A 72,089-nucleotide genomic window follows, 5' to 3' on the forward strand; every position below is an offset into this window, starting at 1 on the left:
TGGGCAATGTGTGGCATTTATTCAGCCTGCGGTATTTTGCTGTGACCATAGCCAGTGCAACTGCGAGGATGATGCACCATAAGAAAGCCTTCTGTCACTGTCATTTACCTTCCAGTCAAAACAGCAAAGTTGTCTATTGCCGGGCCTATATTGATTTACTTTTTAGGAGGGTTACCAGGCCAGTGATCATTGACTATGGTCTACAGTGTGGTCAGATTGGGTGGTGATGATGGATTAGACAACAGCTCTAGTGTGCAACTGAATAATGCCAAGGTTAACATACACTGTATGGCAACCTTTGAATATGCACCACTATAACACCCTTTAAAGTCAACATTCACTGTATGGCAACCTTTGAATATGCACCACTGTAGTATTCTTTTAAGTCAGTGGTTCCCAAACTGGGGGGCGCAGAGGTATTGCGGAAGGCTGCACCAATGGGATAGCCTCAGGGGCATGTGCCACCCTAAAATAATCTCTTCACAGACTGGAAGATTAAACAAATAAAGCAGCGTAACATTACAGTAACTAACAATAAATAAACCACTAACTTACGTGTACTATTAGAGCATTTATGTAATTTATTTAAACTTTATTTTACCAGGTAAATTAACTGAAAACTAGTTCTCACTGCTTTACGTCATATTCGGGAGGAATAGCAGATAACGCATCGGAACTTCCTGGGATACAAACGACACGTTTTTCAGCCAATAAGAGCAAAGTTATGTCGTCACGGAGGCTGTTCCAGTTTGTTCAGCCGGCTGAGAGGTGCTGTACGATCTGTCTTAAGTCGTCTTGCTCTTGCAAGGTTCTTGTACCATATGACATGGTGACGCATGACGATGTTTTACAGTGCCGGACAAAAAAATCTAACCATATCATGAAAAACGAGGTTTGAAATTTTCTACATGAAGTGCAGAGAGACTATCAATTAATGGGTATGATTTAGTGTTGTTTTGTGCTTTGGTATAGGCTGAAACCTGCGGTTATCATTAAAAACAAAATGCGGTAATCGTAAGACAAACTTTAATTTGTGTACGCCAATGAATATTAACAGGAACGTTAAATCTGGATTTGCATAATTTCAAACTTATGCTGGACTTTTATTTTTAATTGATTGCTCTTTTTTCTCCCACAGAGGTGAAATTGCACCATTTGTATTTTGTAATTGCATTTGTTTCGCTCAATTAGAAAAGGGAGTTGTATTTCAAATAAAGTTTGAATCTGAACCTGTGTAGTTTGAATGGGGGGTGTGGGGGGGTGGCTCAATAATGTTCCTATCTAGAAAAGGGGGGCCCTGCAGCATGGGCGTAATTTCCAGGGGGGTTAGGGGGGTCATGACCCCCCCCCCCCCCCCCAATAATCAGATCCAGCCAATATAACCCCCCCAATAATCATGTTTCCCCTGTAATGGGTGGAGACCTCGACCCCCCCAATGTTCCAGCCAAAGTTGCCCTGCAGAGAAAGTTTGGGAACCACTGTTTTAAGTCAACATGCAGTATCTGGCAACCATTGAATATATGCCACTATAATCCTCCTTAAAAATAACATACATTGTATTCCAGCCTTTGAGTATGCACCACTGTAATATTCTTTGAAGTTAGCATACACTATATGACAACATTTGCAATACACCACTGTAACATTTATTAAAGTCAAAATACAGTTTATGGCAGCCATTGAATAAACACTACTACGCTACTCCTTAATATTATCATGCACATGCTGTGCATGTTCGCTACTGTAATACTGCTATAGCTAAGTCCTTTAGTTCAGGAATTTCCACTGTTGCAGCTGAGTGACAGTTGCCCCTTTACAGCCTGAGCTTGGCAGGACATAGACAGTGTAAGCAGGATCCCCATTGACAGTGGCAGGGAGTTCATGTCAAGGCGCTCAGTGCCACAGAGATAGCTAACATAGCCCAGTGCTTAGCATGGATTTAAATATAGCTAACATCTGTTTCCTCTCATGTTGCTTTTTCAGTACAGCAAAGTCAGTACTGAAAAAGAACCTTTGGCATGAAATTATGTTTCTGATCAGTCGCTGCCAACTCTACTGGGTGCCTTTTATAACATATAAACTGCCTGCTAGGATCTAAAAGTACTGTAACGCAGTGTGTGTACCTCTATATCATCTGCCTTCAGTTATAATGAATGTAATGACATAATAACATGTTTAGATTTGGATTGATAATGGAACATAATTGATGATTGAAGAAAGAGTTGAATGTGCAATGCTATTAAAATGTATAGTCTTTATGATATAAAGAACTGTTGAAAGTTGTCAAGGGATTCAAAAAATAACATTTAAAACTGGAGGTTTAATGTTGTGTTAAAATCTCAAAGAGCTGATGTGCAGACGATGGTTTGTTGTTAAAAAATGCTCTGTCATTAGACATGGAAACTGGCTCATATTAAGCAAACGTTAAAGCACGTTAAACACTTTTAGAGTATGAGGGCGGTATTCAGGCATCTCATTTACAAGGGTGTATGTCAGATATAAATACATTTATTTTAATATGAGATATTTTTATTTGATAGACAGGTTACTATGAAAAACAATGCTATGAATGTTTTATTAAGAGGTGGCTGCTTTGAGGGCATGATAAGGTGAATTCTGTTTGCTTTTATGTCAGGACAGGCATGATGTTTAATAAATACACAAGCATTTTGATAATTGTGTGAGGGTCTGGCTGGCCAAGAGTGATCAAAATATGTAATGGTGGCCATGAGTTGCTATTTCTGTTCCCGTAACAGTGTATAAGGCGATAAAAACGGCGACGCGTCCAGCCGCAGGACCCCAGGAAAATCACAGAATTAGGGGGATAAAATGTTATGGTTTGAAGTTTAGCTCAGGAATCCACTTACACACGTATCTCTGTTGAGGAGCAGCTTTTGTGGCGTACTCATTGCATCCTGGTTTATCTGTTTCCACAAGCTCACATTAATAGGGCAACATTAACGATGAATGTAATTATAAAAGATAATTATCTACATAAAAACAGTGGTTTATGTGTTGAAAAATTTTTATGCTATAGTACTGTTTCCGTGAGTGGAGGGGTAGAAGGTCCTGAGTCTGAGGTAAGCCTTAGGCTGTTCTAATGAGGGGGGATGTTTTACAAAACAGACTTGGTTATCAGCTGCTTAATCCTGTCGCTTTTATTGGCTTTATTGGTTCATTCAAGGGGGTCTGTTGACATCCCCATTGCCCTGTTAAAAGCCCCCTGCATCACAAGCGAATGTGGAGTGTTCTTTACAGAGATGGGAGGCCCCTTGGCACTCAGGCCTCCCTGGGGGGGCTGTGATTTTCCTGCTTAAAGTGGCTACTGTCAACCCTAATTTGTCCTTCGTCTCCTCCCCTTTCAGGCAGGGATGCCTGGCGAAAGTTTTTTTTTTTTTTGTGAGGGACTGGACATATTCCATGCTTTTGGTGGCTTATGGCAAGCAGGGGACACCGGGCAATCATTACCGGACTGGAACAAAAGAGCCAAGTTACATCACGAGTCGCACGTGCACACAGCTGCCAAGCATACGCGTGCACACAGACTGGTCCGCGATGGTTTAGCTTCTCTTTTTGCTATAACAAACTATATCAATCAAAAACAAACAGGAAATCCTCTTGGCTTATACAAATGGTGCCCAAAAAGCGCACTCAAATTCCTTGTCAAACTGCATTTTATGAAGCACTTAAACAACACATAGTTTTGTTAAACGTACATGATAATACATTGAAATAAGAAAGCTACACGGGACTGGGGTTCGGGGATGTCCAAATTTCAAAAAACAAAGAATATTGAGGATGTGGTACAGCATCATACAAGTATACCACTAAATTATCAGGCGGTACATCTTTGAAATTCTGCATGCAAACACTCTTAGCAGACGTGAAAACCCTAAGTTCAAATTATCCGGCAGTCGGAAACAAAATCACAAGCTACCGGCAAATTGCAACTCGTGACGCGATTCCCTTGCGCACTTTTCCGCGGACAACGATTGCTTTGTACTCGGGGCTATTAAGAGCAGGATGATTGCGAATAATAGTTACTGACATGATTTGTGACTGATACATGCGCGGCTTTAGCGGGTTAGCCAAAGAGAATTGCCGTATTTGATTTATCTGCCTTTGATTTCCAAAGAAAAATCAATGAAGCAAGGTAATTCTTTTCAGCTATTCAGCCATCCACTTCAATGATAAGCCATTCGACGACCAGTCAGGAGACTTTTCTTTTCAATTATTCCTGACTTGTTTACATTAGATTCCCCGGAAGAGACGGCTGCAAACGTGTAAAGCCTTGTACGGGCTGTCTTACGGAACGAGCTAAATACAATTTTAGTCCGATGTGGAAAAGAATCAGTTATGGAGAAAATTGTTCTGGATCTCAGTTTTGGGCCAATTTCCCCTCCGTTGTTTTGCGGTATATGGTAGGAGGAAGAGTATGGTAATATAATATGCATAATTCATACGCCTGGGCCTTCTCTGACGTTTTGATTTTAAAGTCTTGCCCATTTATTTGGGGAAAAATTAAAGTTACAGTGTCCATTAGGGGGTTTACAAGACCGAGCGAGGTTGTAACACTTTATGCACAACAAGTTGAAATGTCCTTCAGCCTAAAAACTGATTGTCTACTTTTCAGATAGCTGTGGAAGGGTTCTGCTTGTGTAACTTTTTTCCCTCTAAACGAAAATGGGTTTCATTGCTATGTAAATCCGTATAGTGTAACGTGGTAAATCAAGTTCTTTTGCACGTACGTCTATTTCTTACTTGTAATTTTCGAACATAAAATTACAAAATAGTTGTCACGAATATGGATATGAAAGAATGAATTATGTAAACATGAAAGCTGTTTCCTGTTTGTTATTATATTTGCGCGATCCGTGAAAGCGGCGTTTAATTCGGTTACAGTTTAGAGTTTAGGGGCGATGCTTTAATTAAGAGCTGGAAAAGCATCCAGGGCAAATCAGGCAGCATTAGAGGAGATGATGTAGGCGCCGCTGTAGCAGTCAGTCTTCGGGCTGCAGACACAGATCAATGTTTACCAAAGCAGGAATAAGCAAACATCTGACAGGCACTAATTATTGCTAATCAGCTAATAAGGATATTTGTTGCTCAGTTTTAAGTAAAATTTTGGCACAGTGTAGCTACATTTAATCTTTTAAATTTAATCGTTTTAAATTATTGTTTAGCTATAGAAAATATATCGTTGGACGTCGACCACAGAAAGAAATGAATAGACCTATACCATGAATAGAAATGAATAAAATAAGACGAGGTGCCAATTTTACATTAGCTCCAGAGACACATGCAGTGAAATAGTTGACAACGTGACACTGTTAAAATGGATTTGAAATACACCCAGAATAACATTTTCAGTAATGTATGCCAAATAAATGCTATGAAAGAAACTCTTCAAGTCTATGCTTTATCAGAGCTATTCAGCAAATAAAAAAACAGCGTGCACATAACTTTCAACACGTGGTAGTTTCTGCAAATGCATTTTTGGAAACTATTTTAGTCCAATGGTCTCAAGTGTTTGTAAAAGAAAAAAAAACTTACATTTCCCTTGTAAAATATACGTAAGTACGTAAATGATATATTTGCGCATAAAGTATGGAGTACGTGGAGTTCTTTGTAACCCTTTATTTTTATTGTGAAAATCACTTTGAATCTATAAACATTTTCCACAAAACTACCCAGTAGGTTCAAAATGTAGTATATGCGAAACTGCCTACCAGCAAATGAAATACCATACGTAGCAACAACTTTTGATTATATAACTATGCAAAAAGAACATCAACTGCAGCATCCATTATCAGTGTGTGTTTAATAATGTTATTATAAATTCCCAGTCGTACTGAGTCAAGGTGAAATTTATATAATTTATTGCCATAATTATATGGGGCTGCAGTATAATTGTACCTTAGAATTGTGTTTATGACATGTTACATATAAGATATTACACGTAGGGTTATGTGGTCTTATAAGGCCCGACGTAACGTTGTAGTAAAGTTTAGAAAACTTGCGCATAAATTTTATGGTCAATATTTCACCGCTCAACACAACATAATATTCAGTAGCTGACATTTTTCATCTGGATATTTTTTGTGTTCTGTACTTTTAACACTTATTGTAAAGATATGTATGAGTGGATTATAGAGGTATGTTTTGCATAATTTATATTTCCCTATTCAGAGAACATTTTTTCTTTTTAATAAAGATGCGAGTAATTAAATAGTATGCAAAAGATAATACGAATGATTAAAAATACTTTTTTGTGCCCATAAACTGTATTATTGTTTCTTTATATATGGATACTGGACCCAAACTCAGAATGTAAAGTTTTTAGTAATTGGACAAAAACACCTTTCAACGTCTTTTAGTTTGTTATATATTACCGTAATGTTGTCATGTAGAATGTCGGCGAAGGATGTCTAAGACTATAGCTTGAATTTTGAGTAGTTTTAAGCTTTAAGGCAGATTATTGTAAAAATGGGTCTAGAAGCGACACTGCCCCCTAGTGCTGTCAGTACTAGCTGACATTGCTCAGGTTCTTAACGCCTTTGAAAGAAGGAAAAAAATAGGTCTAATGTCGCTCATAATCACCGACGAAAACAAGCATTAATAACTCCTGCTCGTAGAGCTAATTATAAAGAATAAAATAATATGTAATGTAGGCCTATTCGTAATTAAAATGCGTCTACATTTTGATCGGACTTGTGATGAGACGACTGAATTTATAATAAACGGAATTTATTAGAGGTGACGTACGTTTGAACCGTTTAGCAGTGAAAAACATAAATCACAGTAGAACTTAGCGCTAAGAAAACACTAGGGACTTTGAAGGATACTTTTATGTGGGTTTTTATACATATTGTTTAGATTGCACGTGATGTCATTCTTCATAGAGGCAACACAACTTTCTTGCCCACCCCCCAGAATGTCTGTCTGTGTAAATGACTCTCGGCGACTGCCGAGCTCGGGCCCGCTAACACATCGGCTGTCAGAGGAAGTGGGGGGACGGGCACCGTGGACACGCTCCTCTCGCTCTCCTCGGGACCGTGATGAGAGAGCACCTGGGCCAGGGTGACCTCGGTGTGGTTCAGCCTCCCTGCTGGGAACACCGGGGCCAGACACATCCGCAGCCCTGCCTGCACTTATTAGGCCATGATGGGGCTAAGCACGCCCATTAGGGGACCCTTCTGAAGGAGCACTGGGTTGGACTACCGGAGAGAAAAATGGAAGCCCTCTTTGTTTGTTTAATTACGCCCTTTGTTTTGGACCGGTTCCAGCACCGGCGCGCCTGTTCGGGGGCGTACGGTCAATCTGATTTCGCCTTGTCGAACAGAGGGGTCAGTCAAACGGTCTTAACATGACACAGCTGGAAAAGGGATGGAGCTGGGAGATCAATTCTGCGCCGTGATGTGATTTATGGAAGTCCTTTATAAAAGAGCAAAGTATCGAGCCACTGGGCGCCCCTCCCCCCGCCCCGTCTCTAATGAACACGCCGCGGTACAGGCGCGGTATCTGTAAGCGGGGGCTGCCTCTGAGTCGGGAAGGAGGCGGGAGGGCGCTTGGGAGAGAGCGTGACCCCCGTAACCGCGTCGCCACTGGCCTCGAGGCGGGCACCGTCACCCCGCCGCGCGCTGCCGTGGAAATGTCACACCTCCGGTTTATTCTCTGTAAGCTCACGTGCTTACTGAGTGCGGCTGGTGATAAATTCTCGAAATACTGTTGAGAACCCAGACTGCCAGGAATAAATGCTATGGTGAGAGATGCAAAAAATGTGTGTGCGTGTGTGGATTACGTTTATATTACATTGTGGGAACCAAATGTCCCCCACAGTGTAATAAAAACCTGTATTTTTGATGCTGTGGGGATCATTTTTGAGGTCCCCACAAAGATCTCTGAATGCAATAAAAAGACTAAAAATGCCAAAAGTGTTATGATTAGAGTTTTCCGCATTGAGATGAATGTTCCCACAAAAATATAATTACAAACCTGTGTATGTTTGTGCATGATAAATGATTTGTATCACAACCTGACTACAAACCAGCTTTTATTCAATGTTTACATTATTAGTAGTAATTATTAATTATTATATTATTAATAACAATAATACTTATTATTAATGTTATTATTAATTCTTAATAATAAAACATTTTGTATAATGGAACATATTGCATAGTAATAAATATAATAGCTGATTAAATTCAATACAAATATTGTAATCATAATTTATTTTTCAGTGTTTTCATAGATTTCGGGCTACATGTATGGTGCAGAAAATGAGATGTTGTTTATACAACCATGTCCACCGTTTAATGCTGCATATAAAGCCGACACAGAAGGGTGTGGCACTCTTACATAGATGTGACTGCCTGAACACTGAGGAACGATGGCGATCCCCTCCGGCGTTATACACTGCCGTGGCGACTCTGGTTTTCCCAGCCAATTTCCAAATGCAGAATTCCTTAGCCCAGCTCCGCACGCAAGCCCCCCCCCCCCCCCCCCCACCGCGTGCAATTGGCCGGCGGGTGTCAGCTCCCTCCGTCGGCGCACGAGGCTGTATAACAACCCACGGAGGCCTGGCTCCACTTCCCCCCATCTTTGATACTGAACGACAGCAGCGAGCTTCACCTAAGGGTAGCGAAGCAGAGAAATAATGGCAGCCGGCTGCGGCGGCGGCGGCGGCGAGGGGAGAGCGAGGCAGGCCCCGCGTTCCGAGCTCCTTTCGGGCTCGCCGACATGACGCGTCTAGTCAGACGTAAATAATGACAGACGGAAGCCATCATGAGGTCTGTGGAGCATCCGCGAGCCATTGCTTCCTGTCTAGCCCCGCATTGCCGGCGCCCCCCGGCCCCCCGGCCCCTCTGAGCTCAGGGAGATCATTTAAAAAGCAGAGACTAATGATGCTGCCAGGCCCAACACCAGTCAAGCAGATTTGCATGAGTTTGGATCAGTTAAGTACCTCCAGGTCGCTGCTAGTGCAGACTTCTGACAGCTGACTTCTGACATTCATTCTCATGCGGAGCTGCTTCATTTTTCTCTTCTCCATATTTGTAAATGAAAAAAAAAAAAAAACCCAGAGCTCCCTTTCTCAATCTTTATTCTATCATTTTTTTGCACTCTGTTACAGTGCTGGGATGAAAGGAAGGATATTGATTCTCTCGTAATGTAAATGCATCACTATTTGAAGGAGACCGGGGCAATATTAAGAGACGAGCGGAAAAATGTCACGTTTCAATTTCTTCTTTTGCAGCGATTTACTGCTGAGGTGTGTTATTAATCCCCTTTCACTCCCAGACTTTATTTCGCATCGGAATTAAGTGTGTCTAGTTAGTGTAAATGACATAGGGAAGATTAAACTTTAATTTAAGTTCATGGCTGAAATACTACAGCAAGATGGAAAAGGTCAGACGTTTAATAATCAGAATCAGGAAAAATTAGTTTTTTAAAAGCACAGATATTCATATGAAGCGGGTGCCTCTAGGTAGCTGTCAGTTGAATATTTAAATGCTGTCATTCTTACATATATGCCAATAAAATGTTATATAAATCATAAAATACAGCACATAAAGCCAATGAAGACAGCTGGATTTCGAAGGGGACTACTTCAATTCGATTGGCTGACCAATTTTAGCAAGAAAAGATGGAGGTTTGTTATATATTCCCATTAAACGAAGGATGTCACTGCAAAACCTTACACAAAGACTACTTTAAATACATTAATTTACAGCCTGCTTGTAAATTTTCCCTGGCAGGTTGAAAAGTAAGAATCTTTCCAGAAGTAATCGCAGCTGCCGGTACTGTGTGGCCAAACATGTGGCATTTTGTAACATGCTGTCCTAGGAACCCTCAGAATTGCACTGTAAAAATGACAATCATCAAGCATCATAAATTAGTTTTTTCTTTGTTTTTTTTGTTTACGTTTTTACAATTTCATGGAATAAAAGTTAGCGAGGAGCAAATATATGTGAAAAATATGCCGTGATGCAAAATTCAAGCACCTTGACTGGAAAAGCATATTAGCCTTAACTTCTGAAAATAATCACAAGCTAGTCAGAGTTTCGTGAGTGACATCTTGTGGAGTTCTGTGCTGAGGAGAATGGAATTTGCGCATGTATTATAATAAATAGCATACTTAAGCCGTTAGGAAATCACTGCAATGCATCCATCCTCTAGATTTTCATTTATTCTGGTGTTTAATTAGAGCCGGGAAACGGCCTGCAATTTGTTTCTGAACACTGTCTGATTTCTGAAACTGGTTATTAAATATTAAATTGATGCATAATTCAGGCAATTAAGAGAGTAATCACACAAAGTAATGTAATGGAAGTTAATTATTACTGCATAAGCAAACAGTTCATTAATGCTGGTTAATTCTCTGACTGCAGTCCTGGTATAGCATCCCTCGGAGTATTTTAATTAGCTGAGCAAACACAATGCTTCCTGGACGGCTGTTTTTTTTTTTTTTTTAAAAAAAGAGAGAAAAAAAGGAAAAACCAAGGTAGGCGAGCTCACCTGTGCTGTGTAAGAGTTACAGTGCTCGCCTATTTGCCAAGCAGATGAAGGGGGCACTGTTTCTGACGCAGTGGGCGGCGCTGCACTGCTCTGCTGGGCCCCCGTTACGTCAGACGGACGTTAACTGGCTCCCCATCCCTCTCCACCTCCCTCTCCCGCCACACCAGTCTGCCCGTGTGTGACTGCATCCACTCATCTCCAAAACCAGACCCCTGCTGACCTTTCGGCCCCTCTCCTCCCCCAGTCAAGCGCAGCCCCCCCCCCCCCCCCCACCATAAATCACCTCATATAGCTCTCTTGAACATATATTTAATGACATCATGCGCATGAGTTACGGATGTCATAGCGCCCCCTACTTCTCAAACCCGAGAGATCGTTTTATCCTCTCCCGTCCGAGTACCTTTACATGGAACAGAGGCTCGATGATGCCCGCGTGCAGTTCAGTACCTCGGAGCTAAAAGAAAAGCGCCGTTGTTTATTGCGGACGAGCAGTGGCCCATCATGCTTTTACGATCGCGAGATAGCGATCTCTCTCTCCGTTACCCCTTTATGGTGGCATTAAGTGAGTGTTTCCTGACAAGAGACATGGGGAGGCTACATGCGTGTGGAAACAAAGACATTGGTCAACATCATTTTAGCAATTTGACCCTGAGGAATCTCCCTTTCAAAGTCGGGAGATAAACCAAGAGCTCCTCAGCCCTTCGATGTTCTCCTGAATAAACATGCGTATCACAGTTGACCTTTCCTGGGGTCGGCCTGCTTTTATATTGGCTGACATGTTTTCAAGTTAATAGAACCATTTACCTGGGATCCCTTGGGTGTTTATATTTATTAAGCCACAGTGAGTTGCATCTGTCTGCCAAATCAAGGGGGTGTCACCGCTGAGGTCATGTGATTTGTGTGCTCACACATATGCTCGCAACCGCCCCTATGTGACATGTTCATGTGCATTAAATTATATAAATGAACATCAGACGGATGCTGCTTTAAAAATTTATTTCAGTTTTTTTTTTTTTTTTTTAAATGTGTTCTTTCTGCATGGGCCCCACATGATGCACATAGACGCTGACGTGCTGCATTTTGCCGTCCTGCTCTCTTGTGTTGCTTAGTCTCATTTATTGTTCAGGGGTACATTATGTTGGTCGGTTTTTATTCTCAAAGGATCTAAGCCGTTTGTAATCAGGGATAATTGTCATGAGGAAACATCAGATCTGTTACGGAGAAAATCAATAAGGACCCTTGAAAACTTGGATCCTTCAACCCTAAAGTCTTCCAAGGTTTAGAAACAGCAAATAAACCAATACTAGTCAATTCTTATAAGTCGCTGTGGAAACGACTCCCCTTCAAACTTTAGCTATTGGTTTAATCATTGCTTTCTCGCCTTATTGTGATATGTTGGCATAGCTACCTAATGCTGTAAAGAAAAAGCTGAAGTTGGTTACATTAAAAAGAAAATCAAGCAGAAAAGTGTATGAAGAAGAATTTGGCTTATGATCCGCTCTCCCCCGGGTAGCCTGTGGTCTGTGGTTGTGCTTCAGGGAACACATGGAACAGGCACAAAGAAGGAAGAAAACCCTTCGATTTCCTTCCAGAGCTTTGAAAACGGCCTTTGTGGAAAATGTACTTTATGTCAAATAATTTTAGCACTACGGTGTCGTTCATTGATTTGCGCATGGAAATCTGTTTCTAATACTTAGCATATATATGTTGTATAGTGGTGGGTGAGGGGGGGGGGGGGGTCTAGGATTTTCTTTCTTTCTAGAAGGAAGTTCAGGACCGCTGCTCTATGCTGAATTTCTCCCCTGGATGGAGGAGTGGATGGAGGTGCTGTGCCTGGACAGGCCAAGCTCCACGTCACCTGGACAGGCTCCTGTCATTTAATGCCCGACATTTAAGAAATTACCGTCATCTCCACAAGAGAATCCAGATTAAGATCTCGCTTTGCTGAAGGGGGCTGTGACGTTCGTAAGGAAAGCAAATAAGGGACGCACCCCCCCCCAACCCCCCACCCCACATTCTATTCCTTGGGTGTTTTTTTTTTTTCCACTTTCACCTCATGAAGAAAAAGCAATTGGTGGAATGGTCTCTTACTTGTATGGAAACAAATGTCCTGATATAATGGCAAAGCCTAAACTAGCAGGCTGATATATTATGGCTTCCGCAGCGTATTTATTTACACTGAACTTCTCTGCAAATTGTGTTGTCATCTTAATGGGGAAAGATTAATCTGTTGCCATATAGGTTTAGGTGAGTGAAAGAGATGGACTTTTCGTTAGCTTTGTTTACACACCAATAAAAAAATGTAACCCTTTCGAGATCTGGCCCCAAAGTGATCTCACCGTGTGCCGTTCCTCCCTGTCTAGCGTCGGGCCATTTCCAGCTTGATTATGGCGGCAATTACAACAGATTAGCCATGGAAACTGGAAAAGATCAACGTCATGCTTGGCTTTTTTGTAAAACTTACCAAAAACAGGCTCTACCATTTAATGTCGAATTAAAGTTTAAGTGTGAATTCCTCAGAAGAAAAAATACACAGCTTCATGCTAACAGATGCCAATTTATTATTATTATAATTATTAGCTTATTAGTCTGTGATCTGTTAATAATAGTTAGATACTGAGAAATATGTAAATATATGTTTCTTATAATTCAATGTCTTTTAAAAAAGTTTAAGGTTACTTTATGGTTAGCGTCCATTAAGGAATTGTATTTTTGTGAATTATGTGTCGATAGCTATGTATCATTTATACGAAGCAGGCAATTGGTGCTGAAAAACAATTTTCGTAATAATACTATGTAAGACATGCGTGATAGATATTCCTTCGGTATAGTAAAGTGTGTGTACACTCTCACTGGGTAATAAATAATTTGGCAACGTTTATACCCCAGAAGTGAGGCACTTTGGTTTATGAGTATAAAACACAACATACTTAGCATGTGTCTAACACCTGCGTTTAGAAAATTAAACAATGGCGGCCATTATAGCTAGCCAGTGGAAGCTAAGATGTGGTACCAGACTGTTTTTCCAAACCCTGGGCAGGACAAAGGTAAGCCTTTGCACCGTTTTGAGAAAGAAGTCCTTTGGAGTCCAGGGGTCAGCATGGTCAAGGTCTCCAAGTAAGATTTATTACTGGAATTGCAGTGAAAGCTACCTTAATCTGCACTGCTGTCTCCAGCTAATCTGAGCTCTGATCCAGCGCTAAACCAAGGCTTCACCTTTAGGCCAAACCCAAACCATTACACATCGCCGAACATTTCCCACACATGCACAAGTAAAATCTTTAAACTGAACAGAATCTGGACCTCAGCGTCAAGGTTTGAGGGCTGTTATAATGACTTATGGCTATACTGGACAACTGCGCATTAATTCATAATACTTTCAATGGCAAATAATTGTTTAAATATCAGGTTTATATTTCTACATTCATTTTGTAAATCAGAGGTTTCTAGATATTTCCATATTTCACATGTGTGTGTTTTTAAAATTTTGATAGACATAATTGTAAACTATTGCGGTCATTGCTTTGTCCTGGGCTAACTGAAACTGTCAATGCACCCTGATCCCTGCCTTTTCGTTTTTCACAGCCTGCAGGAAGAGCAGCCCCCTGCATATAATCGCACATACACACACGCACACACACACACCTACGGCATTAGGCCCACGGAATGTGGAGTGTGCACTTTGTGTGCAGCTATTTATATCAATAAGTCCCGTGCTGAGAGGCACAAAACGAGCGTTTAAACTCCGGCGCCCAGAGAGCGTGGTAGCAGGTGGGAAGGCTACCCGTGGATGCCCAGACTGGGGGTGGGGCGTGCCCAGACTGGGGGGGGGGTGCCCTATTCTATACAGGTGTTGCCCATCCCACCACATCCCCGCAGACCTGGGCCAGAGACGTGGTGTGGTGTGTGGTGGGGGATGGGGGCGGTGGTGCGAGAGACAGCTGGAGGCACCAGCAAGAGCAAGACGGGAAGAGAGGGAGGCGGCTCTGGCTGTCGGGGCCTCCGCAGGTCAGTGGGTCTCCCCGAAGGGACGGTCGAGTGAAACGCCATCAATTCACAAACAAAGAAGCCACTTCACCCACCACAAAAGAGAGCATACGCGGCGGAGCTCGGCTCCTGGGCTGCGGCTAGCCAAAATCTGTCAGCCGCGCCAAATCAGCATGGATATGCCCCCCCCCCAACCCCACCCCCCCGGCCGCTGCCAAAAGGCAGCCAAGTCGACTCACACGTGCCTTGGCGTCACTGACCACGGGTGCTGCAATACTCAGGACGAGGTTTGCGTGAACACGGCTGAGAGCGCCACGCATTAGCATTAGCCAAAATGCTAATGCTAATATACGTGTGGGCGCGGTCGTCCTACATATTTCGTACAGATGATGACCGCAAAGCTAATGGATATCTGCATAGCCTTTAAGAGGTACAGAGGGGTGTGGACGGTCTGGGATCGGCCTGCTCCCCCACCCTTGTTTTCGGGGCTGTTACCAGCAAGCCTCCCAACAGTGGTTCAGAAGGCGTCACGCCCGGCCGCCCGATGCCCCGTATCATGTGACCCCCGCTGCTTCCCCCACCGGTAGCGCAATTTAAACAGGCTGATGACATGCGTCATGACATAGCTCCCCCCCCCGCCCCCCACTGGCAGGACTGCTGGGCCAGGGTAGGTGCTGTAGCCACAGGGTGCCTACTCGCCTCTCCCAAATGAATCTCAAATTGGGCTGCTCTCACTGTTTGTGATTTTTAGGCTTTTTTTTTTGGGGTGGGGGGCAGAAGAGTGGGCTGTTGAACCTCTATGCCTTGTTTAGTAGCTCCCGTCTGGTAATTACTCTGTAGGTGAAAGCCAGGCAAAGAGAGCCAGCAGGACATTCTTCAACTTTCTGGATTTTTTTTCCACTATTATAATTTTTTTTAATCAAATCCGAGCAGAGGAGGCTGGGATCCTTTTAGTATTGGACACGTCTATGTTGTGATTCTAATTAAAATACCCCTTCCTATTGTTTGGGTCCATCTCTAACTGGATGTGTATTGGCAGGGCTGAGGGAATGGCCCAGGCACTGACAGGCCTCACAACTTATCGTCTTCGGAAAGATGTTGTTTTTCTTTCCAGAAGTTTTAGCGTAGCTTGCATCAAATTTTAAAATCAATCAGGTTGGATTTCAGCTAAATTTATTAGCAGCACCAGCATCGATATTCCATTTTAATGCGTGTGAAGTGCTCATAGATGTCAGAAGTTTTCCTGGGAAATCAAGAGTAATTTCAAGCCGGCGCGTAGCGACACGAGACTCGGCGCTCGCCCCCGATGGCCGGACCTGCCAGCATCTCCTGCAGTCCAGTGTCTGAATAACACCCGGCGCTGGGATGTGTGACGGCTACAGGCTCAGTGTCACGATCCTGGGATTTCTACTCCGCCTGACAGAAGGCTTTCAAACGGCTGGGTTCAAAATGTCCCATTTCTGAGGGATGATATCGCATAAGACACAGGCGGTGGGCTGCCTCACGCGCTGCCCGCTCCGAGCTGAGAGAAAGCCTCTGCGTGTCTCTATCCGCGCGTCATATTTAACCGAGCGCGGTGATAAACACCAGACAAGCCGAACGTAAACCGTAGCTTCTGAGCTGCAAAAAGAGCCTTATCAGTGAGGGCGATCATTCGTTAAGAAATCCCCGTAATGTCCCACAACGACATGGTTGATTGGTTTACTTGACTTCTAACCTCATGTCTGATCAGCCGTTTACGGAGCTTTAAGAATGATAAGCCCAGGAAACACTCGATACGAGTAGAGCGGCAGGAAACCCCTGTAATACTTCAGCCTGTGCGATTTTCAATAACACATCCAGGAAGGAATTTAATCGGACATCGTTTAAGTCTTGAAGTCAATAAAGATTTGAGGTTGTGTATTTATTTTCCTGGAGAACATAACCAGAGTGTATACAGGACACGTATGCTTACTGGCAGAAGAATCAACATGATCACTTGCTTCCCAGAGGTGGAGAGTTCAGGTCCATGAAGTACAAATCCAGACCAAGTTTTTGTAGAAAGAGTAGTAAGAGTCACAATCACAGAGTATCAACTGGTTGTTTGTAAATCATGGTCTGGATTATTACTTTCTGGACCTGAAATTTCCACCTGTGTTGTTTTCTTAGGTACAGAAGCTCCAGACACAGACCGTTCTCTAGCCTTCGTTTACATGGAAATGGCTCCTGCTATGGAAAATTGTCCTAATTAATTGCCTGTGAGCCTTTAGACAATAAGCTGATGCTATTCATGATGGAAAGCTTGTAAAATATTTTGCCTCTCTGATGTTCCATTCAGTAAACATTACGCCAGACTTAGCTCGCGTAAAATTAAAAAGGGCAAACCCGAAACGCACACCCCTCTCTTCGCGTTTAGATTCAGAGGAGATTCGAGTGGCGCTGATTAGATCGGCGGCGCACCCTCGTTTATCGCTGTGCTTTATTAGGAGGTAAAAACGTTTAATGGGCTCTAACCACGGGGCTGGAGTGGGATGTGTCTCCTCACTTACTCAGCCCTTTGAAGTATCTGCTTATGTTTATTGGAAACGTCTTCGTCGACAGTGCCACCGTCTATAAACAGAATCCAATAACTTGCTCACTCGTAAAAGATCAGGGGCATGGAAGCTATATGTAAATACGCTGCTGGATAATATTTTATCGGCATTATACATTGAAGAGCTGCTGCATCCATTTCATTTATTTCATGCTTACAGTATTGTTTAGCTTATATATCTTATATGCTTCAAAATGGCAGGCATTTTACGGCACAACGGACATAAAGACTGGGCTCGCCTGCAGGGTCCGGCCGGGCTACACCACACTGTCTCTGACTAGTGAAAGACAGAATATTGACTGCAAACAGACGTGTAACATCTGGTTACCATGGTTTCACATGGCAGGATTACTGTGCATGTATGTAAAATTAGGACACTAAAGTCACACATGGGAAACAATATATCCAGGCTATTTATTTATATATATATAGTTATATATAGTTCTGTAGTTCTGCTGTTTTTTATTTCTGAAGATTAAAAAATAGATATTAGAAGCACTGTATAATTATATTTATGTATGTATCTGATTGGTGTATCCCAGTACTCTAAGTCTTAGGTCGCCAAAGACAAAGCTGTATATCTGAGTAGTAAGTGTATATTTTTGCAGAAAAGAAACACAACTTAATTAACATCAGAATGTATGCAAATTATGCAATAACAATGAAAAGTAACAAGAATTCCTTCTGTGCTCCAGAAAGTCACTTATATCTAGTTGGACGGCTAGATGAACACCGCTTCAGTTCCCAAACCTCTCCCCAGGGGCACCTCAGCCGTTCCATGTATTTGTTAAATTTTACCACCGAAATATGGTGTGCTAGTGGGTGAGTTGAAAAACACATGGGTGTATTGGATGGTTGTGGCAAACACTGGGATGATTTTCAGAGAGGTTATGAAATGACTAAGCTGACACACTTTGAGGGACATAAAATCATTGTTTTACACCAACGAAAAGATCATTAAAACATAATTTTGAGAGTCAAAATCTATGTGCATATATAGATATTGACATAGATATAAACATAGACATAGATAGAGACATAGATATGTGTGTATGCGTGTATAGACAGTACACTGGCCTGATGACCATAAACGAAGAATATTTGTATATTAATGAACATTTACTGCAGTTCTATTGAACGAACTGCACCGTTTCTCTGCCTCTCGTCCCACACTTGCTTTTAATTATTCCCCCAGATTTGCCTTTAATCATCGTTACTGTGCCTTCCTCTTCCTTCCCTTAATTTAAAAATCAAAGCATTAGCACACCTTTGCCGGGGGGGGGGGGGTTGTTTTGCAGCCCGGAGCTGCCCGCCCCTTCAGCCCATACCCGCGAGCCGCCGGGCCTGGCCGATGGAGGCGCATCGCCGCATCACGTGACCACCGCGCCCGGCGGCTCGCCGCTGGACATCCTCCAGCAAATATGGATTATGTTAAAGCGGTCAGCGGATTGACAGGGAAATGCTAATGCATCCCAGATGGACACCTCATGGGGACAAGCAGGCAGTATAGAGCAGGAGCACTGTTTGGCAGGTCCATCATTCCGTCATTAAAGGCCACATTATTACTTACAAGCAGGCTTGCATGACAATTTTCAGGGACAGAGAAAGAGTCCCACCCAATAGCGGCCCCCCCAGGAACGCAGCAGGTTAGCCAGCACTAAAACCCTCGCCTGTCCTGTTCGGAAAGCATTACATCATGTGAAACACACTTAAGGCGCTCTTAATTGTTGAATATTGCTCTGTTCGGTCCATAACGATGATGGAGTATCCCTATATTAGCCTCTGCTGGGGTCTCCCCTGATGGAATATTCCGCCGGTGATATAAAAATGAACCGGAGGATTCGAGAAATGGTTAAGTAGCAGGGTGGAATATAGAATGGTATCGCTGGTAAAACTGCATGATGAAAAAGCTAGCCGGTCCGCGTTGCTATCCAGCGTCTAAAAAGCTAGCCGGTCCGCGTCGCTATCGAGCGTCTAAAAAGCTAGCTGGTCCGTGTCGCTATCCAGCGTCTAAAAAGCTAGCTGGTCCGCGTCGCTATCGAGCGTCTAAAAAGCTAGCTGGTCCGCGTCGCTATCGAGCGTCTAAAAAGCTAGCCGGTCCGCGTCGCTATCGAGCGTCTGTGTTGGGTTTTCTGCTGTACAAGCAGAACGATAATGGTGGCTTAAATCTAAGCACACTTCTGGGAAGACCTTTTGTCCTGTGACTTAAGGAAAACAATAGAATAACAGGGGATGGTTTTACTTCAGTTCAGCGGGGCCCTGTGCTTCAGGCCGTGTAAAACAATTGCTGTTAGAGTAAGGGACTGTTTCGGCTCTTTCGTCTCATTCCATGATACCATGTAATAGCAAATATCCTTTATCACTCATCCTGCTAATTCAGGATTATTTCTGTAAATGACAGTTTTTGATGTCCAGTGTTGACAGTCCAGTCGGTCGGATCTTCTTCACATCGTTGCTTTTTTGGGGATGATGTCGGTCCCGAATGACCGCAGTCTGGAATAGCGCGGGCTGCCCTGACCAAACCCAGCGAGCTGTGACCTGCCCCCCAAAAAAAGAGGACATGTCCAAGAGCATGAGAGATTATGATCCTTAAAAGGGCGCAATTAACGGTGTCAGGGCTGCCTTTGAACCCCTCCCGGAAGGCTTGGTGTCCACAGGGGAGCAGGCAGCCAAGATGCTCGGGGCATTGTTAGTGGTCTTTGCCTCGGGCTCCCAGAATTTAGGCCGGCCACCAGCAGCTGTGGGTTGCTTGTGCTCTCGCGGGGCACCCTAGCCTCCCCCCCCCCCCCCCCATTCACACACACACACTCACCGCCCCGGCCGGGGTACGACAGGCAGCCCCATGTGACTCTCTGGAGGGGTGGGGTCAGGCGAGCCGCGTTAGGTGGCCGGTGATAAATTTGCTGTGACAGTTCTAAATGGCGCCGCTTGTGCTTGTAATTAATTCCAGCAGCACCTGAGGCTGCTCACTGGCCGCCACCGGCGTGGCCGGGCGCCGCGTGGCTAATGAGGCCGTATTACCGCCAACATTAAATCCCAGCTAAACCCGGAGGCCAGGCTGGGCCAACGAGGATTCGGGACGTTGTGCCGGTGCGTATGCATGCACCAGGTCACAAAAACAATTCGCCCACTAAAATATACTGCCACCGCATCATCTGAGGACAAGGAGCATTTGAAACAACGGCAGCTCTAGTGAGGTCCGTCCACAGCACAGGGCCCCTGAAATTCTCAAAGAACTGAAATGATCATCAATTTTTTTGCTACAGGGGCCCCCCAAGTAAAAATTTGCCTAGGGCCCCTGAAAAGGTAGGGCCAGTTTGAAAATATATGCCAGGACTGTGAAAACAGATTACGGTGAATACAATAATTCCGGTTTTATTCCGGAAGGAAGTGGAACCTCCTTGCAGCATTGCCTTCCGGGGGCCGCTTGGGGGCCTCTTCCTGTATGCGCTGACCCAATGTCCCCCCGCGCTGATGACAGACAGTATAGAGTCTTTAAAGTACCCTTTGTGCTTCTCAGTGACTTTTTATTGCTGTTAATGTCCCTCATTAAGTCAAATATAGTAAATCTGGACATTAAAGGCACAGCTCGGCACCACAGTTAATCCTCATTTGGCTTGCAGGGCTGCTGGGTAATTGCCAGGGAGACACGCGCCTCCATGCCGCTGACACTCTGTCATACTCGGCGCCCTCGCATTCCCTGCGAGAAGGCGCCAGCAGGAGGCCTCGGGAATGCATCGCCGGCCCGCACTGGCGCATTGTTATTGCATCAAATCACATGATTAGCTCCGCAGAGCCACGCTGGCGGGCCTGAGCGCTCCCCTGGTAACCGGAGACCGGGAGCCGGGCATTTCCCTGCGTCCAGGTTTGTCAGATACTCCGGGCAGCGGGCTGAAAATGGGGGATATTTATTTTATTATTTTTTTGCCATACAATTTTTCTTTTTTATTTTAAGATGCAGGTTTATTTCAGGAGCTGGGCGGCGGCACCCCAGAGCATTCCTGGGGTGTGATTCGAGCTTCGTGGCGCGTTTGCTGTGTAAATTTACCTGGCTATTAAGAGGGAAAATGAGTACTTAAGAGTGCCTAACAAGGCCCGGAGCTTTCCGGTGGGCCAGCCAGACAGATTGTCGATCCAGCCTTTTATAATGCAAAGGCTTGTAATTATCTCACGCCTGCTCATCGCAGCCCTGACGTGCCTCTTAAATGTCAGCGGTCGGGGCCGCTCTTTCCCCTCTCGCCTCTCAGAGTTGGCTTTGGCCCCAAATGTGCCGCCCCACCCCCTCCAACCCGCCACTCCCCCCCAGCCTCACCGGGGGAATCGCGAATACTGCATCACCGATCGTTGACCTGGCTATTGTTGTTTGTGATACTTACTGGTAAACTTTTACAATCGATACGACATCAGCCGGCAGAGCCCCAGGGAGGAGGAACCTGAAACAGCACACTTAATCTTCGAGCCGCTCCGCGCTCCCTGCACTGCCGCTAAACTGGGTAGTTGGCCTACTTGATGTGGCATTATTGCAGCAGAGGTCAGATGTGAGCTGTCTCGCGGAGCCGCTGATGAATAGCTGGTTTTGATAAAGCCCCTCTCCTGTCCAACATGAGACATTTAATAACGATGGACCATAACTGCACACCAAAAAAACCTTGTAGTTTAAGGGGATTCTTTTTTTTATTCCACAGTCTCTCCTACTGACTTGAGAAGTGTAGGGTATAAGATTTTGGCTCATTATTGTGAGAATTAGTTTCACATTTTTGCTCTGTCTTGCTCTGTCATATAACTGATCTGTGTGAAAATAACTCGATTCACCCACTTTTGCAATCTCCCTCACCCTCATATACCCTCCTATAATTTAATGTTTTATCAAACTGCTAGATTAATTTACATTTGTGTATACTTAGCATGTTGGCTAAGTTTTTAATTATTCCTGCGATCTGAATAATATTTCCTGAAATATTGGATTGAAGGGGAACTTTCCTGTGATTTATGCCTAAATAACTCAATGATGAGTGTAATTAACAGATTGTTAAAAAACACATGATGAAATTCTCAGAGCTAGTACATGTGGCTAAACACACAAACCACGGCTGGAACCCTTCCTAAGCAGAGATTGCAGTAACATATACTATTCAAACATTTTTCCACAGAGACTCAGCTATGCATTTTTTTTTTTGTTTTTTTTTGCAGTAGATGAAGTGTAGCCTTTCAAATATGTTCTGTTCTTGCTCTAATTAATTATTGAATCCACCTCACATGTCACGGCTGATGGTAAATCAAAATCTGGAGGACTAGCAGGATTATTTTTTTGCCATTCAAAGGCAACGCTGTTGACGCGATACCGCAACACAGTCATTCGCGTCCTTGTGTTTGCATCCAAAAGCAAGACTGTGCTTTTTTGATTATATGTATCTTCAGCTGCTTCTACTCCTCTCTAGATATGTATTTCTGCCACATTGTTTTTTTATTTGTATTTATTAAAAAAAAACTGAATACAACAGAATGCAATGCAGTTTACTTCACCATTTCTTTGATTTCAAGAAACTGTTTTAAGACTAGTAGTTTTGAATGTTACATCATGAGTTTCTAAAGTATTGTACTTATATTCTGAATTTACTTAGGACATATAATAAACAATAGGTAAAACCCTGAGGCATGAGACGATGCCCTTCATAACGGCACAATTAATTCACTTTAGTCCCATTAAGGGTTAAAAGGTAATTGCAGGACACTCAGCTGATCATTTCGTGTCCTTTTTTTCTCAAGTTTATAATCAGCTGTCAAAGTGTCGTGGGAGGAAACATGTTTGTCATCCGTCTCGGCCATAAGCAATTTCATCTGCATGGAATTATCTGCAGCATTTCGAAGTGTAACACACACCTCTAAACGATTTTAGTTTTGAAAGGGTTACGGCCGAATTAAATGCTCCTCTTCTGAAAACAAAGCACAGAGTCATGACAGTTTTGAGGCAGACAATGCGGATAGTGACAGGAATAACAAATTAATTGGGACTATATCACATTCTTCCTAAAGGTGAAGTAAACACACTTGACTGTGTATTTTTCACCATCAGTTAAATTTCAATTGGATCTAAAAATAAACCCCAGACATTGAACAGTTTTAATGGATTTTGACATCTCTGCATTATGCTGTCAGTCCAGTATAAATGAATCGTAACTTTGCACTGCAGTAAGGAATTACAATGCATTTTGGGGAAATATATTACATGCCAAGCCGTGAATTATGATGCAAGATCAAAATAAACTTGTAATGACTATGGAAAAGACCGGAATAATTTATTCATGGCTGATGATTCCCACGTTTTTAAAGGCGAGCGAGGCCATAAACTGGCGAGCGGAGAGTTCTAGAATTCCGCAGAAATTCCAAATGTCAATTCCGGAATGTCAAGCAGGAGTTTGTGCTGTTTACCAACGCCTGGAAGATGAAGGGTTCATTCTGAATGCAGCTGGTATACGATTATGTGGTTATATATTGATCAGAGGCCTCCGTTCACCCTGTGTGGGAAGTGGTGCTAGTCCTCCATTGCAAACGGATTCATAGGAGTCGAGGACGCGTGTTTTGAAGTATTTCGGGGAGGTTCGGCAAAGGCATCCCCCTAGGCGTTAGCCATGCTTTGGATCCTTCGCTCAAACTGCGTTTTTTTTGCTCTTTCCTGACGAGTCGGATTATGTAATCCTTAGAAAGACGCACGATTAGACAGCAAAACAGGGCCCCGCTTACGCCTGAGAAGCTGTTAGTGGCGCGCGAGCCGGCGGACGCCGGTAAAACTCAAATCCGAGACGCGGGCCAGAAGAGCCGCTGACAGACTCGACACAAACGCCGAAGCCTGTACAGCCTCGGGCAAGAGCTAAGGCCCTGTGTACAGCAACAAAGGCCGACTATTTACATTTTTGTGCCTGGGCCTCCGGTCCCATTTAAACAGCTTGACTGAAGTGTGATATGCCGTGCGAGGCAGCCGCGCGTCCGCTTACATCCCCGCTGTAAACGCCGGCCTCCTACATTATTCAGACGCCGGCCCGCTGGGAGACGACTCCCGCCCAGACTCTTGTGAATATTTAAGAGGTGCCATTGTGCTTCCCGTGCACCCCGCATCCGCCCCGTCGCCTACACCCCTCTGACCCCCCCCCCCCCCCCACCCCGGCCCCCGCGACACCTCCTCAGCTCCAGCGGAAGATTATCCGTCCGCCGTCCGGGCTGCGCTGTTGTCCCGCGCTTGTATTTTTTTTTTCTTCCCCTCCTTCCTTTCCGGAGCCGGTTCATAAATTATAGATGTGCGTGTCGCGGGCCCGTCATCCGCTGTGATCCCTGTCGGCGCTGACAGCTGTATGATGCGCACTGAGTGCAGCAGATTGGGAGCTCAGGGTTTCATCAATAAATATCACTCTGACCCTCACACTGGGCCTCGTGTCAGCGGTCAAGGTAATGGCTTTTTATTATCTTGAAGGGCAGCTCAGCGTGGGCCAGATTTAAGCTCGCTCGTCCATCTCCGACTCGGCGGCTCGGGGGGGGTGGTGGTGGGGAGGGGGTGTCAGGCCCAAAAGTTGTGCCGGTGGGGGGTGCGTGAGGGGGGTAGGTTTGGGGCCTGTTAAAGCAGGAAACGCGCCAGGCAGCCATGCGTTCACGGTTCATGGGCCCTCTCCTCGGTGTGGATAGGGCGCCTGGAATGACTCTAAGCTTTTAAAGGTTTTTTTTTTGCCGTTATAAAAAATGTTCGCTAACAATTAGCTCCCTATCCCCTCCTCGTATCCCCCTTACGAAAGACGGAGAGGCAGCTTTGGCATATTGATGGCACAGCCCCAGCTAGCCACTGGCACTGATCGGAGGTTACACCGGATCCTGGTACGCTACCTTAATCAGGCTGTCAGTCGCAGTTCGCTTGCTACACGTTGTAAGTTCGGAGAGTATCTTCTTAACTGAATAACACTCAGCAGGTGTATAATTGTTGTCACTGCTACTGCATAGCAGTTTCTGGGATATTAATTATTCAGGTTTTAAATCTCTTGTGCTGTTAACTCCGTCTGACGATTAACATTTTTGCTCTAAAACTCTCCGGGGGGACTGACGTAGCAGAGTGTGGTGTCAGTTATTCTGCCCGACGGGAGCGTGATTTTCTACCTGGGGTCCAGGCTTCCTCTGTAGGCTGAGAGGGGGCTGAGTGTGTGAGTAGCCTATGTCGCCCCCCACACCGGTCTCAGGAATGCTGCACCCCTACCCACCCCTCTTCTGGCTCACCCTTAAGGCAACTATATACCCTCTGATGCCGCTCTTAAGCTCGGACGTCATCGGACGCGCTGATGTTTCACCGAAAGTTCATTCATCAGAAAAGCTACATATTTTGAAAAGGGTAAAAGTCCCACACGGCGCTGTCAGAGAAGCACAACGAAGAGATGCTATAGATTATTTTAATCCCCCTGCCAGATATAAAAAGGATAATTACATATTTGTGGTGGAAGCTTTGTGGTAAAAAAAAATCAATACAGCTTTTTTTTTCTGTATGACACTTCATTAGTGTGAAAAATCCTGAAGCTGAGAAGAAGAGCTTCGCAATTAGATCCTTCTGCTACCGTCGAGTCTGTAATGGCCTGTTATTACTACCCAGTTTATCTGAGTTAGTGGTTGCACTAGGGTAGTAATTGGAAACCATTGATTATGTACTTTATGTACGCCCTTGCAAATCATTGTAGAGTGAAGCAATAGCCAGTTAGCCCCTCTAATGAAGCACTAATTGCACTAAGTAGGTTAAGATGTTAGTCAAATTGCACTGAAGTGGATCTGTGGAGACAGAGCCAAGGTGTCAAGGGGGGGTCTGACCCACACTTTGTCTCCACTGTATGAGAAAAGCAGCGTGAATAGAAATGTATTCCAGATCAGTTCGCTGGCAGCCGGCGAAATAGAGTGGGCAGCGAGAAATCAGAGCACAGGCTGAGGATGGTGGAGGAGAAAAGAAACTGCAGAGTGATGGAATATTAAGTGTCCTGCCTGCTTCACTCTCCCCATGACCAGCCTCCTAAATTGGGTCTTTTAAGCTGTTTCTGAAACGGCGACGGCCGACAGACTTACAGGGGCCCCCGGTTATTTATTTAAGCCGCCCCTGACATCTAATAAGGGGAAGCGGCTGAAGGGCCACTCTGTGAGGCCGCCCCCTGGTGGCCGCGGCCCCGCCGTGCACACGTAGCCGTACCATGAGCACGGAGATTGGGGTGGGGGGCGCAGTTTACCCATCTGAGTCTGTCCTTTAAAGCACTCTGGCCGAGCCGGATAAGAGGGTAGGTGTAGCCATACCTTTTGCGAAAATCAGCCTTTGTTACATAATTGCTTCTGGGTAAACGGGACTTTCTGCGGTCTGTGGTCTTCAGGTTAAATATTCACAAGAGATGCTTTTCTGTCTTTAAATCAAAAGCTGAAATGGTAGCATCTAAACATAAACCCATCCATCCATGCATATTCTGCATCTGCATGTACTGTGCATGGTACAGGTGCACAGCAGGACGAGGTACGAACAAATCGCAAGGCACACACAAATACAGTAAATTTTCAAAAGTAATAATACATTTATGTATTGTACATCAACATATATGTATATATAGTGGGATAAAGCATAGTAAAACTCAATAGGATAACCAGAGAATGAGCAGAATTCAAATGAGTTTCTTTGTATTGATAAGTTTGGCTGACTGTGGTTTACTTTAAATGGCCGTTAGTCACTGCGCCCCCTGGTGCTCACTGTGTTAACAGCAGCCTGTCCAGCCGGGATCATTATTGAGCATGCATCGGGATCTGGTGCGCCAACCATTGCCCAGGCAGCGATTCAGCAGCCACTGATCACTTCTCTCGGAAAGGCCGGCGCTTCCGCGCCCGGCACGGGACCGGCGGCAGCGGAGATGATGACCGGCTCAGTTAAAGAACCTAAACCATCTTTATCGCTTTTAATGTGCGACGCCTGCTGGAGAAGCTCGTGGGTAAATGTTTGCGGGGGAGGCCGTGAGAGTAGAAATCTCCATTATTACAAACAGTCTTTTTAACGCGCTGGGGTGGTGGCGAATTTCTGAGCTTCTCCTGTGGTTTCTTGGGGAGGGAACGGGGCCACTCGTAGCTGTCATCGCACATGACGGGATTAATGTCATCTTATAAGGGGGGAAGAGCCCTCTTACAGTTATTTATTCTGCTGTATTCACATTCCGTTGGCTCTGTGGAAGGAGAAGCTAATGTCTGATCTAATTTGTAGCCTTTCAAATTCCAGACAGAGATTCTTTACATATCTCTTGAGCTCGTGGCTTCATTCGGTGCAGCTTCTCTGCCGTCTCCTTTTGGGATTCCTCCTAAACCCGGCCAATTTAATATCTGTGGTGCCGGCAAGATTTACATTGGTTTGTACTTGGTTGGCTCCAACTGTGGCTTCTAGCTACTAAACAGCCCACTTTAATTACCGTTCGCCAGTATTCCTCTCTGATACTTCTCCTCCTCCTCCTCTCTCCTCACACCTAGGCCAATTGGAAAGAGCAGGAAGCGAAGACTTATTCCCCAAGCTGATTCTTTGTGCTTCTTGTTCAGGATCTGTAATTGGATCTGTGTGTGCGCTGCGCGGTCCGCGTGTGTTTCTTACTCTCTGCTAATAAGCGGCTTACTTCGGATCCCTCTAGACTTAACCCATCGCATTTTTGTTTTATGAATTTTACAAGGGGGTTTCATTAGACGCTTTAGTCTATGCAAAGCGTGGGCTGTAGGAGCGGCGTGCCGACGTGGGGCGCTCGCACACTCCCGCCCGCCGTCGTTAGTGGCGGGGCTTGGAACTTCCATTAAGGCCAGCGACAGAGAAGAAGGGGGACAGTGGGGAGGGCAACATGAAGTAATATTAACCTGTGCTCCCCCAGCTAACTATAAGTGTTTAGCGCTTGTGCTTTGCTGAGGCAGAGGCTCTCATTATGTTCACACGTACATGATGGCGTCGCTGATGTGGAGGCTTGTTCGGGGGGGATTCGGGTCAGGGCCGGGAGCGATCTACCTGCCAGCGGATTTTAAGGTAGAATCCATCGGCTAGGTAGGGGCTCGTCCGGCGAGGAGACAGAGGCGGCCTCCTGTTGGATGCTCCCTTTCAGTTAAAGGGTCGCCGTTGCTGAAAATTTATCTTTTAATTACCGCATTTGTGGCCGACGGAGGCCGTTTATCCGCTAAATGTGCTCCTCACCCGCCCGGTGCGCCTTTAAACACATAAAGGAGATTCAGTGGCATTAAATTGGCAATCGTGGCGGGGTGGGGGGGAGGGGGGGGGGAGAATGCCACGGTCAACGTGCACTATTTTTAGCGTGGACAGAGAAGCGCAGATGAAATCTACATGTGATGCTTGGGGGGGGGGGGGGGGGGCGGTGAGGCCGGTCTTCTCTGAAAGCGAAGGGGTTTGTTTGCCGCGGACAGACTAATGACCAGCTGAATAACCCAGTTTGACATGTATACCTGATATAATGAGGAGAGCTTGGTTGAGGTGGACCCCTGTCTTCTTCATCCTGTCTTCCCCACCCCCCCCCCCGCTCCTTTTTTTATTCCCTTCATCGCCAGTCTAAAGCAGTGAGGGACTATAAACTCTCGCCTCCCTGCTTTGGCCCCCACTTTGCTGAGTGTGTAATGCTTCCATCTGGAGAATGTTTGAGAAACAAAGAAACAATAAGAGGAAGTTGAGAGTGGGGGTGTCAGACTGTCAGTAATCTGACAGCTATGGTAACTACCCTCTAATCCAGACGGCTCCAGCCACGCTCCGACCTGACACCGCCGGCTCTGACTGACAGCTGAAGACCCGGCACATTCCACAGGCAGAAGTGACATCCAGTCTATTAAGGCAGACAAGCACAAAGCAAAGATTCACCCTGCCTGCCTGGCACTGAAGCCGGCTATGGGGGGTGATTGGAGGGATCCTGGGGAAGGTGTCAGATCTGAGCTCAGATGATAACCATATTGTAATGATGCTACTGGACAATGAAGCCGCATGATTGCCAAAGCTGACAGAAGAAGTTTACGTCCGAATATTACACATTCACAGGACGCTCACAACAGACACAGTCTCCAGGTCCCAGACGCCAGTCAAGAACCGGCGAGCAATGTTTGCCGCATCCACTTCTCATTCTGGGCTCAGCGGTCCAACAAACGCCCATGCGTGGGGTGGGGGGGGGATGGGGCAAAGAGGCAGGGCCAGGGAGGAAAATGGAAAATAATTGCCCTTCAGCATTCTTATCCTGACCACACTTACGCACATAAGGAGGTAGCTTAACGTTCATTTGCGCCTGTCACCAACCCACTTGGAACACAACGCTTAGAATATCATCTCAATCTGTACACACCATTAAAATAGACTGGAAGGTGATGTACGCCATCGTGTTTTCTTCTCCACAGTGGAAAATAAAACAAATAATTGGTTGCAGTTGGGTTTAATTGTTCGTGTTGGCAGCTCGTTTTGCTATGGTGCTGTTCATTAGTATAGGTGCCCAACACACCACGTCGTCCACTGAGCGGCCAATAAGCCGCTCTCCCTGGAACCTTCGGCGGCCAATAAGAAAGTGGGGGATTATGCAAATGAGCTTCCGACTTTCTGTAATAACGGAGTGGGATCAGTGTTTGCATGAAGATTTGGCGTTTAATTATAAGAGGGTGTATTCTGTCCGTAGCTGTTTAGCCTTCAGCATACCTGATTATTTTTCACACATGAAATATACATAACAAACCCTTACAAAACTCTCATGAATCTCCAAATTGTTGCATTCTATATCAACGGGAGTCCCACATGTTCTGGGTAATATCGGCACACTTTCTCCCTTCACTAATAGTCAGATATTTTCAAATAAAGTAAATCACGCATATTTTGTTAATGCAAAAATTTAATGGTGCAAGTAATATCCCTTGGATGTGAAGCGACGGCTTAGCATTTCAGAACCCATCGAAGCAGAGAGGGAACTTTTCTCCAGCTAAGTGCCGGATTGATTTATTCCCATATGTGTCACTATGTTCATTAGCTTGTGCATTTTTTGTTATTTTAAAAACTTACAGAAGAGCCCTCGGCGATGACTATGAAGAGTATTTTTTGTGGTCATTTTTCAAAGGTAATGAATTTGACAGATTTCTATGGTGGAACACTGGCTTACAAATGCCCAGAGGGGCAGGTTCGCCCCTGGTGTCTGAATAAAGACGCAGCTCCTTACCGAAATCGCGGCAGTCAACTCTGCCCAATATCGCTCCAATTAGCTGGGCAGAGGATGCCCTTCCTTCCATACCTAGCAGAACAGCCCAAGGCAGTATCTCTCTCTCTCCCTTTCCCAGAAAGGCCACCCTGTACTCCATCTTACTTTAGTCCTAGATTTCGGAGACTCAGGGAACAAGCCAGTCTGAGCGATGGCCAATGAAATATAAACTCAAGGCAGCTACTGAGAATCCACTTCTGTTGATACTAGACAGACCGCTAACTAGCCTCACCAGCAACTGAGGTGTCCGTCAGTGAAGCTATCTCTCGACGACGTTGTTGAAATTCACTGACACATTCATCAACACATTCATTGCCATTAATTTATATAAATAATGTAAACAACCTTCTTCAAAGGGTCTGAGCTTGCTGGAGACGACTGGGGGCAATGGACTGGGATTTCGATAATTACAACATGTAACGATTTCTGGTCCCTGCAAAACCCTCTACGTTAATGACACTCAGCTGGCTCCCATTGAGGCTATTGTGCTCTCAAAGAGCCAGCTGGACTTAGGGGACTCTCAATTAAAACAGTACAAATCCTGTGTGGACAGCTGCGTTCCTCCAGCTACATTTGGATGCAATGACATGTACCAACTTGCACTAGACCACAATTAATATGCTACCATGTTTCTGTTCTTCATGATGAAATTATTGACGTCGTAAAGCATTTTTTGAGTTCTAGAACACGGAATAGCGGCGCCAGGAAGGACAGTTGCAAAGCTGTCAATGAACAGAAATTGGTCTTGAAGCTTCGGACAGTGTTGATGAAGTAAGGAATGTTGCCCCCACTCATCAAGGGGACTTGGAGAAGGACTGGATTGCCAGGGATAACAGCTAGGAGTCACACTATCTCCCTAACCATCAGGACACTTAAAGTCATCAGTGTCTTTCCGAAGCTGAGCCAAAGGTAGACTTCTAGCATCTGTAGCCCACTCTCAGGCGAGGCACCGACACTAGGGACCAGTGCCACCCCACCAATTATCTCATGGCTGAACAATGCTGGTCGTACGTGTCTTCCCTTTTGTTGTGGTCCCCGATTATTTCACTTAATTTATTAGCACGCTTTGTAAATTGCCCAGGCTGTGTTTTGCCTTCCGCGGCGCGTCATCCGTGCTCCTTGCACATGCAGTCCAACCACAGCCGTAATGAGACAGATAATTTAGGATATTTTTTATTCAATGGCTAGTTAATTGGTTGCCACTAGTGTCTCGGCAAAGGTTAAACTTATAGTTGCATGTCACCAATTAGAATTCCAGCTGGCTTTATCCATGTGGAAATATTTATGTCAAGAAGTCAATGCTTGGGTGGCTAATGACATGGCAGACTTGAACACAAGCGCCGAGGCTGTTTAACGTTTTTGCCTTTTTCCTCTTCTTTTCTTTTTTTCCCTCCAGGGTACATCCCCTGATTTGAACATGCATAATTTTATTAGTCAGAAAGTAGAATCGATGTGTGTATAATCAAAACGATATTGGCAGCATTCTCATTCCCGTCTCTCCGGTGGAGAGGGTGAGTTAAAGAGATAAGAAGTAAATGCATTTACATGCTCTCAGTCAGTCTAGCAGATAACAAAGCCCCTGTTCTCAGTGTTAACACTGCAGATTAGGTCAAGCCTTTACCCCTCCGAGCTCCTCTCCTGTAAATGACGAGTTTTGATGTGAAACAAGCAACATGTCAGAGCGAGTTGAAAGATGTAGGCATTTTCTGCCATGTCACATTGACAGGCCACCGAATATTTGGGCCATTAGGGGCTTATTAGTGAATAAATGACCAGATGGTTCAGTGATGCACAGAGATGGACAAGACTGGATGCTACTAATCAGCACTGTCTGTGCTTGGTGTCAAATCACACGACATGGTAACCCATGGCAACCGAATAAAAGTTAACATTAGCAAGTCAATTTGAGATCTGTGTGCTGTAAACAGACTTATAACTGACCTCCCAGGGCTCCTTTGAAAACGGCTGAATGTTTTTCCCTACAAAGAGATTTTTAAATTGTTCAGATACGTGTTAGAATCCTCCCCGCTTTACAGTAAATATAAAAGGTGAATCTGTCATCGATTCTATTTCATATGTGACACTTCCCTAGCAAAATGCAAATGTTAGGCGTGCCACATCAAACCGATCATTTCAATATTTTTCATTTCAGTGGATTTGTACTGTATGTTCTGTTACTGTAACTAATACTCAAGGAGGGTGTGGATTAAAGAGATTGTTCTTACGGTCCATTAATAGAATAATGGCTAAATGTCAAAGCACAATGTTGTCTATTGATATTTTCTACCCATGTATATTGCATCTCTTTATCTAAGGGACATCATTAGTTTACTTGAAAACCCTCCCTGATCTTTGCTGCCCAAGGTATTAAACAGCGATGAAACCGATCTAATTGTTGCTGTCATAAGACTACTGACATAATGCATGATAATTACTATGTGCATCCCAATTAAAAAGCATGAGAAATGTGTACTGGGTACAAAGGAAGCTTTCTTAAGGCTCTTGCTTTGACGGGGTAAATGTTCGCATTGTTTCAGCCAACCAGCTTAATGGAAAAACAGTACGAATTAATAAATTAGCTAATCCCAGAAAACTGCGGCACACAAACTGCAATAATACTGAACTGACAACATAACTTGTAAACATTTTTTTTCCATAATTTTTAATTTTTAATTTTCGTTTGCGGTTTGAAATATCAAGGATTAATGTTTCTTTTATGCGCTTTCAAACATCACTGTAGTGTCGGGACCCATTTATTCTGACCGAATTGCAACTCTAACTTTAATTGTGCCCCTCCCTTCCCCCCCCCCATTCAGTTGGGTTCCTTCAGTCCGCTCCCCCCTTAAGCAGCAGAGAATATGGTCACACATAAATATTATGAACATTATGTAGCTTTGAAACAGTAGGATTCCGTGTTATTGCCCCCATTACACTGAATGGAGTACGTTGTTATTATTTGTCATCATATGCTAATTACACATCATTAATGTTAGACCTTAATGGCCTTGGGAGTGGGTAATAGGCTGTAAAGCTGAGAGGCTCCTTGCAGGCGATCCGGGGGGGGGGGTGGGATAGGGGGTTGGATCACATGCTAATGAAGCTCAGCCCTTTTATCTTGGTAGATTAAAACGGAAGTGACCCCAGCCCTTAAAATAAGCCTTTTGACATCTGTAATTGAAAGAGACAACAAGCTTTTGTTCCATCATGGGCAGTGGGAGGCATCAGTCTGGGTGTATGAAGCTAGCCGGCCTCCGGCTGCTATTCCCTGCCCGTCTAGCCTGCCATCACTTGACGAGATTAAATCTCTCGCTATCTACCACCTTCATGCTTGTAGGTGAGGTGAGGGGGACGGGAGAGCCCTCCATCAAGGGGATTAGCCAGGTGTCTGTGAGCATTGGCATCTCAGGACAGAAACGCAGAAGAGATCAGCATCATCTTGGGTAACAGCCGGAACCTGCTGTACTGCTAACACTGAAGACTTTCACTGATGCATTGTGGGAAATCAGAAGATGTGCTGTTTTTTTGTCCTTTAAGGGAAGTACACACCTGGCTTTGGGGACGTTTCTGTCCAGGGGAAGCCGAACTATGTAGCAAATTGGTAATAATAGTTAATTTTAATAAAACAGGAATGAGTGAGGCGGTGCAGGTGAGTGTCGGGACAGCAGAGGGCGCATCTGGCGTACCAGCGCAGGGCCCGTCTCCGGCCTGCCAGGAACAGGAATGTGGCAGCTGGTCCCGCCTGGCTCTGTCTCGCCCCCACGCCCAAGCGTCGACCCCCAGTGCCGGGTGTCCTCCTGGTCGGTCTGGGTGCAGATGCGGCCCCCAACACCTGGTGGGAGGTGGTTGAACCTCAGAGCCCACGGGCTTGGGGCCAACGTGTCCTGAGGGCAGGAGTGTGCGAGTGCACACGCGTGTGTGTGTGTGGGGGGGGTGCCCTGAATGACCGGTGAACCTTCACCCTTTCACCCAGAACAGGCCTTTGAAGCAGGGGGCCTGCCAGCTGCCCCCTCTGTGCCCTGCGCTCTGGGTGCCGCGGGGCAGGTCTGCGGGCGGCAGGCCTTTGGCTGAGTTGGCGTAAACCTGCTCTTGTATGTATCCTCACCTCTCCTCCCGGAGCGGTGAACTCCGGGGGCCGCTGTCGAGACGAGCCGAGTCAGGTTGGGGGGGCGTGTCGGCACCCAGGCTGTGCTGTGTTCAGATTTGCTTCCAGGATTTTGGCAGGATTAGCGTCAGACTTCCATTTTGAGGCGGGGGGGGGGGGGGGGGGGGGGGGGGGGGGTGTGGGGTGCGGGGAGTATTTGTGTTTAGCTGTCTTTTGGGGCTGGGGGGTAGAACTACCGTCTCTGATTCATCAGGCCAGGCTAAGCGGATCAGACGGGCGGTTAGCCCATCCCAGGCAGCACAGGGTAGGCTGGGCTACACCCAGCTCATCCCAGGCAGCACAGGGTAGGCTGGGATACACCCAGCTCAACCCAGTCTATGAAGGCACAACCACTTCTTGTAATTTTCATTTACTTCAGTGGCTGTAATGTTATCAAGCCCGTTTGAGCCAAATCATCTAGCTCATCATATTAGGGAAGGAAATCACATTTAAGGAGAATCTCCAAATTATGAAAAAAGTGTCCTTTGGTTAAATGATTGCTAGTTATCACATTTACTCAGTCTTTGACACAAACATGTATGTAATAAGGGTGTTTCAGAGTGTCTATGAGAAATGTGAAAGGTCAGATGTCAGTTTTAATATGACTAGTACGCTCCTAATGAACCACTGTTACAATATGTGTTGAATACGAATGCATTAATTTCTTAAATGTCTTTCACGTATGCCGGCGCCTCAGCCTTTTAACTGGGATAATTTGACAGCAGCCCTCAGCCCGCTTCTGACAGCTCGGAGGAGCGGGACTGTGCACCTGCGTCCACCCAAGCATTAAACCCCGGATCCTGAGCCCTCCTCGCAAATGAACTGTCAGATCATTACCGCGCTTGATGCAATATAATCTGTCGCAAAATTAGCATTGGCCAGTCTGCGGCTGAGATCCCCCGCCCCCTGCCCCCCTCCCCCCGGCCGGCCCCTGCTCCTCTCGGAGCCGAAGGTGCCGGTTTGAATATGCATTTCCGCGGCGGCCGGCCTCATCTCCATGCGTGATCCGCGGGGAGCGTCAGCGCGGGAGCAGCGTTCGACATTAGCATGTCGGGAGGGAAGGGTCCTCTCGCCCAGGGCCGCACTGCAGATGCTCTGGCCCGTTCGGTCGTTACAACTGCATTTCGTCAGCTTGATGATGTCCACGTGTCAATGGAGTGCAGGGGGGGGGGGGATTCTGCACACAAAGGAGCCGCTGGGAAAACGACTTCGCTGGCTAATCAGCTGATTATCATACCTCAAATGGGCGGCGGCAGTCCGTTCCAAAGCTATGGCAGTGGGGGGGGGCGGGGTGGTGGTTCAGTGCAAGGCTGGCCCAAATAGAGAGGGCACTGAGCTGAGTGAATTAGAGGGGTGTGTTTATTCCTAGAAGTGGAACCCCCATACTAACAATCTACTGTTGGCAAATTATAACCAAGCATCAAGGGGAATATAAGTGATGCAACCTGGAACACAGTAGCTAACAGGGGGGCTCTTGAGGGGTTCTGATGTTGAGGTAGCAGTATTATTTTATGAACCTACGTGTCATATTTTAGGACAAGGATCTAATGAAATGTGACAGTCCTGCAATTGCTAAAATGCGTCGCATTGCATGATTTGCTTATTTATTATGTATCATAGCTCGTCTCTCCAAGGATTATACGGCAAATTCCGTCGACTTGCCTATAAGCACAATAGCTTAAGTAGCTTATTAGCTGCCTTATTTATGGGAGCAGCACTGTGATCCAGACCGGGTCGTTCGCATGTAAACTCTCATTAAAGCGCTAACGGTGTTCTTGTTAAGAGGGCCGATGTGTTAGTCAGCTGCGTCTACCGTAGGCCCGCGGCCATGATGTCGCCGCATTTCAGAAAGTGACCAGTGGCTGTGCATTTATTTATCTCTCTGTGCTTCCTTTCGTCGTGATAAACTTAGGATATTCCGAGGAAGTTGCCCTCTCTTATCTCTGAGGTCATTATGCATGACAATGGTCTTGACGGTAGAGTAGCTTAAGTTGCACACTTTCAGATGTTGTTACCATCAAACAGCTTAGTGCGTCATACGCTAACAGGAGCATGGTGTTGTTGGGGCCCCTGCATGCTCACACCGGGCTGAGCAGCACCGAGGCCGGCAGCTATGTCCGTTTGCATAGATTTGTAAAGAGGGGATGGTGTTCTACATTAATGGCGAGTAAATGAGCATGCGAGTGACTCCAGACTGCGGGGGTTGGGGGGGGGGGGGGTCTGTGACAGCGAATGTTTCGGTCCACCTGGGTGAAATCAGCTTCCCTGGCAGGAACGGGTGATGGTATGGACCCAAACCAACCTCACGCCGGACTGAGAGGTTCAGCCAGAAAGCGCTACAGGGGAAAGGATGCATCAGAACCAAGTGAAGTCATGGATCAGAACCAAGTGAAGTCACGGATCAGAACCAAGTGAAGTTGAAGATCAGAACCAAGTGAAGTCACGGATCAGAACCAAGTGAAATCATGGATCAGAACCAAGTGAAGTTGAGGATCAGAACCAAGTGAAGTCGGGGATCAGAACCAAGTGAAGTTGAGGATCAGAACCAAGTGAAGTCATGTATCAGAACCAAGTGAAATCATGGATCAGAACCAAGTGAAGTTGAGTATCAGAACCAAGTGAAGTCGGGGATCAGAACCAAGTGAAGTTGAGGATCAGAACCAAGTGAAGTCGGGGATCAGAACCAAGTGAAGTTGAGGATCAGAAACAAGTGAAGTCGGGGATCAGAACCAAGTGAAGTTACGGTCATTTCATCTTTATCTTGTTCATATTTCTGTTCTCATCTTGTTAAACTTTTTAGTTTTTTCTCTTTGCATTTCGTTGCCTTCTCTGTGTGTGTTATGTGAAGCACAACGCAGGGGCTCGGAGGGAAGGACTTCACCGCACAGGGCTACAGCGTACAACAGCATATGTGACAAATCAAAGTTGAGAGTGGAAAGGTCATACATGTGCATGTATTTGCTCTTAGGGTAAACGTTTCCATGAACCATAACATGAGAAAAGAATTAACAGAAAAGCTTATCATGGCAACAATGTATATAAATACACACGCACATATATGTATATATATATATAGGTGTGTATGTATGTATGTACATAATTACATAAATACACACACAAATAAATAAATACATAACACAGACGGACAGTACATCACTGTATATGTGGAATATGCTATATATAGATTTTTTTTAATGTAATTTCTAGACTGTTGATTAAATTAAATTCATTTCCAGCATGGACAGTCCTCCCGGTGAGATTCCTCCGTGAGCTACACAGTTAATCAGTTAATGCTCTTCTCTGCACCCATAAAGCAGTCTAAAGCTTCCTATTCAGAAGCTATATTGCTTATTGAAAACTGGCAATATGCTGCTTTTGTATTTGATGCTGATTTCACATTTAAACATGAGAAAGAGCTGATAATTTATAATCTGCAGCTTAGCATGACCTGTCATTACACTTAGCTCATTAAAACATTTAGCACAATTGCTTTGTTAGTACACAACCAGATTATAGATTATATGTGACTGAAACGTACTGCTGTTATGCATGTGCGTATATAAAGTAGCCTGAATGCCCAATGTTGGCTGAATATCGGGATTGACAATTAGAGTCAGCTGTTGCTATGATTAGCCTTTTTAGACACACGTGTGAAGTAGCATCAACACGATGGTAAAGAATACATGTTGCAGGCAGCGTGCACAGACAGGTGAATGACAGGTACACATTGGCTTTCCAGTGTCCTTTCCCGGTCATGTGACTTGCTGCAGCTGAGAGGCGGCTGAGAGGCAGCCGGAGGTCACCCCCCCCCCAAACATACGTGAGCGCTTAGACCCAAATATGCCAGCAACCATCAGGGACGAGTCACTCAGATGAACAGGCTGGGCCCCTGAGCCGAGCCGGATGCTCATGAGATTAACATGTGACCGCGAAACCCCGATCGTGGAGCCGGGGTGACCCCGGGCGTCACACCGGGCAGTGCGGTCGCAGCGATGTCAGAGCAGCACGCCGGTTAAACGCACGCGGTTCATAATATGCCATAATGATACGGGGGACGACACGGCAGGTCAATGAAACTTTGTTTAAACTTAAGAACCGGGGCTGATGGGAGAGAAAACAGCGGGACTCTGCCAAGATCCCGATGACGGCAATTTGCAGAGTGAGTTATTCCTCATAACCTTTATGCTGCTGGCCTCTTCTGCGGGCTTGTGTTCTTAAGCAGGAGAAGGGCCCCATTTCCTGTCCATTAATATGCATGGGATGGCTAATGAGCCTGAACTGGAGGTAATAAGATTCTGAGGCTGCGGTGGCACCGGCTGCATTGAAGCTCTTTGAATTTCTGCTGATACATTTTCCCCCTCGACTCCAAAGGAGCCGGGGAGCCCTCAAGCCGGCCGCTCCGGCTCACGCCGCCGCTTCAATAACATCAATAACGAAAAAATTTACCTGATATTTGAATGCTGACAAATTGCATTCAGATCATCATGGCCTCCGTTCGGGACAAACTTCAAAAAATATTTCAAAGAATATTTTAGGTGTGCGCATGGTAGTTGACCTGCGGAGGACGGAAATATGAAACAGAGAGGTTTTCACATCCTTAATCATCCCATAACTGGAAGCTGGGTGCCCCTAGTGATCACATATAACTTTTTTTTTTGTGACCAAGCTCGGGATCGAGTTTTCCCATAGCCCAGAAAATGAAAAACATCGGACTAAACTGCAACAGAGTTAGCGATTAGCAAAGTGATTAGCACTTTCTTTGTATGGCATCTAGGCCTTTGCTTTTGATTTAAGGCGACAGCCTCCATGTCTGGAAGAAAGCGTGAATGGCAGCGTCCACCGAGCCCCGTCCCCCGCCTACGAAAGCGGCCTTTTTCCTCGCGGCAGAAGTGGAGCAGCTCCAGAGGTCCAGCTCCGGGGGCCTGTCACTTCTCCGGAAGGTTCTAAACGCAACTATAAATATAAGCAAGTGTAACATCTCCTTGAGGGAAGCAGCCATGATTATGCGGAGAAAGCGCTCTTCTCGGTGTCAGCACTTTCCCGCGTCAGAGTGAAGATACGGCATTAGGGCTGTCTCCCCTTGGTAAATAACATGTCCTCATTCAGTCGGGCTGGCAAGAAGGAGCATGATGCTTCTCATTTGACTACAATGGGCTATTATTGGCCATCATAGGGATGAAACAGACTCTCTGGAGAGACTGAGAGGCGTCGGGGAGCTGGGAATGTCTGCCGTTTTTCACGCCGTTTTAGGCTTTGTCACAGCAGGTGTGTAGCTATGTTGTGCTGCGAGCTACGTTTAACAGACAATAAATTGAGTTTACTATCACCATTACGGCTGCTGCCCGGTTACGCGTCCGTAACGCCCTAACGACACCCCAAACGCACACTCGGTGTGCATGGCGCCAATGTGACCTCGGGGACCACGCCATTGGCTGTCCTTTAGGAGCGTTTCCGTCTCTCTGCTTCCTGGAAATGCTTTGTAATCGCGGCTCCCTGAGCCCACCAGCTAGCCGACGCTGGGCCGGTTTTGTCCTCTCGCCTCTCTCTTTTTTGTCCACTACTGGACTCCCCCTCCCCCCCTCCCCACAACCCACTCCTGTGCGCCCCAGGGCCCCTCGCTGCCTCACCTGTGTGGGGCCTGCCTGTCAGGCCCTCTCCTGTGGGCGCCTCCGCTGTGATTTCCTCCGGGCCGTCAGGTGGGCTGCTGCTAACTAGCCAAGCCTGAGACAGGGTGACCTCAAGCCTCAACATGATGGCTCCGAATCAACAATGTGTTCCTGGGAAGAGCCAGAAAAAAAGGCCGAACTATAACTCAGCGAGCCAAACCGACATTGCTGCACTCTACGATGAATATATTTCCTTAATATTCAAATTGTAACTTATATATCTGCAATCTAAACACCATGTTACTTGATTCATTTACCTATTTATTATTAGTTATCAGTGTTTATTAGCAAGCATTAATTTCAAGTACAAATCTCCAATATTTATTTTTGATTTTCGTTGGGTTCTAGTTCCGGCCGGAATATTTAACATTTGCTTGACTGTCAGTGGCACCCAGCGTGTTTGGCTCCTTGTGTCAAGGTCGTGGCCTCTTCAGGTAATGATTTTTCTGTAGACCGCTGACCTTCAGTGATTACAAGCTGCTCCGATTGTCATTAAACCAATCATCTCGCGATATTATCAGTCTAGGAGCAAACATTAGCTGTTTCTGGCCCAGAGATGTGTGATGTGTATCTCCTGGAAGGCGTGTTTCCTGAGATCAGTGTGATCTATACGGGCTCCACTTAATTCAGAGACGCGTCACAGTCGAGCTTATTAACGATAAACTGCGACACATTGTACTGTAGTGTTATTCCATGCAAATAACTGGGCGCCATTACACAGCAACTTAAAGCGCGGGTCAGGTACGATTACCCTATGATACAATAACATTTCTAACAGTCTGAGGTAATAATTATATGCACTGTATGTCGTAATGTGGTTTAAATGAATAAACAGCCCCGATGGTGACAGTCACAGTCCAGTGTCAGCTGTCGCCCCCCCCCCCCCCCGCCCCCCCCAACTCCTCTCTCCTTTTTTCATAGGTCAGTGTCAGCTGTTTCTCCATACATGTAAATGAGGGAAATAATCAGCGTTTATTATCATCGAACAATTGAATAAAAAAAAAAAATGAAATCGCAGACATGACAGTCTCTCGATGTCTTTTGGGTCCTCCCCTGTTCAAAATGTTTCAAAGTCGCCCCCCCCCCCCAATTCCCGGGGGCTGCCCCCCATCATATCTGAAATGCACTTACAGCAGTGGCTGTCTTCTGCTGGAGAGAAGCTCCCTTTGCCTTTTGCTTTCATCAGAGCCTAAGTCTCACAGATGCACCACTTAACAATGCCGTCCTCAGCTCCCATCAGAAGGATGGAGTGGGGGGGGGGGGGGGGGGGGATGGGGGGGGAGGTTGCAGAGCTGCGCCCTCCAGAAAGAAAAGGGGGGGGGCAGGTCCCCAGCGATAGGCGAAAGCTTAACATCGATGCCAGCCTCCATCTGTCACGATAGCCCATCTCCGAAACCTTCAATCTGTCAAAAGCTCGCTGTCTAGCTGAGGGCTCTGGGAGATTCCGCGTGCTAAACAGATCTGACAACGGCATTATCACTGCGAGGAGCCCAGCGAAACGGCATCAATGTGTTAATTGTGGCCGGATATGTAAACTGTCACTTCTCATCTCATTTAACACTGGCGCTGGCCGGATTTCGGCGCCTCGTTTTCTACACTTTACAAACATATGGGAATGTTTAGGCGCGTGGTGCGCTCCTCCTGGCTTTTCGTGCCGGACCCGGCCCACCGTACAGCCAGCTCCCAGTCAGGGCCCTGCTTCCATCTCCCAGTGAGCTTAACACCCTGCAACACACCATCCCAAACACACAAACACACACACACATGCACGTGCACAAAGAGAGCGTTCGGTGCGTAGTGAGTCACTAAGGTGCCACAGATGTGCTCCCGGACAAATCGTCTGTCACAGCCAGGAGGAGCCCTGTAAGCAACAGCTAGTCACATTTACTGGCGATTTTTTCTTTGTCTTTTCCCTTTATTTAATTGAACGCTTCCCTGGGCCTCCTTCTTCCACAGCTGCAATACGAAGTAAACTGGCCAAGAAAATGATCGATCGGAGTGTTAACTAGAACGCTTAAGTGCAATTCAGGTGCTTTGGCCTGATTTTTTGAATAATTATGTCAGCAGTCATCGGTTCCCAAAAAGACATTCATTAATATCAGTTAATAATAAGGCAGAGTATTCTCTGCAAGCCACTCTGGTTGGTCATTCTGGTTCATGGACCAACAAATAATAATATATTATTAAAAACTACTACAAAAGCCATCACAGAGTGACCGAGACAGATACTATATTTATCCCAAACAAAATTGCTAATTGAAAAAGAATTAATCTGTGTATAGTTCTCTTCCTGCTATACTGTCGTAACTTCAGTTCACTTCCTGATATTTAATAGTTCCTTAATTCCTAACTTTTTGATCACATGTCCTATATTACTGAAGGTTTGTATGATTAGTATTACTCTCAGTACCCAGATTACTCTCTGCATGGAGGAGAAGGGCAGTGTATGGAGCTGTCCTCTTTTAATTACCCGGACATGATTACATCATCAATCACACAGCTCCTCCGACACGCCTCCCCAATCCGGGGCGTTTTCGCCGCGTTCCGTCGGGTCTCGGCCTCCGCTCGCCGCGGAGGGATTTATGAGGCAGCGCCGCTCCCGTCACTGACCCGGAGCCGCGTACTCCCTCGCTCTCCTCCACAACCCTCGGGTGGGGGGGGGCATTGCCCCCGCGACATCTTGGGTAGGCCCGGCCGACGTGCCGTCGGACAGTGGCGACGCCGGCGGAAGCGCAGAAGGCAGCAGGGAGCGGCTTAGGTGTGACGGGCGGCTTATTTACAGGGGGTCATTATTCATATGCATTCGTAGCCCGCGCTCTTACAGCAGAGACGAGCCGGCACACTCCTCATGGCTGCTTTGAGGCGCTAACATGGCGCGGTGTCAGATGCAGGCTTGGCTCTGTCTCGGAAAATCTGCAGATTAATGAAAAGATATAACAGGCTTTCATACCTCCCATTCCCCTTAAAAATACGCTCTAAAAGGCAGTGAATCGAAATTTCAGTAAACCATACATAAATGCTGGAAATGATTCATTTAAAAAAAGAGAAAAATGAGCCTATCTAAGTGTCATTTTCTGTCTTAAGGTTATTATTATTTAGTATTTGTTTAGGATTGGAAACGGCAAGACGATTTAATCGATTGCTGTCCTGGCATCGCCGTGACGATTACCTGTCGCCAGTGGCCATCATGGAACATTAAAGACCTCCCAGTAATGTAAATGGGGACGAGGTCTCGCTGAGGTTCCCATCAATTAGGGCAAAGAGGAGCTCTTTGAGTGGCACTGTTTAATTATTCAGGGTGCGGTGAAGCTGTCAGGGTCCTGATGTAGCCAGGTGAGCCGACGCCGGTCGTCGCGTCCCCCTGCCCCGGAGACGTCCATCAAGGCCGCGGCTGATGGCTGCACCCAGGACCGCTCTTTAAACCATTATCCCCCTGATTCACTGCTGTCTCCACTCCACCGGCCACTAGAAAGACCATTAATCTCCACACCTCCGCGTTGACGGATAGGCGATCCGTCCAGATCGGCCGGGGTCCCGCTCGCCGTGCCGTGGCGGTGGAGAGAAGCAGAGCGCGGCAGTGGCAGGCAGAGAGGGGAGCACACTGAGGATCTGGCGGTAATTAAGGGCAGGGTGACTCTGGAACAGGCGTGGGGCAAGACGTGGCAAATGACTGCATTCCCGGCAAGGAAAGGCGTTCCCGCCCGGCTGTGCAGGACTCTGGGGATCTCATCATCCTCCCTAACAGTCAGAATGGGATTTTGTACCCTCCGTTCCCCCACTTTCCTCTCCTTTTTTCCTGGCTGCTCTCCTGTCTGCGTTCTCTTGCTCTCTCCCTCCATCCTGTGTGACTCTCTCTCTCTTTCTTCCACTCTCTCAGATATTTTTCTGTCTACAGAAGCAGTTGCCTAAAAGACGGCAGACGTCGTGCCAGAAGAACGGTGTGTGACTCACCTCACCTCCGAACTGTTGTGGTTTATCATGAAAACGTCCAGGTGATGGAGCAGCTTTCCGAAACCAGCCTGAAATCACTGAAATAAAATAAACAGGAAGCACATTACAGTATGCGATATATATTTATAAATACACATACATACAGTTTATATACACACATACCTTAATTTACATAGCATTTAAGTTATAGTTTTCAGTTGATTTTTGACTTTAAATAGCATGGAGAAAATGTATTAATATAAACTGTGATTTATGGATGGATAGACAAACATTTACGTTTTGGTTTTATTTAAGTGTACTACAAAAATACCAAATATCCAAAATTATATGGATCGATGATGAAAATATATGTGAAATTCATCTGCTGAAAATGACATCAATCAGCTTCCTCAGAGGTCTGTAGCTCTAAAATTCCAGCATGGTGTGTAGGAAAGTGGACGACGTCTTCTTCCTCTTTTGTCTGAGCACCTAGCTCCCATCCCGGAAAGCCCGTCTCAAACAGCGGCAATGATATCCCTCACCGACATGGCTGTGCAGACGGAGAGATGGAGAGAGGGACACTACTGTGGTTTAAAAGCACCCAAAGCATCCTGGGTAATTAGCCATTACAGCGCTGTCACCGAAGGGCCTGCAGTCAATACAGACATAATTTGGGCAATGGTGAATGACAGTGTGTCCTGGCTTTGGGGATGATCAAGGACAGATCCAGGTGTAGCAGGCATCTGTCAGGCCCATGAATCACTGCTGCGGCCGATGCTGTCGGGTGACTGAAGCAGGGAGAGGCGTGTGCAAGCGAACAAATAAACATGTAGCTCACTCTCTGGCGCACGCCGGGAAATGGCCATTAAAGGGCCCGTTTGGGCTGGGGAGGCCTGATACCTTCTGTGGGGAATGACTGACAGCGAGAAGGAGGGAGGGGTGTAAATGTGGCCTGAGCTGCTGTGCAGTAATTCTTATAGCAATCCGAAAGCTCATTTTATGTATTTCCAATTCGAGATTAACAACAGAACAGCAATAGAGTACAGTGTAAGAACAGAGTAACAATAGTGTAACAATAGTGTGACGAGAGTAACAGTAGCATATCACTGTAGCATAAAAATAGAGTAACAATAGCATAACAATGGAGTATAGCATATCAATAGCGTAACGACAGAGTACAGCATGACGATAGAGTATCAACAGCGTGACAATAAGGTACAGCATAACAATATAGTAACAATAGCATAACAATAGAGTATAGCCTAACAATAGCACAATAACAGAGTATAGAGTGATGATAGAGTAACAATAGCCTTATAATAGTGTAGCATAATGATAGAATTACACTAGCGTGATAATAGAGTACAACATAAGGATAGAGTAACAATAGTGTTACAATAGAATATAGTGTAAGGATAGAGCATAGCATGGTGATAGAGTATTGTCAATAGTATGACAATAGAGTATAGCATAACAATAGAATAACAATGACATGACAACAGAGTATAGTGAAATAGAGTAACATGACAATGATAGAGTAACGGGGTTCAGGTTCATTTTATTGTGATTCTTAACATGTTGACACCTGTATAGTGTATAGTGTAACAATAGAATAGAGTGTAACTATAGCATAACAATATAGTATAGTATAACAACAGAGTAACAATAGTATATCAACTATTACAAGTGGTTCTTGATGCTTTGATTTTAAGATGTCTGATCTGTGATGATGTCTTGAGGATGACGATGAGCACAGGCTCAAACCCAGACCCGTATGGACACGTGAACACCTGTCTGCCTCCGCTTCTCCAGCCGGTCCTCACCAGCCATGCGCCGGACATCTGTGAGAGCTTGTCTCTGGGGGCCGGCCGCCTCGCACCACCTCCATTCACCGAGACGTCAGATTTCGCCTCGCGGGCAAACGAAAGCGCCCACTCCTTCAGAAGGCTAGGAAGCCTGAGGAAGTAAACAAGCAGAATAAAAACATTTCCCAGCTGCTGAGCCTTAAATGCCAGACAGAATCATGTTCCCTAAATATGAAGTCATGGAAAACTCACAGAAGCATTCAGTTCTATACAATACAAATGGCTACAATTTGTTTGAGGGATAAAATGCTGTGTATATCACCTCAAAGCCTATTTTACGTTTTGCGAGGTGTTTTTGGATTTTATCTTTGAGTCTCTCACAGGTTGTGACATGTTTGTGTCCACAGCATCCTGGTAGAATTAGCATGCTAACGGTACTGAAGCTCACTAAAGCCACACTGTGGAATACCAGCCCAAACCGAAGCAGGCTAGCTGGATGCCGTTTTATTAGACTTCATTCTGCAGTTTTGTCATTAGTAGGTCCAGAGACACCGGTTGGCTGGCGCTGGGCTTTGTTTTGTGTTCTGTAGCGGGCTTGAGAATCATTATGCACTACAGCCTTAGTCTGTGTCGTTCTGCTAGAGTGAGTTTTTATTGCTCATGGTAATGCGAGACCTACAGTGCGGTGTGTTTAATCATGTCCATGGTACATTCCCAGCTCTGGGGACTCCAACAGTATGGCCTCTTATCATGTTTTAATCAATACCTCTCTCAAAATGTTAACACAAAACTGCAACCACTCCGTAAAAGAATTATGGTCCTGGCTCCCTGAATTTTGTAAGGCAATAACCAGATGCACAACAAAACAGAGTGAAAGTGATTTCTAATAGAAGTGTAAATTATATTTGAAAGTCTTATGAATTTTTGACATTTGTGACCTTTGTCTCTGTTTTAATAAATGAATACTCATCCCTAAGGTCAGTAAACATTGTATTTTTTCTGCTGTTCTAAGCTGTACGGGATTGACTTACTTATAATTGACTTACTTATAATTATTTTAATGGCAGTAATTTTTTCGCGTGTCTGGGTAAACAGCGTTATAGAGCCGGGAGTAATCCAGTCCCCCTAATAGACCCCCCCCCCAATTGCGACTGACTGCTGCTCTGCGCGCGTCTTATTCAATCATATTATATGGCGGTGACCCGGCGCGACGCACTGTACGGGGAAACGCCGTGTTAGCATAAGTCACCTTCCCACCGTATAATTACGGCCATTCATCTGATAAAGACACGGGAGCTGCCGATCAGTCTTCCGCGCAACTGCGATGTAGATGCGCGACACTGACAGTCAATTAAAAATGAAAGATAACGCAATACTCTTTACTTTTAATGGAGTGTTTATATGGTACTTTAAATATGTAAATTCCTGGCACCGGCCCAGAGCCTTTTCTCCCCCTCATTTTACGATACAATAATAGCGCTTTTTAAAACTCTAAATATTTACCTGGAGTTTAGTGGCGCTGTAGCCTCGGTGCCGCCGTCCAAATGTAGTGGCCCTTGGGGATCAATTCTCACATATGGACGTGTAAAATGGGAAAGGGCAGAGGAGAGAGTTAAATCGTTGGATCAGATGTTCACCGCGGAACAACGTGTCACTCCAAAACACGATTTAAATTATACCGGGATCGGCATTACTCTGCAGAGATAAACATTTAAATGGCCTTTAATGAGAATGTGCATCCTCCTTCCGACGCCCTGGCGGTAACGGCTCAAATTAAATGCATCTTAATTCAGCTCGCCTGGGAATTGAAGGAAAACATAAAGTAGGAATATAAAAAACGTATTTTGATGGAGCAGTTTTGTAAGTCATGCAAGTACACAAAGCCGTATTATTTTTAGAAGTTACAGATTTTCCTCATGATAATGAAATGAGCTGACCCCGGTGGTATAAGTATTGATCTCCAATTACACGTATATATTTTTTTATACTTTTTGTGAAAACCTTCTTGTCAATGAAAGATGAGGCAATTGATTTTAAGAGGCTTGTTTACACAGTATAGTACCTTCTGAAGTATGATACACTATTTATGACGATTCATATTCCACCCTTTTAATTTCATTCATTTTAAAACCTTAATTTATATTACTGTAAACACATTCCTAATGATTGCATAAAACATGCTCTTGTTGGTTTGTTTAGATATCACTGTACGATTTTTAAATTAAATGTCACATTTAAATGCAGACCAGAGGTTAAATCATGATTCTTGTGATGACCAGCCATTTGACCACTGGCACATTTCACTCTGACCTCCTACTGTGAAAGAGGGACACAATGACACCCGAGTAGGGGGCAAAAAATGAGCAATTTAAAACTCAAATGGAGTTTTGTGTCCCCATTCTCCTGAGCTAGCAGCTGTCTGTGGTACTTTCAGCCCTAATTATCCATCAGAGTCTGTTTCGTGTCTTGTAAACGCTCTCCTTATCCTCATTTTCAGGCTTCGGAAACTTGCACCTGTAATATAGGTTACTGCCTTAGCTTCGGCGGGGGGGGTGGGGGGGGGGGTGGTGGATATTAAACTCATGATCACATGACGCAGAGAACCGAGATATTTTGACGTAGGGCCCCAAAGGGCATTTCTTTTGAAAAATTAGTGAGGAGTATTTATGTTTATCTTATGGGTCGGTTTTAAAAGGTTTTGCCATTGTCCCCATTTTCTCAAAAATTAGTAGTGATTTCTAAAGGGCATCGCTGAGCCATGCCACGATGTCAGTACTGAGCTACTATCCAATCCACTGACATCACCCAAACAGACTGATAATTCATTTAAGTGCAATACTATTAGGGAGGAATAAAATCCGCTGGTTCCTGGGTGCAAAATTTTATACTAATGATGCTGACACTGGAGCCATCGCTACGGTTTTGATTCATGAAGGAACAGGAGGAAACGAACTCTAATAAGGTCTGATTGGGAAATACCTTCATGGTGTCGCGCGATGCTCACGTCTGCATATTAAGGCAGCGCAAACTTGTACCTGCACAGCCATAATTCAGCCGCGGAGTGGCAGGAATGAGAGCGTGATCATGTTGGGTCACTGTCCCGGTGAGCGGGCTCTGCCGGCACCCGCCTTAATTAAAGCGGCGGGGCCCTTCCCCGTTGCCGCGTCCTCCGCAGCTGCGGCATTGATACTCATTATTCCTTAAGTCCAAACACCACCGCTGTGTCAAGAAAGCATCCATCACCGCTGGGCCGCTGATAGTCAGCAGAAAAAATTTTCCACCTCGTCAGCAACTTTGCCAATTTGCAATTTTCCGCAGGGGGTCCGACGTGCGTTTATTTATCTTTTATTTTTTTTATTGGCGCAGATCACTCTCAAATACCAAGATCATGAGCATGATGCCACCTTGTTAACTCCTCTCTCCCAGCCCCGGCGGTAATGACAGTAATTAACAGCCCCTCCCCTGTCAGAGGGACGCTTCAGGAGGGGTCTGTATGTTCGTTAGCATCCAGCTAACGTGGGGCGATGCCACGAAAGGCTGCCCGGCCTTTCCGCCCACCGCCGCGCCCGGGCCTGTCTGTCCCGATTCATTATTGGCCCGGAGCTGGCGCTCTCCTCTCTCTGGCACCGGAATGAATGTTATTAAAGGCCGGGCTGCTTGACGCGGCGCTGATGAAAAATAGGATATTTCCGAAGGTTGCGTCGCCAGCCGGCTCAGCGATGCCTTGTTTATCTTTCCCATCCTTGCACAGAGCAGCGTAATTTAACCACACTACTATATATTTTCCCTTAAAATCCGGTGGGTCTCTGTGCAGGGGCATCATCATAAATAAGACTTTATTATATTTAGTTTCTTTTTCTGTGGTAAAATGTTCAGTAAGAGACCGGGGTGGGTGCAAATCTTGATACATATTAAGTGCAAAGGAAAACACAGTTTGGCTCTTCGAATGCAGCCTTTAAAGATACAGAGGAGGTATCTCATTTGCAGCTGGTGCCTTTTATTTTTTAAATTCCGGTCAATCCGAGAGTCATTACCGAAGAGTCTTTATTTCCGTAAAGCCCGGCCTCCTATCTTTACGTGTGTGTGGTGGCCTCTGCACTCATGATGCTGTGTAACTAGAGAGGCTTTGGAATGAGGCTACGGGGCTCCCATGGTCTGTCGAGTGCCGGGTCAGTGCTAGCAGTTCCCCTCCCGGCCCGGCCCCCAGACCCATAGGACTGGCCTCTTCCGCCCCCTCCTGTCCCGGAGCTGCCCAGCGGAGTGCTGTCACTGAGACAGGGTCGGCTGGGGATGGGGCTGCTTTGTGCTGCTCGTGCTACCCGCTCTCCTTAAAGTACCATCCCTGACAGCTTCAAAGAATTTTGAGCTCAGGAAGAAATGTAAGAATTAAGCCAATCAGCTCTCAGCACCATGATCAGGGCTGGACTGGGATTAAAAATCGGCCATGGACTTTAGGGACAAATCCTACCGAGCAATAAATTTTGCAGGGGTGTCCTCCACAATAAATTTAGCCAACCTGACCTAGTCCAGCCCGGGCCATGATTGACGCTGCAATGTTTAGGCTGTCGGAAGTATTCACACTGTCAGGGGCAGTGCTGAGCATTTCAGATCCATTAGCAACAAATCCAGACCAAGATTTTGTTGAGTACTCTGTGACCGTGACCAAAAATATGGAACTGGATTGGTCTGTCTTGGGGACCCAATAACTTATTCTTTCTTGGGGCCCAAAATGTCTAGCATCAGCACGGCACATAGTGATGAAATGAACAATTTTAGTCAACAAGCAGAGCAAACAGAAAATAAACGGTGTAATTATCTCGTACATGTGTGTTACATAAGCAAAAGTACATCAAAATACCAGTGGACTATCATCAGTGCCGTAGATAACATCTCCATTATGGCAAAAGCAGAGCGGAAGAAGTTGTCCTGTAAAACAGAGCATTAACATCAAACAGAGCCGCCTTATTTGGCTGGGTGGTAAAAGGCCTCAATAAAACTGCGGGACGGCAGGCCTCCCGTGTGATTTACATAAGCCTGTACCAGCACCGCGCAGAAATGTCAGGGTCACACAGTTCAACCATGGGCTGGATCTGTCAGTAACTTCTCGCACGTCCTGACAAGAGGAACAGAGACGAGGAACGGGGAAAATGATTTACGGCTTGAAATGACATGGGTGTTTGGACTGAGATAGAGTGAAGGCAGGATAGTGTGTTTGTGCTGGGGTGGTGTACTCCCTCACATATAATTTTCTGGATTTCCCTTTGACCCCCCCCCCATGATGACTGTTCATTTCGGCGCCATCTAACATCACCCCTGGGCATCAGCACCAGGCTGGAAGAGTCCTGTTAGTACCGCCACCACTGAGCTCTGGGCCTGATAAGAGAACCTCCCCGTCTCTCATGGGCTTTTCTGCTGATGCGTGTGACAGGCAACGGACCCTAAGCATGAGCTGATCCTGGGTCAGTCAAGGAGCCCCGATGGTACATGTCTAACTGGCGACAACCCCCCCCCCCTCCCCCACCCAAAACAAACGGGCGTGGGTGTTCTCCAGTTGTTACTGAGGTCAATATTGAATCGCTTCTCCTTCTGGCTTGTAGATACTGTTGACCAAATGGTCGAGTATTTCACATAGTATTTCACATAACCCTGGCTTTCCATTGACATTTTCCTCTTAGAGACGCTCGTAAACACACAAAAAAGTAAGTTGCCCCAATACCAAGGATTTCCTGTGTACCCATGAACATCCAAGATTGCATAGCACTTAGCGTATAGGGTTAAGAGCAAGTAGTTTTTAAATCACGACAGGAGCTGTTTTGCTGCATCACCACTATAGAACTGGTTCAGTGAAAACATCCAGTGAGTAAGAAGTAAGTAAAGTTTAACAGCCTTGAACTACTGAAGCCACTTTGGATAAACGTGCATCTAAAATGGTGAGATGCTCAAAGTCATTGTCCTGATAGGAGGGCCAAGCAGAGACACTCAGAGGGGGGTTAACCTTGTTTCAGTTGTTTTGGTTTGAAATGTGCTCTCAGCCAGCAGGGGGTACACATGCAGCCATATTGCACATACAATATGACGGCCAAACCATGTTACTCAACATGTGAAATTATTATTATTACTTTTTTTATTTTTTGGTTCGGGGGGAATCTCTGTCAAGGTAAACTCTGGGCTCTGTGTTACGAAAGCAGGCCATGTTGTGTATGTCCATTCAGAGGGGTGTAAATATTATATGATGTCTTTCCGAGCAGGTCTGAGTAACATCCAAGGTCCCTCGGTGGTCGACCATAGTCCTGGGGCATTTCTGGCCAGCACCTGCAACATCAGACCTGGGCAGACCTCTCACACACCTTCCTGTGGTCAGACTGTGCATGTTTATAAGATTGGATTCGGAAGCCAATGCCCCGCTTGACTCATTCCACGACATCTCCATCTGACATTCACACGCTGCTGATGCCTCGCACATGGCAGCTATGGCTGCTCGCCGGCGCAGGGACCCTCACATGTGTTTTACACGCCTCCATGCTTCCTACCACGGCTATAGGGGCGACGTTAAACCCGACCACACAAGGCGGCACTTTGACTCCTTTGCTCGCCATTTTTCACCACGTAAAGTCAGTCTAAGGACGATCACACTATGCCAGATGCACATAACCGATGCATCGTCTTTGTATCTGACAAGTTTATATTTCAATTCTAGATCGGGGTGGTTCATCGGCATTCCGCTATAGCAAAACGGTACCGGATGGTTCAGGACCAGCCTGGACTCCACGTCTTGCCCGGAGTCTCCCGATGACGTCTTTAGTGTGGCCAACAACCTTGTGCGTCCGGTCTCCTATTAGCACACAACAGGAGGGGCCCTTTGGCTGGGTGGCAGGGCTGGAGGGGCCGGAGGGGAAGATGAAACAAATGCTGGCGACGGGGAAGAAAACCCAGTGTGAGTTCCTGTTCAAAGGAGCCGGCCAGTTCTGACTGGATTAACATTTATTGACTGTTTAAGTCTGCTTTTTAGCTCCAGGACAAAGATACATAGCTAATTGCAGCCGCCGTTCCGCTCGCTGATCACCAATGTGGCAACAAAAGCCGTACTAATAGGCGCTTCAACAAAGATTAGAAAGTCTCTATTACAAAACAAATTAAGCGAGCTCTGATCTTAACCTATAGGTCGAACGACATTACAGCGAAGTTTAAGCTGTTAGATAGCTGAAAAACTTATTAAGGCCCAGCGCTGAGGTAGCACTTTGGTATCGATTTTACGATAGCCAGGTATTATGATTTATGGAGTGCTTGTGTCAGTATAACAAGCTGAAGGACACACAATATCATCTCTAACGTCATTAAAATTCAGAAGTCTCCCGAGCTAGCTCATCAAACGAGCCGCCCCGCTCTGTCTCGCAATTTGATACAGATAGATTCACGCACGCAGACTCCTGCCCTGCAAGCAGCATTAGCTTAACGTTGCCATTACAGCAACACCGCATCTAGCCCTCTCCTCTCTCACCTCACTTTTCACGTATTTATATCTGTTTAATCTGTTTATTATTGCTTAATTGGATGTTTACAATGGGGCTGTTTTAATGGGTTTACAATGCGATTGATGCTGGAGTTCTATTCAGTATAATTATACGTACAGGTTTTCAGACCATTCCAGCGTCAAGGAGACTCGTGAAGGCCGAAATCTGTGGTACACTGGAGCCCCCTGTTGGTGAGTACATATATTTTCAGCTGACTCATCGGCAGGAAAATGAACAAGCGCCGGTCTTCATAGTTTTAAAAGACGCCGATCTATTTTTTATGTCCTATCTCTCTATCGTCGTACGTTCGATTATATCTTAAGTTGCATCTTCAGCTGCTACAGCCGGTTCTTGAACTTCTTGTATCTGAGCGTCTGCCTGGGCTGGATAATCGGCAAGTCTGCCGCTGGAGACGGTGATAGCAAGCAGCTGCTTCAGATCTGGATCCTCAAAGCCGGTTTCCTTATCACAGACACTTTTAACACGTTTAGTGGTATGTATTTTATTTTAAATCTGATACAGATATCCACTGGATAGTATTGATTTGGCAAACATTTTAGTGAATTAATAAATATTATAGGCTACAATAAACAGAAGCCCACATTAATATGTGCTATAAAACTGACCTTGGTTAGGAGCATCAGATACAGTATCCTTATAAATATTTCTGCTTTAACTTTTAATGGTTTCCATTACACAATGACAGCTTTGCAGAAATACATCAGATTTTTATTTGCGTCCATATTTTGTACATTTTTATCTGTTGGTGTTATAATATTTAAACATATTTAATTCATAATATATCCTTATGAAATACTGAAGATGCACTAAGTTTTTGAAACATGAATTGAATCTGAATTTAGCACATTATCTACCTAAAGCATGTCAAAGAAATTCATGGCAGAAGTGCCTAAATTGTTTCTACAACTTTCAGGTCAAAATATCTCCCACAATATCCAGAATAATTAATTTCTTGATTCAGAATACGCCCCAGTCATGGCTGCATTTCTCTTAACAACAACAACAACAACAACCAAACTAATCAGGAGAGCAGTAGCCTTTTCCAGAAGTTCACTGTTGCTTTGCAATAGTAAAAATCCTCAAATGCATTTAAGGGACAGCCAAAAAGCTGAATGATCTTTGTACAATGAGTACTTCAGATATTATTCTAACTATAAATACAACTATATAACTAATATGTTATAATACATCAACAAGATATTCATAATGTGGGAGACCAGGTACAAATAGAGGGTACCCTGCAGGAAAGCTGCCCAAAGATATGCCTGCGGGTCTTGAGTAAGTGGAAGGACCCATAACTCGGATTCCTCTGGATCTCAGATGTCCTCCACCATCTCCTCCAGCCAAGAGGGTGGCCCGGCTTGCCAGAACGGACTCGCTGGCTTCTGGCGCAAGGCTCATCTGCCAGGAAGGATGGGAGGGGAGTGAGGCACTCCCCCCCCCCCCCATACACACACACAACCATGGCATCAATGAAGGCAAACACCCCCTGCTGTGACTTGGCGCACCCCGCTGGACAGCTGGAGACTTGGGGAGCGGAGAGGCTGCCAAGCATGTCTGAAAGTGTGTGTGTTTGTTGGGTGGGGGGGGGCGTACGGGGCAGCTGGGGGCGTTTAGCTGTGCATGAGTGGGGGCGGATCCCCCATACCTGCAGCAGAACGCCCCTCCCTGCCGGTCGTGGCCCGGAGAGGAGCCCAGTACATCATGTATAATTACGCACTGATAGTACACAGCTCACATTTAAGTACCTTCACCCCAACAGTCATGTAGTAAGATCACAGCCCTGGCTGAGAAGACAACGGGTTCACGGGAACAGGGCCGGCCCACCGAGGTTTTTGTGGGTCATGTGACGCGTGATCGTCTACAGACCACTAACACAGGAAGTGGGGGTCAACACGTCGTGGTTAAATCCCCTCATTGATGGAGGTACTACAATGAGTAATATTGATTTATTCCCGCAAAGTCTCAATTACAGACAAGGCCATGAATAATGTAATACGCAAAGATGAACCCCACTCTTTCACAACCGATTATGGTCATTTTATTTGAGGAGGGGCTGTAAATCTCCTACTGTGCTGTGCGAATTATGATTACGTTTCTGGCAAAGTGTTCATAATGCCGGCCTATAAGGCGCTGGGCTTGGTTTAAAAACCAAATGTTTAAAATAACGTAAGATAATCATATAAATTATGCATAAGTTCTTGAAATGGAACAAAAATGTTCAGGCACATACATTATTCATCGTTTTAGACATTTCATTATCATATCTTTGGGAGGTTGGGAAAACTTTCCGCGGACAATGCGGGGGAACACCTTTGCGGGCGTGTTGATGTTTCTTATACGTAATTTCTCAGCTATCTTCTGTCTCGTGTCCAATTTGAAAACTGACACGCTTTTGGATTAGAGAAAGAGAAGTTGCAAATCAAATGTAAAGTGAGATGCCTTTCGCTGGGTTTGTTATTGTTTTTTCTTTCTTAACTAGCATCCGTTCTGTCGCCAGTGCAATTCTCTCATCCCTTGACATAAACTTGTCCTGAATACCATGTTTGTTCCTGGAGCTATTTAGTCTTTTCAGTGTATAAAAATCCATTTTCCGGAATGATGCCAAATTAGCAGAGTAAATATTGAAATCAGCCTTTGCAGATGCAATTGTGGCCTATTTACCCTGCCCCCCCCCCCCTTCGATCTCGGCTTAATCTCAATTCATCAATTAAAGCTCCTTATTACAGGACCCTGACAGCATCCTGTGCCTCTTGATAAATGAACCAGCTCACACCAGATTTCAAATGTGAAGCTCAAGAGCTAATTATCTGTACAGACCTAGTTAATAACGAGATTTCTTGTTAAATATCTGATCACAGCGTGCGTATCATTTGTCAAGGGGGAGCAGTGAGCTCCAGTCCGAGGAGTTCCCCAGGTTTTAACGGATCGCACTTGGGAAAAAAAAGCAGATCTTTGTCTCTCCGGTAACCGTCTGTCAAAGGGGCTGATGGGAAGGGGGTTACACGTGCTCTAGGTAGGTGGAATAAAATGGGGGCAAAAGCGGCCCTCGCTGGCTGGCGGGAAACAAACGCGGACGGGGATGAATATTGAATTGGGATTTGAGCCGTTTCACGCCGGTGTCCCTGTTCGCTGCGGGCGCCTGGAGGGTTGCCACCATCGGCCGGATTGTGAGAGAGTCCCAGAGACACCTTTGTCCTATTTAAATGGGGGGTACAGGCCTCATCTCCTGGGCGCGGCCTTCGTTTCACACGTCTGAGCGGTGTGGGGTTTTGACACCCCCTGGCCGGGTGGCTTCCTTCCACCAGAGTCACACCACACCGGATCGTTTCACACGAGGTCCGAAGCGACGCTGCTGAGTCGCGGCGCCCCCCTGTGTCCGGAGGCCTGATAGCGGCCCCAGATCTCTGGGTCTCAGAGCAATAAACACTTCCTGTGCCCAGATGGAAGGCTCGGCCTGTGAAGGTGTGATGCCACCCATCACCTGCTTGCCTCTGCCCTCTTAGTCCTGCGGCCACCCTGCCAGACGCCCCCCCCCCCCCACCATGTCTGTCCAGGCTCGCCCTCCTGCGGGCACTGTGGGCCCTTGCTGGCCGCAGCCTGAGCCAGCTCTGCTCGGACCACCTTAACGGCATGCTTCCGCTCCCTCTTCCCCGTCAGAGCACCGGCCCCGGGTGGGAGTTTAACAGCTCGCCTGCTGCCCCCCCATCTCCACGGGGCCCCAGCAGTTTAACACCTCCAGCTAAAACTCGCAGAAGTCTCCGCCGAGCCCCAAGCCGGCTTGGAGGGGCCGTGCCAAAAGGTCCGAGCTGGTGAAAATACCCCCCAGCGCGATGCCGACTTAAACGCGGACCTAGACACTAAAGCAGGTGTTCCGCACGGGCCAGGTGGGACAGAGCATGACAGCCCACCCTCTTCCTGCCTGCCACGAGACAGAGGCGCGTGCTAATCGCCAATCTGCTGATAAAAATAAAGGCCTACTGTCTTTCATCAGCTCGTTGGAAAAATAATTACCATAATATCCCCGTTTCTGTAAGGTGAAACTATTTTAATAATTGGCCTGCCCTTTCCTAACTCTGCTGTAAAGCAGTTAGGAATTAATTACAGGATAACTGCGCAATTAATTCTAAATGCCAGTTAAAGGCAGTGTGGGAGTGGAGAACGAAGGGGTGGGAGAGCCACTGACTTGTGTGAAACTAAGCAGAGTTAGCCTGTGTCACTGTTAGTTAAGGAAGAACATGAGGTGCAGGTCAGTTCTTACATGTACAGGCAGGGGGTGCTCTTGTTCTTACCCTCAGTACTTAAAGAGTATCTACTTAATTGTCACATCTATGATTATCTATAATGACACAATAATAGAACGAGAGACACAAACGTAAATGCAGCACAAAGGGGTGCAAAATCACTGCAGAATTCTTTGGCCTCCCGTTTCATCAGGTCATCTGTGGCGAACATCTAGGCCGACTTAAGAAACAACATAACGGTGATCATCACTGATCGTTAAAAAAAACAAAAAACGTATACTTTCTCTGTATTTTCCTCAGCGTTAAGGCAAGCTTTTTTGCAAGCTCGATGAATTTAAATTGTGTGTTTTTTTTCACATTCCGACATGTTGTGCATTCTTTAGCTGGTGAATGTAGTGCAGTGCTGGCAGAAGCTGAGCCGGGGGGCCGGGGGTTAGGGGCTGGGGGTTGGAGGTAGCCGGATGGAGGTCTCCTCACACACCTACACCCACACCTATTATTACTAATGAGCATGTGTGCAGAATCCTGCTGGAGTCCAGGCGCTCCCCTGCATTTAAAACAGTGCAGGCGCAGCAGACGCTGCAGACTACGCAGACGGTGTTCAGTAACCCCATCTGCTGCATAGCTGTGTTTTCCGATGTCGGTTTTCGTTATCTGGGAGTTGCCGCACAGCAGGACACAAGGCCCCGTCGCCCGTGATTGCTAACTGGATGTGAGCACCCCCACTTGGGCTGGTTAGGGGCGTTTACAAGGGTGGGACCACAGGGGCACTGGCTCCAGCGTGAAAGCTGATTGGCCCACGGAGTCCCCTTTCACCTGTCATTCAGTAATTTGAAACATACCATTGGCTAATGAAAAGGTTGGTCTCTCTGTATGAATTATGGCCTCTCTTAAGCTCCCCTACTTTGAAAAAGTCCAAGAATCACCTCTGCGGGGGCTCCCAGGTGGCCCAAAACAGGCCTGACCTTTCGGCATCGTGGTTGGGCCCAGGTAACGGTGCTTCGTCTCATTAGCCGGGTCTGGGTGTCCTGTCCACGCCTCTGTCAGCCAGTGCTTCCTGCCAGGAGGTCATGATGGAAGAACTGTGAGAAGCATGGGGGGGGGGGGTCACATGACTCACATGCCAAGAAGGGTTAGGGGGGCGGGGGTGTTGACAATTAACCCCACAGACACTGCCTGGGCAGCCCTGCCCTTTTCTGCTGGCAGAAGGAGGAAGCAGAAAACCCCCGTGATGGAAGATCTGATGGTACCATTTCCTGGGCAAAATTTTAGGTCATCAGCATTGACATCCCTCCTAGGGTTGGGGTCGGGGGGGGGGGGGGGGCAGTTGATGGGTAGATATTATTTCACAGCATGTGACTGGAGGGGGGGGTCCCCTCTGTTTGTTCTCTGTCTCCTCTAATCAATGACTGCTCTTAAAATGGAAAAGAGGCCTTCATGTGAGCGATCAGGCTGACAGAGACGCCCGCGGAAACGGCTTAGCGGCAGATCCTGGGCGCCGCCGCGCCACGTCACACAGGACGGAGCCGTGCTCTTGTCTCCGGATTTACCCCTAATCCCGGCTTGATCTCCGGGTTTGATCCGTCGTGTTTTTCCAGAGATGCTACGATCAGTAGCTATTGCTGTAATTTAAAGTCAATACTGTTGTAGTGATTCCCTTCCCTAGGCGAGCTGAATCTCTGGGGGAACGGGGGGGAGGAGGGGGGAGCTTTTTCTCCCCTTTAAGACAAATCAGCTGCTGGGGCAGTTTTCAGGGGCTATAAAAATCAGGCAATGCGAGGTGTCGCTTTCCGGAACGCACTGGAAGCTCGGTGTCAACACGCCTCACACATCCATCGACGCAGTTAGTGGGCTGGGTTCTGCCTGCAGGCTTTTTGTATGAAAACCTGTAAAGCAACAACATCTTATAGTGATTTATAGATACGGCTGAAACGCCGACATCCAAGTTAAGTGCTTCAGATTACAGACCATTTCCGGCGGCTTCTACAGCCCTCACCAGCCTTTCCCGCCCATTTCCACTTTCTGTATTGTTCCATGGTGCCGCTGTCTACAAACATTATTTTATAAACATCTTCTACTACTACTTGGTCGTATAATGAAACGACAACAGTCCAAGGAGAGAAAACATGACCTTCCGATAAGGTTACCCTCATAGGTCACCGAACACTCTATTGAGGTCAAATGACAAAAGTCATTTTCTGCGTTATGCTCCGAAATCGTTCGACGTGCTTTAAGACCTTTGACAGCAGCACCACCTAACTGTCCTTGTAAAGTCATTTACGCGGAAGGAATTATAAGGATAGTCAGACTCCTTTTTTTCAATGAAAAATAAACCTCCCTTTTCCAGCTTAAACAAATTGCCATAAACAATAGGAAAAGGTTTATACATACAACACATACATATATACATACACATATATATATATATATTAATAAACCTTCATTTTCAGTTTAAACAAATTCCCAGACATACCATTAAAAGGTTTGCATTTGAATAATAATGAATAATACTCTATGTATCACCAGCAAAGGAAGCTGACCTATACAGTCCTATACAATGATGAGATGCCATTGAACTTTCAGCTGAATTGGTGGGGTTTAGTTAAGGCCTGACTTCTTGCTCAGTGTCCCTGGCCTTGTGCCCTGTGCATTCTGGGATAGATTCCAAGATCACTACAGCCCTGTGCTGGATAAGCGGTTATGGAAGATGGATGGATGGATGGATGGTTAAAGTATATTTTGGTAGGAAGATATCTCATGACATCGGTGTAGATCGGCGTAAACACTGACACGAGCTCGGACTCGGACACGGAAGGGACTGTGGCCCTTTGCTGTTTGACAGGACAGAAGTGGGCTGGTGCCACGTGGGAAGGTTTCAGTGGCACTTGAAGCACAATTACATCTATTTATTTAGTGGATGCTTTTACCCAAACCAATGTACAGTTGGGAAATCAGGCTCGGCCAGTCGCTGGAGCACTGGAGGTTAAGGGCCTTGCCCAAGGTCCAATAGTGAAATCACTCTGCTGACCCTGGGATTTGAACTAGCAACCTTCCAATCACAAGCACTCCGTCCGAAGACAATGAGCCACATAACCACCAGAGCCTTGACCAGAGTTCGGTTACATGGAGACACTGCCCTCCCCAATCCATGACGAATGCTTCTGTCAGAGAAGCAGAGCAGAAAGTTACTCTGAGTCATATGCTTTTAAGGGCCTGGTCTCCTAACCTACCTCTGTACCCCTCTGTTGTACCTTTGAGCGAGGGGGAGCTGTTTAACCCACGGCGGTCGAGTAAAAATATCCAGCAGCGTGCGGAGGGTAAATGGGGCGGAGTCATAAGCTGTGTAATTCGCTCCAGATAAAAGCGGCGGCTAAGCAACTAAATGATAAATAACAGGGTCACCGCGGCACAAAATCAATACCTGTGGCTGAAAATCTCTTTCTGAAAGCTTAAGCTGTATAAAATGAACTGGCTCATCTCGGTTATGAGCCCCCTGGGTGCCTCATTAACATGCAGGCCGTGTGCCCACGCCACGCGGCACGTAAGCCTTATCAATTAGGGGGGCCGGCCTCTTTTACACATCCCAGGTACGTTATTAATAAGCGTGTGCCGCGTATTTAAATGGCCTGCTTTAGAGCATAATTTAACCTGCACGAGGGCTGACTGCCACTGCAAGGGATCCCCGGTCCCTTCCGGCCCGGCGGAAGCAAGAACCAGCCCCCGCCATGTATACATGATGAACTCCAGGCCCAAATAGCACAGGAAGGGGGGGTTTAGGCAGAAAAAAATTATAATAAATAACCTCACCCTATTTTAGGCTTGCCAGTGGCCCACTTATAACTTAAATGACTGGTTTAGTTAACCTTTCTATTTGGATGTAACACGTCGTTATGGGCGCGACGCCGCGCCGCATAATTTCTGCCGCATTAGCATCCGTCATGTGCCGCCGGCTCGCTAAAAATACGTCCAACAGGAGAGCGGAAGTGGGGCCGGGGCGGCGTGGGGCGAGGTTCGCCGATGGCGCCGCTCGCGAAATACTCGCTGACTTCAATCACCAGGGGGACTCGTGTTCTGATGGAGTCGCTGATATGTCTCCCTATTAGTCTCCCAGGATCTTCCATAGCCCACTTTTTCACCCGATTCTTGCCAATTAAGCGGCCGAATTATGTATAATGGTGGGAGTCACTCGCATCTTTGAGTTGCCGAACGCTATGAGCAGGATGACAGAGGGATACTGTTGAATAATTAGAGTGAATTTCCGGAGCCCCATAAGCTCAATCTTAGCCTGCCACATGCTAACTATTTTTAACCTAATCTCTGCCCCCCCCCCTCCTCTCTCGCCATATATATTCCGTTCTTTTTCAGAGACATTATTGCCGCGCTCTTACGCTCCATCACACCGGAGAGTTCAAACGTGTCACTGTGGTTTTGGGACAGGATAGCAGGAACACGATAATGACTGTGCCCGCCGTTTTGCTTGTCTTATTAGAACGAAACAAGGTCATCCCTCCCGGTGAAACGAAAAAAAACAAAAAACACTGTTTGCCCAGCATGAAACTACGATTACACAAAAATTAAAAAGCCGGCGTGGTAACGCCGGTAATGCGGTCCATATTGGTTACGGTCTGCCCGAATTCCCACTTGTTTTCTCCGAATTCTCAAGCCCCTCGTGATTCCCACCTTTTCTTCGATCTGGGGCTAATTAATTATTTACGTAATTTGTGAGATGAGCAATAGATTCATCAGTGGCTAGATTAAGCAAAGGAATTAATTGACAGTGAGATAATGTGCGGCTGCCACAGCTGTCCGCCGGTGAGGAGGCGTCCGCCGGCTCCGGCAGAGGCCCGGCGAGGGAGGTGTGCCTCTCGTGGCCCACAATTCCCGAAGGCTCCAATTGCCACATCCAGCTCTCATTGTACAGGAAGTAGGTCCACCAGGTCTACGCCTCCTCTCACCCCTCAGCTGTCAGCTCTCATAAAATTCCAACATGCACAGTGCAGCCATGCCTGTTTTAGAGCCCTGAAGATGGATGAGCCGCTTGAATCATTCTTTACCACAAATTAATTGACTAATTAGGATATACAAATGAAGACTGTGCTCCGAGCTACGCTGGGGCTGGAGGGTGCTTAACAGCTCCTAAATCCGATCGTGTTTCCGATGCATGGCCGATTTTTTGCTGCAGTATAAATGTTTACTTTTTTCCCACTGATGTAGGTTTTTACTTTTTCTCCTGCAAAGATTTTCTTCTGTATCTTCTGCATTTTTGTTCGGGTAGGAGCGGGATTACAGATCGAGGCGTCATCCTTACATTTCGTGATCCTGCCCAGAAGACTCCGGGTCTGTCTGTGTCCAGTTACTTTGCCTTGCCCTGTCACTGCGAGGACGTGTAACTTAACCATAAAGATGCTGCAGGATATTCTTACTTCTTGGTTGTAGCAATAGGTGAGGTAACACTGACCATGATAGCACCTCTAGGAGATGGGACGTGGGGGGGGGGTTAGTCTTGTCCCCCCCTTGCTCTGTGTGCATGCCCGGCACTGAAAATAAAGGCATCTCTCCAATAACATTCCACCTTGGCCGCCTTTGAACACGTGCTCCTGGGGTGAAAGGTCACGTTCCCTCCCCTCCTTGCCACTGGGATGCCCGGTTTTAGCGATCATGTTTTCTGCATACCACTTAGCCATCTGTCAGTACGGAAGTGGGACGTGTTGTCATGCAGGAAGACCTAAATCCAGCCGGAACTGAATTGCTGACCTGCTGGGCTTCTCACAATCCCAACTTGTAAGTTTCCACACCTGCACATCTGTGGTTACCTGAGAAATCTGTGGCTAACCAGTATCAGGTTACTTCTTAGCAATTTTAATGTTGCTACATTTTTAGCATGACACAAACATCAGGCCTCATTCCACACTGCTACATCCTAAAGGTTAATAATCCTTTTAATTAAAGGATAAACCCGTTATTGAGCACAAAGCCTAATCACATAAGGATTACCAGGGAAATGAATATAGCTGGATCAATTAGTCTGATAATTAAGGCTTAAGTGCCGAACGGAGATCAAAGCTCTCACAGAGTGTCGTAAAATTACCACCACGGTCCGAAGGGGGGGGAAAGCGCTGCACGGTACTTTATTGCAGCGTGTGTTAGCCCCCCCCCCGGTAGCTGTGAAACTCTGTGTCCCAGCGGATGGAGAGATGTAAAACGACGACAGCTGTTCCCCCAGTGCAGGCTTGGGCGTTTCAGACAATATCATCGCTCCATCAGCCACGCCCCAACCCTCGTCACGGGCGCTCATCAGGAGCTCGCCGATAAGTAATCCAGCAACAATTAGCGATCTCGGAGGAGGGGAATGCAAGGCGTGTGTGTGTGTGTCGCGGGGGGGGGGGTGCGTTCCACGCTGATCGGCTGGAGCCTCTGTTTGGCTGGGAAATGGGGGTGGCAGCTGTTAATGGTCAGCCTCCGTGGGCCACTTCATGTTTGTAATTGCATTTTGTCACCTACAGAGGGTGTTAAGAATCCTTGTTAAAGGCCATAAAAACGGTTAGGAGACATCTCGCAGTAACCATTATTGTGGAGCAAATTAGCAGGTAGGCAATATCGGAGCTGTCAAGAAAGGTTAGTAAGAAAGAGTGCCGGGAAATGGACCATTCAGCCATTCATCATGGCCGCGGTCGCCGGCTCCAAATTGAAAAGTGTAAAAAAAAAAAAAATGTTATTCATTTTCCAAGAATTAGAGGATGTTAGTTTTGCTTACCAGTGCCTGGCGATGCCGTCGACCATCAAGGTGTGGTTTTTTTTTTTACAGTGATCGGATCAAGGGACAGGAACCTCGTGAAAAAAAAATGTGGTCTTAACAGTATTTTTATGACGCCTTAAATGCCGAAGTACATTGTCACAGAGAGGCACGAAAAAAGCGGTGAGGTCTTATAATAACGCTGCCATTACGGTGGCTGAGAAGCACAGGAGGACCCCTGCTGCCATCTGCTTCCTGTCCCCCATCTTGTCACACGTACGTCCCCTTTGCAGCGCTGGAGAACTTTTAATGAGTAAGTGGGGCACGTGCATAGCAAGTTTGAAATTGAAGGAAGATTCGCACCCGTGACCCGACGTGCAGGCTGGACACGAAGGCCCCCCCCCCACCACCCCCCTCATTCGTCGGGCGTCCATGCTATGTGTTTTTTTCGGATTCGGTTTATACCACGCTGCAGATTAAATTATTGGAAATCCATTTTTGTTGTGGAGGACTCAGCGAAGCAGCAAAAGGGTTAAAGTCAGGCTAGCAGAAAAATAATAACAATCGGGGCGAAAAATAAACAGCTCCAATCAGGCCGGGGCTCAATATACCACGTCTCCTGTATCGTGGGATTTAATAGGTCATGGTCGGTGTGTTTATAAATGGTACGTATGGCGCGGTAAACACGGCACCGCCGTCTTTGCATGGTAATTGGGCTTATATGCGCAGGCTATATGTCCGGTGTCGGGCATCGTGGCAATTTGTCTACTTTTATGAGACAGAGCCGTGGCATAGCGCTGCATCAGATTGGGCAATGTGGGGAGAGGGGGCGGAGCCTAAGTGAAGGTTTCGAAGCAAGGGCACCGAAGACCTCAGGACTCCACTTGATGTCACTTACACACCCATGTAGGGACTCCTAAGGAAGAAAAATGTACAAGGTGATCCAGGCCATCTCTGTGGACAGAGAGGATCAGGAGTTATACAGCAGCGTATTCTTGAGGACCCACAGTCGGTCCTGTTTTTTGCTCACTCCGAGCTCCCTGCCAGACAATCCACATTTTTGCTCACTACTGGGGGCTGGGAGGGAGCAAAAAAGTGGACCGGCGGTGGGTCCTCGAGGACCGGATTGGGAAACACTGTTATAGAGTATGGAGCAACCAAACGAGGCCTGCCATGCACCCTGTGTCCATTAGACCATTAAAGCAGAGTCTAGGTGGTCTTCCTGGGTCATTAAACCGCTGACAACTAGATCAACACAATGAGCCCAGCTGCCTCCCTTCCATCGGTAACTTCTCTAACTTCTCCTGGATGCTCGTAATTGGGAGTTCAGACGTGTGTGGGAATCTGGCCAAGGGGTAACAAACAGGAAACCCTCTGACTATCTGGAGGTCTAGTGAATGCAACCAATTGCAAATGATTCTATGATGATTCAATTCTCTGATTCCAGAATTCAAGATGATTCTATTCTGTGATTCAATGGTGGCTTACAGCTTTAGCTCTAATCAGAATAGGCAGTTGCCCCGGGCCCTTAGATTCCCTGCTTTGTGGAAGAAGTGAAGTGATCATGAATTTCCTAGGTAGCCTCCCCCCCCCCCAAGTTAAGCTTAGCCTAGGGCCCCTGAAAAGGTAGAGCTGGTCCTGGTTGGGTGGGCAGTGCAGGCAATATTAAGTGCAAACTGCCGCTGCCCTGACACTCAGTGCTTGTGTCACCAGAAAGGTCATGGTGATAAATAATTCGATTCACTGAGGAAGCAGCGAGCTCCCACAAATCAGTTTCGAAGAACTTTGAAGTTCTCTGGCTGGTGATGCTCCCAATACCCCACACCTAGGCCTCACAGAGTGGGACATCATTATTATTACTATAATATTTTTGGATGGCTATTCTTGATGTATCTGCTTTGTCATTTAATTGAGGCTCATAGGTTTGGCGGGGAAATGGCGCACTGGGGATCGCCGTGGCAACCCTCAGGATCCCCACAGCCAATAACAGGCTCCCGTGCAATTAGAATGCATAGAGTTCTGACAAGTCATGTAACTTACGAGTCTCCAGGCCGGCGTAAAGCTGGTCTCCTCAGCAAGCCGCCATGCGACGTAAAATGCACGCCGCTCTCTCTTTAGGACACTTTGCTAATTATTTTTTATATTCCAATAAGAAAAATGAATCAGGAAACAAAGAGGACTGCAGGAAGGGAAGTCAGGAGTGGCTGGTATATATCATTCAAGGTGGGATGAAGATATGAAGGGCCGCATGTCTGTAGAGTGGAAGAAAACATGACCATCACTCATTAAATTCCTTCCTGGGCACAGTTCGCCCATCTCCACATCTAATGAATTACGCTACACATCAGAAACTACACAGCCGCCTATTTAAAAGCTGGGATTGTGTCTGAGCACATCATAAATATGAAATGTGAAAGGTAACAAAATGAGACGGTCAGTAACGTGGGAGATTTGTGATGTCACTAAGTGCTACGCGGGGAAAGGTGATGCTGACAATCAGGAATTATGATGAAAGAAATGTAATTTGATGGATGTTTAATTTTCTTCAGGCAATATCTCACAGGTAGGATAAAACCGGTAGATAGCAGTTTTCATTCACTATACAATTAATAACAATGCCCCTGCTAGAGGCAGCCATTACTCGTAATACGCGTATTATTGCTAAGTGTATCTTTCCTGATGCTACAGTCCCCTTCATTTAAATCTGATTATTTTTTATAGCATTTCTACAGCCTTAATCTGAAAGGAGATGCATCTCCACAATGCTCCAAGAAATGCCATTTTCAATTTGCATTTCATATACCTTATTAACACAAATATATTTCACAAATTATTGCACAATAGCTAATTTCCACATAATCAGTTGAGTAGAGTTGGAATTAATTTATATGTTTAAAATTCCATCTATCAGTTCTTGACATTCACAGCGTGTTTTAAATTCTTTTTTTTTAATGTATGCACATAAAACATGGTACACAATTTACTGCAACATAGTAATTATATACAACGTAGGTTATTTCTTAAAATATAGAGGTTGAATAATAAAAAAAAAAACTTCCCGCATGTGAAAGTTGGGTTTTAAATTACCTTTAAACGCAAACGAAAATAAAATATTTTGTTGAACACTCAGAAACAGCAAGTGCCCCGCTGCCTCCTAATATCTAGTTGTGTTCCAGGTGTGACCATTAAGATACTTTCGAAGATAGAGTGTGATGTTTTGTGTGTTTGTATGCTTTAAAAATAATCATTGACCTACTTGCAAGTTAAAATGTAAGATTTGTTTCCCTGGTTGTGCAGTAATATACTTTAAGAATTTTTGCATATACATTAAGACGCGCGTGCGTGCGTTCGCGCAAGCCCTCCGTCCGCGGGCGCGCAGAAGGGTCCGCGTGTCATATCGTGCACGCGCGTGCGCTTGTGCCCGCGTAGCATATAGCGTGTGACAGAGCAGCATGTCAGTAAACGGCGTATCTTGTGGTCATGCTAACACTGAATGACGTGAAATGGGGTGCAAATTGCAGCGTAAATGACAATTCCATCTTTCTCCTGTTTTTTTTTTTTTTGCATTGTCCCTATTTACTGTTTCCGTTTCTATTTGCGGGCTACTTTACCCGTATAGTCCTGTTTTTGAATGCGTGATTCAACATTGTCAATTACGTTGCGACAAGAGCCCCCTTTTCGGAGTATTTTGTCTATAAGGCAATAGGCTCTGCTTTATTAAAAATTTTATGATGCATTGGGTTTCTGGGCCTGGGTTTACAGAAGGGAATGATCTATGTTTTTTAAAGTAATGTGAATATATTTACAATACACTTACTGACTACAGAACACAAGGTGTGGAAAAACACAGACAGGAGGCTATAGACGACGATTTTAGAAGCGATAGTTTTCACTGACAAGTAATGGGATTTCAGGATATTACGCCTTATGTTGTATGTGCTCCACTCGTTACTTTATTAAGTGTGGGACTTGGGGAAGTGGGAGTAAGGAGAGCATAGTAACTAATTAACTGAGATTACATCCTGGGAAAGGAAGAAATGCCAGTGAAGGCTGTGCCCTGACTGGGCACATGAATGGCGCTGAGATCAAAGGCACAGTAGTGACCACCCTGGTGGTCTCCCTCTCTGCTCTGAGCAGGTGAGGCGTCTCTCCATGCAAACTCAACCTCAGAGACAGGCTGACCCCAGGGCACCAGTTGGGTGATGCTTGACAAAATGACAGATTAATGTAAGTTCATAAATCCACCCCCCCCCCCCCCCCCCCCCACTCCAAGGCTTTTGGCGTCCCATGACCGCAATCTGTGTTTGTGTGCGGCAAAGGACCGCAGGAGGGGTGAGGTGTGTGTGGGGGGGGGGGGGGGCACACTTACAGGAAGCAAGCTGCTGACAGGCTGTAAAATGAGCACCATTGATCCGGGAGAATCTCCACCTCCACTGCATGCCACCCAGCAGTGGTGCCAGATCCTGTGGTTGGCGGAGGGGAGACGTGTGCCGCAGCGTGGGCGCGCCGTGAGGTTCCGCTGATTTACATGGAGACGACAGACATCAGATCTGTGTTTATTCAGGTCTGGGGGATACGTGTGTTTTGCATCTAGACAGGACGAATTTCTATGTTCGTGAATGGCTGAACGTTCCACAGTCGTCCCGGAGACAGATGCTTCAGAGTGTGTCTGTTTTAATGTTTTATTTCGCCAGATCTCTCGCTCAGTCATGGCTGCAGAGCTGAGCTGCCCCAGACCAGCTGTGAGGAACATGATGGTAATGCATTAACTGGAAAACATGAGCCAAATAAAGAAAGCAGGCTTTTCCATTATTTCACACCTTCATATCTCAGGAAAGGAATTAATGTGTATTAATGGGCCCTATAAAAGTAGTTAATAGAGCATTCTGGAACTCGCTGAAAGAGCCCCCCATGACTGACACGGCACAGGGGCCGCACTGCCTCTTTGAACTAGGCTGTAGGCCAGGCAATTAACGGCGGGAAAGGCCCCCCCTGCTAGATCCGGAGAGCCGGCCATTCATCATGGCCGATCGCTGGGCTCACACGGCACCGCGCCATTTTACAAGAGCGGGCCCCCTCAGCCCGGAAGCGGCCCATCAAAAACATGCGGCTTCCCGGACCGGAACCTTCCGTATTGCTCCACATGTAGTCAGTCTCGCACCCCCGTCCGCCTGTCTCTCCAGATGTTGGTGAGCGCGACTGTTTGCCGCATCCGTCTGTTAGTGGGACGCCAGGAAAGGCGGGGGGGGGGGGGGTGTGTGCATGTGCAAATCATTCGGCGCGCATTAATATATTCAGATGTAACATGTCGGCGAACAGGGAAGGTCAGGCGTGTTCCATTAACAGCGGCCCGCTCCTCGCTTTTTTAATCAGCCGCAGACACCCACTATTAACGGGCCATAAGCGGCTGGCTGTAAATCTCCGTGACCTTGGGGGGGGGTTGGCGTGCTTGTAAGCCAATCACAGCGCGGGATGGCCGTGTCTGTCCGCCACGCTCCCGCGCACACGCTGCTGCCTGCCATCCTCGATGCCGAGCAGACGAGGAATCGAGACGCGGCGGGGGCTGGGGGGGGGGGGGGGCGGTGGTATTGCGGCTCTTTTATCCCCCCCAAAACGCTTTGACGCAGATCATTTAAAACCTATTATAAGGAACCTGGGGGCGCCAGTTGGACAAAACGGGCTGAACAGAGGCGTTCGGACCAGGTGGCTGCCACCTTCTCTGTGGAACTGTTGCGCCCCCCCCCCCGCTGCCCCCATCGTGGTGGGATCGGCGCTAATCTAATGAATACATCTCATTGATTAGACTGATGATTCCGCTGCTGTTGCCGGCGGTTCTGCAGGCAGGTATCGCCGCTTTGTAGATGAAGACACTTCCACTGCTCCCCAGGAGAAAAGCCCTGTCAGTTTCAGTATGGAATCAAGCCTCCCACCTGTCTACATCTTAATATTGCTTTTATCCATGTAGATCAGTGCCGGGGTGGGGGGGGGTGGCGAGGAAGGCGGCAGGCATTCCGGATTGTCTGCGGCGCTTTCGGGTTTGACCCACAGCACAACGCACCTCCACTAACTCAGTTGGAGAAGGTTTCCGGTGGTATGAGAGCCGTGCGCCATACGGCAGCCGCTGCAAGCAGTCACCGGGTCTCCATGTCCTTATTGCATTTTTGCGGCTTGTTCACCTATGGCTGCAGCATGCCGGGCAGACCCGCCGTCGCTGAGCCGCACCAAGTGGCATGACAGCATAAGCCCAGTCGATGCCCGCACACTTCCCAGGGTATGACTCGCGGTAACAATGATCACGGGTACTCTGCAAAGCTCGGGACACTGCCCCCTCTGGACACCCCCGCAAACACACCCAGATACGCACGCGCGCGAAAGGAACGCAGACGCACCCAGGTGCACATGCACACTCATCCACACCTCATGCTCATTTGAATTTACACACACTCGCATGACTCAAATCATTGATGTCCGGTGCAGTGAAAGGAAGACCCCCCCTTAACACTTCGGCTGGAGGTCAGCCGTCGGCGTGGACCTGCGGCCTGTCGCTGAGGCACTAGAACGTCTCGACAGTGCCGTAAAACGCCGATTAAAATACAAACATAATGTTTCCACTGACCTTGATCATCTCCTGGTACATTTTAAAAGCAAGCAGTAAAGCGAACATGCTATAAAATAATAACGGCCATGCTGCAGCCCCCACTGCTACAGTGCTTGGCAGCGCAAGATATTTCTGCAGATTCCCAGTGCCGGGTCCGTCTCGCCTGGTGTACATGGGGGGAGATCTCTTAAAGGCGGGGAGTAGGTGATGTCTATCCAGCTGTTATTGGAGATCACCATTCCCTGGCCTGTAAATCGACATGCTGGGGGTTTCTGGGATTTACGCGCCGCCGCGGGTGACAGGAGGCTCACAGGGAGGTGGCCGTGGGATCAGGAGTCCGGCGGCCATAGGGGGCGGGAGCGTATTCGGCGTGCGGCCCCCCCCCCGTGTGCGGATGCGGTGCCCCACACTGACAGGAGCGTGCGCGGGATATCAGCGGAATGCTGGAAATGCCTGGGGATGTGTGTTTTTCCCCGTGTCGCTCTAACACGCTAATTAAATCGATAAATTAAAATGGGATTATCCGTCAGGTCGTGGCATCATAGGTGTGTGATGCCGCACTCCTGCTTTGATGGCAGACAGCTGCGATGGAGCCTGTTTTTTCGCCGCTGATGATGGCCGGGGGGGCGGCTCGCCCCCCCCCCCCAGCCCAGCTCCTGTGTGCCGGCCGCGGCGGATCTATATTCGAATAAGGTGAGATTATCTAGAAGCCTCCACAGACTTCCTCTGCTGTCAGCCTGGTTCCGCGATGCACATCAGGCACTCCCCCGAAGAGCGGTAAACCCCTCCTCACCCCCCCCCAACCCCTTAACAAGTGTGGAACGACGGGCATGCTCCAGATTGGCGGTGCCCTGAGGCCTTTGACAGGACGTGTTGCAGGCACAAATTGTAATTCATAAAGGTTAAGGAGGTCAGTGCCTCTTATTGCCAGTCTGAGTGCTTCCGATGCGAGCAAGCAGGAGGCTCAGCATGCAAATGGACAGCCGGTGATGGTAATGTGAGGCTTTTCCGATGGGGGCGGCTCTGAGCTCTGTGTGTGAAGCTGGGGGAGGGGGGGGGTGTTACAAACAGAGGTGAAGGCTGCCGTTTCCACCATCTTCCAGAGCTGAATCGCAGCTC

The 72,089-nt window shown here is 46.5% G+C and overlaps 1 long non-coding RNA gene across 1 annotated transcript; it reads left to right on the forward strand.

Annotated features, from left to right (window-relative positions):
• Positions 1–20,858: 20,858 nt before the first annotated feature.
• On the forward strand, positions 20,859–46,306 carry LOC111838642 (uncharacterized). The gene is made up of 3 exons (XR_002836915.2): positions 20,859–20,942; positions 44,006–44,673; positions 45,771–46,306. It is a non-coding gene; the product is annotated as an uncharacterized lncRNA (long non-coding RNA).
• Positions 46,307–72,089: the final 25,783 nt, after the last annotated feature.

This window comes from Paramormyrops kingsleyae, chromosome 16, assembly GCF_048594095.1.
Source record: "Paramormyrops kingsleyae isolate MSU_618 chromosome 16, PKINGS_0.4, whole genome shotgun sequence".
Classification (NCBI taxonomy): domain Eukaryota; kingdom Metazoa; phylum Chordata; class Actinopteri; order Osteoglossiformes; family Mormyridae; genus Paramormyrops; species Paramormyrops kingsleyae.